This window comes from Ziziphus jujuba, chromosome 10 (assembly GCF_031755915.1).
Source record: "Ziziphus jujuba cultivar Dongzao chromosome 10, ASM3175591v1".
NCBI lineage: Eukaryota > Viridiplantae > Streptophyta > Magnoliopsida > Rosales > Rhamnaceae > Ziziphus > Ziziphus jujuba.
The window spans coordinates 25158280-25219227 of NC_083388.1; the positions used below are offsets into that span (position 1 = coordinate 25158280).

The 60948-nt window shown below is 36.8% G+C and overlaps 7 protein-coding genes and 1 pseudogene across 7 annotated transcripts; all 8 read right to left on the reverse strand.

Annotated features, from left to right (window-relative positions):
• Positions 1–133: 133 nt before the first annotated feature.
• Positions 134–1154, reverse strand: LOC107404136 (germin-like protein subfamily 1 member 13). Its single transcript, XM_060812284.1, has 2 exons — positions 996–1154; positions 134–871 (listed from the first exon to the last, which is right to left on the reverse strand). The coding sequence occupies exons 1-2, from the start codon at positions 1123–1125 to the stop codon at positions 309–311; spliced, it is 693 nt and encodes a 230-aa protein (XP_060668267.1). The 5' UTR covers positions 1126–1154; the 3' UTR covers positions 134–308.
• Positions 1155–2838: 1684 nt separating this feature from the next.
• Positions 2839–3788, reverse strand: LOC107435892 (germin-like protein subfamily 1 member 14). Its single transcript, XM_060812305.1, has 2 exons — positions 3616–3788; positions 2839–3484 (listed from the first exon to the last, which is right to left on the reverse strand). The coding sequence occupies exons 1-2, from the start codon at positions 3743–3745 to the stop codon at positions 2931–2933; spliced, it is 684 nt and encodes a 227-aa protein (XP_060668288.1). The 5' UTR covers positions 3746–3788; the 3' UTR covers positions 2839–2930.
• Positions 3789–22809: 19021 nt separating this feature from the next.
• Positions 22810–23745, reverse strand: LOC107435891 (germin-like protein subfamily 1 member 17). Its single transcript, XM_060812306.1, has 2 exons — positions 23568–23745; positions 22810–23430 (listed from the first exon to the last, which is right to left on the reverse strand). The coding sequence occupies exons 1-2, from the start codon at positions 23704–23706 to the stop codon at positions 22874–22876; spliced, it is 696 nt and encodes a 231-aa protein (XP_060668289.1). The 5' UTR covers positions 23707–23745; the 3' UTR covers positions 22810–22873.
• A 4101-nt stretch (positions 23746–27846) lies between these two features.
• On the reverse strand, positions 27847–28929 carry LOC107435893 (germin-like protein subfamily 1 member 13). The gene is made up of 2 exons (XM_048468940.2): positions 28739–28929; positions 27847–28614 (listed from the first exon to the last, which is right to left on the reverse strand). The coding sequence occupies exons 1-2, from the start codon at positions 28866–28868 to the stop codon at positions 28052–28054; spliced, it is 693 nt and encodes a 230-aa protein (XP_048324897.1). The 5' UTR covers positions 28869–28929; the 3' UTR covers positions 27847–28051.
• Positions 28930–30467: 1538 nt separating this feature from the next.
• LOC107434698 (germin-like protein subfamily 1 member 13) lies at positions 30468–31486 on the reverse strand. The gene is made up of 2 exons (XM_025067592.3): positions 31333–31486; positions 30468–31218 (listed from the first exon to the last, which is right to left on the reverse strand). The coding sequence occupies exons 1-2, from the start codon at positions 31460–31462 to the stop codon at positions 30656–30658; spliced, it is 693 nt and encodes a 230-aa protein (XP_024923360.2). The 5' UTR covers positions 31463–31486; the 3' UTR covers positions 30468–30655.
• Positions 31487–35420: 3934 nt separating this feature from the next.
• LOC107434712 (germin-like protein subfamily 1 member 7) lies at positions 35421–36508 on the reverse strand. The gene is made up of 2 exons (XM_016046193.4): positions 36297–36508; positions 35421–36189 (listed from the first exon to the last, which is right to left on the reverse strand). Exons 1-2 carry the CDS (start codon positions 36421–36423, stop codon positions 35627–35629), a joined length of 690 nt encoding a protein of 229 aa, XP_015901679.1. The 5' UTR covers positions 36424–36508; the 3' UTR covers positions 35421–35626.
• A 5140-nt stretch (positions 36509–41648) lies between these two features.
• On the reverse strand, positions 41649–42871 carry LOC125420833 (germin-like protein subfamily 1 member 14). Its single transcript, XM_048468004.2, has 2 exons — positions 42660–42871; positions 41649–42424 (listed from the first exon to the last, which is right to left on the reverse strand). The coding sequence occupies exons 1-2, from the start codon at positions 42784–42786 to the stop codon at positions 41865–41867; spliced, it is 687 nt and encodes a 228-aa protein (XP_048323961.1). The 5' UTR covers positions 42787–42871; the 3' UTR covers positions 41649–41864.
• Positions 42872–44893: 2022 nt separating this feature from the next.
• On the reverse strand, positions 44894–57964 carry LOC125421040 (germin-like protein subfamily 1 member 14; annotated as a pseudogene).
• Between the last annotated feature and the right edge of the window lie 2984 nt (positions 57965–60948).

A 60948-nucleotide genomic window follows, 5' to 3' on the forward strand; every position in this document is an offset into this window, starting at 1 on the left:
AATTTTTACGTCAAATAAAGTTTTCAAAACCTTCAAGTGATGGAAACTTTTCTATAAAAAAAATATATAAAATAAAAAAGAGAAAGACAGAAGATAAAACAGAGTTTCTGTTTCAAAGACAAACAAATTTGCTAAACAAATTGGAACTAAAAAAAGTTCAATTAGAGATTTTACAACAACATTCTATTTATTTTATAAATGAATCTGAATCCAACAATAGGGAAACAAAATATACGAATCCTTATGAAAATGTAAAAGTTTTCATATAGATGAATTCATTGTTTGCTTCATATAATATAAATTAGGGTCTAATTATTGTTGTCAACCCAGAACTGCTTCTGGAGGTAGTCAATGATATTCTTGTCAACTTGGAAGGCCTTGGTGAGCACATCAGGATTAATACGAGGATCTGAATCAAACACAGCGTTAGCAATGGTGATTACTCCTGCATTTTGGCTGCTGAGACCAGCGAAGGCGACTGCATTGGTATGTCCCCTGTTGAACTGGAAATGAATGAGACCAATTGGGAAAACGAACACATCTCCCTTGTTGAGGATTTTAGTGAAGAGTTTGTTGCTCCCATCTTGTTGGTTGGAAGTGACAAAACCAACCTCCACAGTACCCTCTACGACTACTAGGATTTCGGTGCCCCGAGGGTGAGTATGGGGAGGGTTTAGGCCATATGGTGCATAGTCAATGCGAGCCAGGGATATGCCCAAAGTGTTGAGTCCTGGTATTTTATCAACATTGAGTTGAGTTACATTTGAGCCGACTCGGTTTGATGTGTTTCCTGGCTTGTCAAGCCCCGAAAAGAAGAAATCATTGGCAGTGACATACTTGGGGTCCTTGCAGAACTTTCCATTCACGAACACTGCACCATATATAAAGAAAGTACTTTTGTAATCAGTTCAGAAATATTGTATAGTATATGGTTATCTAAGATATAAAAAGTCTGTGATGAAATACAAGGAAGGAAAATAAAAAGGCAAACATACATGCAGATTTAATTTCAGAGTCTTTGACTGCAACGCAGAAGTCCTGCAGAGGGCTTGGGTCGTAAGCAGAGGCAAAAGAGGATGCCAAACCCAAAACCAGAAGAGATAAAAGAAAATGAACGCCTTGCATGCTTGTCTGATGGATAATCTGTCTTAATTTCTTAATGCAAAAGAGGGATGAGAAATCTTGGTGGGCAATATTCCCTATTTATAGAGGCCAGAGTCAGGAACTAGTCTCCGCATATTTTGTATAAGAAGTAAGGAAACAGAAAGGAGACTTGAAAATTTATCCACTGGGTATTGATTTAATAATATAATAATCGATGAAGAATCATTCTTTATTAATCACTAAAAGAACAAGTAAAATTTAAAACGGAAATGGTCTTTTTCTCTTTTTTGTTTTTCCTAGTGTGTTACACGTATCATTTTTCTTTATAGTAATAACCATTTTATTGGCCGATCCCACTTGGAAGATTTATAATTTTCTTTAGCTAATCAACGCTGATTTTTTAAAGTTGAAAACTGTCACTGTTGTGCGTGATTTGATCAATTCAAGTACAAATAATATATATATATATATGTTGAAAATTTTGTTATTGAATAAAACATATTTACAAAGTCTTGATGGACAGCAATTGTGATCATTGTTTCAAATGAATTTATTACATGGCTAGTTAGAGCTTAACTAAACAACCTAATCTTTTGAGGCAGGGGCAGAGAGGTTTCTTAAAAATGCTAGATAAATTTTAGATGCCTTCGATTGTGTCTTAGTTTTCCTAAATTAATCTATTAACATGATTTATTATATTAAAGCTTCTAGAAATGAAGAAAAATTCTACTAGTCTAAAATGTTTCATTCGATTTTTACGTTTCAAAAATTCGATGGCTTTGGATGTCAAGTGTTTGTTGGATTTACTCCAATTAATCTGTATATGTCATTCAGAAAGTACTATTAGTTGCAAGGAACTAAGAAAACTGGAAAAAAAAAAGGGGAAAATACTACGAGCAAGAAACTAAGAAAATTGGAAAAACAGAGTTTCAATTGGAATTTCTTATAATTTTCTTTAATATATAAATTGAAAAGAAAATTGGCATAAGCCTCAGACTATACATGTAATGAAAATGGAATTTGATAGCAATCATATTAACTTTTTTACTTTGAGAACATTTGACAAGTAATCATGCTTTTTTTGGGTTGTCCTATAAAACTTTAATACTGACCGAACGTTTCACATAAAAATTGGTATTAATTTCAATTGCCAAGTACCAAAAAGGCTAATCAAAATTACTAAGCACCTTTAGCTCGTACTGAATTTTAAATACCACTAGTTATTTGAAAAAAAAAATTGTTGTTATATTTTTATCATATATTTGTCACTGAAAGTAATTAGAGACAACGAAAAATCAAGGGCATCAACAGGAACATAGTTTTAGCATTTTTATATGCTAAAATTTGTATTCCCCATGAATAGTCAAGTAAGGCCTATATCTTTTCTGGTGGATGGTGATTAGTCGTTCGGATTAATTGGAATATGATCAGCATGAGACTACAGACTACCTAATTGTTTACAGCAAACTGTAATATACTCAACAACATCCAATGCTATTGATTAGCTGGTATTACAGTAACTATGTGGTCATGCGAGCCCTAACCCCTAAAATCAGTGCTGACAATATACTATGTTACTTAAGGAAACGTTAACTTTGAAAATTTAAATAAAATTAAACTATGAGAGAGATAGAGAGACAGAGCTGGAAAGTAAATAAAACGAAAATGCAATTAGAGAATGGTATACAACACCATTTATTTTATTAGAAATGAATCTGATTCAAACAATAGGGAAACATATTTATCAATCATTATTACAATGTTAAATAAGATAATAAATAGTTTATGAATTCATGGACTGCTTCATATAATAATATAAACAGAGTCTAGTTGTTGTCAACCCAGAATTGCTTCTGGAGATAATCAATGATATTCTTGTCAACTTGGAAGGCCTTGGTGAGCACATCAGGATTAATGCGAGGATCTGAACCAAATACAGAGTTAGCAATTGTGATCACTCCTGCATTTTGGCTGCTGAGACCAGCAAAGGCAACTGCATTGCTATGTCCCCTGTTGAACTGGAAATGAATTAGACCAACTGGGAATACAAACACATCTCCCTTGTTTAGGACTTTTGTAAAGAGGCGGTTTTCGTCTTGGTTGGAGGTGGCAAAACCAACCTCCAGTGTACCCTCTACGACGACTAGGATTTCGGTACCCCGAGGGTGAATGTGGGGTGGATTTAGACCATAGGGTGCGTAGTCGATACGAGCCAGAGATATGCCCAAGGTGTTGAGTCCTGCTATCTTGTCAACGTTGAGTTGAGTAACATTTGAGCCAAGTCGGTTTGATGTGTCTCTAGCCTTATCGAGCCCAGAAAAGAAGAAATCATTTGCAGTAACATCCTTTGGGTTCTTGCAGAACTTTCCATTCACAAACACTGCTCCATAAAGAAAGTACATTTTATTAGTTCTGAAATGTTATAGCACGTGGTATATACTTATAGTTATCTTAGAATATAAAAAGTTAGTGAAGAAATACAGGGGAGCAAAATAAAAATGGTAAACATACAAGCAGATTCAATTTCGGAGTCTTTTACTGCTACACAGAAGTCCTGCAGAGGGCTTGGGTCAGAGGCAGAGGCAAAAGAGGATGCCAAACCCAAAACTAGAAGAGGCAAAAGGACATGAACGCCTTGCATTTTAGAGAGACTTGTCTTTATGGATGTTCTACTATGTTTTTAATTTTGTATGCTAAGGGAGGAACGAGAAATCTTGGTACGAAACATGCCTATTTATAGAGGTCATATGAGTCAGGAACTAGTCTGTGCATAGTTTCAATAGAATTGAAAATTTATCCACTGTTTATTGATTTAATATTATATTAGCCAATGAAGAATAGTTCTCCATTGACCACTAAAAGAACAAGTAAAACTTATTTAATTTCCTCCACAACATTTACTTTTGACATGGTCTTTGTTTTTTTTTTTTTTTTTTTTTTCTCATGTCTTACACGTATCCTTTTCTCTTTAGTTCATTAATGCCCTTTCCTATATAAAATTTATTTTAACCATTGGGCTCTTTTGCAGTCCCTGTTGTCAATGTGCTATTGGTTTCTTTAGCATTTTTCTTTTATGAATATGGAATGCGGTAGAATTCGAAATCAGATCATTGTATGAGCAAACGATTATGGTTGAGCTATCCCTTCAGGAACTGAACTTCTTTAGCTAATTAACGCTGACTTTTTTAAGTTGAAAATTATCAATACTATTGTTCGTGATTTGATCAATTCAAGTAAAATATATATTTATATATATACATATATATATTTTTGATAATTTTGGTGTATTAAATAGAACATATTTATAAACTCTTGGAAGATGGAAATTGTGATCATTACTTGAAATAAATTAATTACATGGTTAATTAGAGCTTAACTGAACAACCCAATCTTTTGGGGCCCGCACCCCGAGGTTTCTTATTAATTCTTGATAAAACTAAAATACCTTTGATTGTGTCTTAATTTGCCAAATCAAGCTAATAACATGATTTAATATATTGAAGCTTCTAGAAATAAAGAAAAACTCTGCTAGTCTAAATGTTTCATTCGATTTTTATGTTACAGATATTCCATGCCTTTGGATGTAAAGGGTTGTTGGAATAAGCACAAAATATACATTTACTCCAACTAATCTGTATGACATTCGGAAAATGATATCAGTTGCAATGAATTATTAACAAGATAAAAGACAGAGCTCGATTGGAATTTCTTACAATTATTTTTAATATATTATAGAACTGAAATGGAAATTAGCATGTGCGTCAAACTATTCATCTTATGCAAGAGGAATTAGTTTAACCTTTTACTTTAAGAGGACATTGAAGCCAGGCCGTGGGGCCATCCATGCTTTTCTGGGTTGTCCTTTAAAACTCTGATTGACCCAGCTTTAATTTTCATACAAAATTCGATGGAAATAGGTATATATTAATTTTTACTAGCAAGTACCAAAAAGTCAATCAAACTTACTAACCTTAAGTGTAAAATTACAGGTACAATTTTGGATAACAATTTAGTTGTTATTGAATTAAAATTCCAAGTTATTTAAAAAAGAAAGAAATGTTGTTGCAACATGTTTATCATATTTTTGTCACTTAATCTAATTATATCGACCAAAACTTGTATTTAAATCAAATTAAAGAGATGCATTCGATTTAAACATTGTGTATGCTTAATTATCTTCTAATATTATTTCCCCAATGAATAGTCAATCAAGGCGTCTATTTTTTCCTGGAGGATTTGATTGTCCACTGCACCAAAGTGTACCCTAATAAATAACATCAGGTGTTACTCATTTTCTTTTATTACACTAATTAATTATGCGGTAATGTGGGCCCTAGATCTATTACTTACCATATGTATAATACAAGTTTAATTAAGTAAATTAACATTGACTTTGACAATTCAAATAAAAGGGCCTATCTATTCAATGGCAATGGATGGATTTGGTGGGTCAGCAAGGAAAAGATAGAGAAATTGTGATTAAGAAATAATTAGAATATATTATAGTATAATGCCGACAAACAATTATAGAAAAAGGCATCCACATAGGACGCTTCAATTTTATTAATAAATTATAGCAAAACATAGGAAATCTTATTAAAATGCAAAAAATACATAACAGATTATAGTAATTCATGGGCTGCTTCATGCATATAATTGTCTAATTGTTGTCAACCTAGAATTGCTTATGGAGATGGTGAATAATGTTGGAGACAGAGGACTAAAGGAGAAACCAAGAAAATTGATTTTTATTAATATAAAACAATTTGTACACTCTCACGTATAAAGAGAGCAACACACTCACTCACACAAATGAGCAACACACACTAACACACTCACACTCACTTGATTTTTGACTTACACTAGGACACAAAACACCTTTTCACACTCTTCTCACTCAAAGGACACACACTCACACTCACACGTACAGCACTCTCTCTTTTTTTTATTGCTATTGGACATAACACTTAACTCATACATCACCACCTATTTATAGAAGAGAAAGTCGGCTGTGGATACTTCTAGAAATATTTAATTATCGATATTTTTCTCATCACTTCCAAGGCACTAGTTGTTCTCCATTTTTAAAAGAGAAAACAAGATAACTCTAGATTCTTCTAGGGAGCGAAGTCGGCATTGATATTTATCAATACTCCCCCTCAATGTCGACTCTCTTGTTTGATTCTCTATTCACCATGTTGAGCATTTCTCTTAACTTTGTAAGCTTGGTAATATTGAGTTCTTTAGTGAATAAGTCTGCCGCTTGATCTTCCGTTTTAACGTGTTGCATTTTAATTTCTTCTAGCAGTACTTTTTCTCTGATAAAATGATAATGTATCTCCACATGTTTTGTCCTTGCATTAAATACAAGATTCTCCGGCAATTGTATTGCTGATTGGTTATCACAATGGAGAGAAACTGCATAGTCAACTTGTTGATGTAAATCTTCAAGTAGCTGTCTTAACCACATACCTTCTTGGCCTGCCGTAGCAGCTGCTCTATATTCTGCTTCTGTAGTTGACAGAGACACAGTTGGTTGTCTTTTACTGCACCAAGATACTACTCCTGAACCAAGGCTGAATATATATCCAGTAGTCGATCGTCGTGTATCATGATCTCCAGCATAGTCGGCATCACAGTAACCAACCAACTTGCATTCCTCTCCTCTTTTATACAGAAGCCCCAAGTTTATAGTGCCTTTAACGTACCTTAATATTCGTCGGACTGCTTCCAAGTGAGGTTTCTTTGGACTTTGCATATACCGACTTACAACTCCAACTGCAAATGAAATATCTGGCCGCGTCAGTGTTAAATAGATAAGACTTCCTACCAATTGTTGGTACATAGTAGCATCCTCCAAGTCTTTTCCTTCATATGCAGATAGCTTAGCATTCACCTCCATTGGAGTTGATATTGGCTTGCAGTCCAACATTCCAAATTTTTGTAATAGATTCTTGGCATACTTTTGTTGACCAAGAAATAAACCTTTCTTTGTTCGGTCAACTTCGAGTCCAAGGAAGTGCTTGAGCTCCCCAAGTTCCTTCATCTGGAAGCGAACTGATAAATTTCTCTTTGTTTGAGAGATTTCATCTTCATGATCTCCTGTGATAATTAAATCATCCACATATACTAGCACTATTGCTAGTTTTGTTCCTTCAGTCTTCACAAATAAACTAGAATCTGCAGAAGATACTATATATCCACTTTGAAGAAGGAACTCTGCAATCTTACCGTACCATGCTCGCAGAGCTTGTTTTAGACCATAAAGTGCCTTCCTTAGCTTGCACACATACTCTGGATTAGTTTTGCTTTCAAAATCCTTTGGCTGTATCATATAAATTTCTCTGTCTAGATCTCCATTCAAGAAGGCATTCTTCACGTCCATCTGCCACAGCTTCCAGTCTTTACTTGCTGCAAGTGCTAGTAGAACACGTACGGTAGTGATCTTTGCTACTGGACTAAACATCTCATCATAGTCTAGTCCATATTGCTGTGAGAATCTTCTTGCGACTAAACGAGCTTTATATCTTTCAATTGATCCATCATGATGAGTTTTTATCTTGTAAACCCATTTACAGGATATGGGTTTTACAGTTTTAGGTTTAGACACCAAATCCCAAGTTTGATTTTGATTTAATGCAGAAATTTCTTCTTCCATAGCCTTTCTCCATTCATGATATTTAGATGCTTCTTCATATGATGTAGGTTCTTTTATATCCTCCATTTCTGTTATTACTACATTAGCGTACCTGGGATTTGGTCTTCGTTGTCTGCTCGATCTTCTTGGTTGTGGAGTTGTCTCTTCGTCATTTTGTTGAAGATTCGACCCGATGTTCTCTGGTATTCCTTGATGTACACCAGACCGCCAGGGACTTTAAGATGATATCGTAGGCTCGTCTGCTACAGTCGGCTCGTCTTCTCCTTCATTTGTTGGCTGGCATGCTTCATATTCTTGCTCCCCCATATTTTGTTGCAGCTTGACCTCAATCTCCTTTGAATTTGGCAACTCTGTATTTTGAGGTGCCCACTAAGAAGATGCTTCATCGAACACCACATTTCATGAAGTATAACATCGTCCAGTATTAGGGTCACAACATTTCCACCCTTTTCTTTGGCTATCATATCCGACAAAAATGCATCTTATTGCCTTCTTATCAAACTTCATGCGTAAGTGAGAAGGCACAAACACATAGCAAACACAGCCAAAGATTCAAAAGTGGCTTACTGTGGGTTTTATGTTCCACAGTTTTTCAAAGGGTGAGAGGAATCCTAACTTTGCTTGAGGGAGCCTATTAATCACATGAGCTGCTGTATTCATGCACTCAGCCCAAAATCTTCCTGGAACATTTTTTGCATGTAGCATGCTCCGACATGTTTCTGCAAGATGTCGGTTCTTTCTTTCCGCAATACCATTTTGTTGCGGAGTATTTGGACACGTCAATTGATGTCTTATTTTGTATTCTCTTAAATATTGTATAAATTCTCTTGAGGTATATTCTCCCCCATTATCTGTGCGTAGGCATTGTATCCTTTTGCCTAATTCTCTTTCTACCTTTTCCTTAAATTGCTTAAATTTTGAAAAGGTCTCAGATTTTTCTTTCATAAAGAAAACCCAGACGTACCTTGAAAAATCGTCAATGAATGTCACCATATAATGCATGCCTCCAACTGATGACTGCTTGATACGCCCGAAGACATTAGAGTGAATGAGTTGCAGAGGCTCTTTTGCTTGGAACTTTGAATCTTCAAATGGTAGTTGATGTGCTTTACCGTATTGACACCCTGCACAGATTGTGTCGACACCGACATCGAGTTGGGGAAGACCCTTGAGCATTGACTTTTGCATCATCACCTTCAACTTTTTGTAGCTAACATGTCCTAACCGTGCGTGCCAAAGGTCTGATGTCTCGTTCCTTCTTGTCTTGTTTACGTAGGCAGACTCTGCTGACATCACATAGATAGATTCCAACCACCGCCCCTTCATTGTTGGTGTACCAGAGATTTTAAGGTCTCGATACACCTTAACATCCTCAGGTCCAAACAATACATAATTTCCTGAAGATGTTAGTTGAGCTACTGACAGCAAATTCTTCTTCATTCCTAGCACATGAAAGACATCTTGCAGTTGAACTTGATGGCAACTAAAACGAGGCATGATTGCTGCCTTACCAACATGAGCTATCGGCAATCTTGAGTCATTTGCCATCACCACCATACGCCCTCCTTTATACTCTGTCATGCTTTACAACTTCTCTTTATCTCCCATCATATGATTTGAACTTCCAGAGTCTATAATCCAATCATTTTTATAATCAATGCATCTAGGGATAACCGCTGCGAGTGTCGTTTCCCTTTCTTACATTGAACTTGAGCCATCCATGAGCTCAGCAGTAGCCAAAGATGCTTCAACATCCCATTCATCTTCACTTATATTATTTTAAGGCTCTGGGATAACTATATTACTTTCTGTAAATTTCTTCCTTAGTCTACAGTTTTTAATATAATGTCCTTTTCTTCCACAGTTGAAGCATCTTCCATCATCTCTTTTATTTTCAAAAAATCGTCCATTATCTCTTTTATTTGCTAAAAATTGTTGTCTATTTCTATTATTCCTTTGTTCTCCTCTAAAATCTTCTCCATGTTGATTTACCTTATTAAATTTTTGTTGTTTGGGTCGGCCTTTTCTTCTGCCGCTAAAGAGCGCTTATTCATCGCTCTTTAGTGAGACCCCAGCCATTTGTTTGATCATATTTTCTTGATCAATTAGTAATTTTCTAATTCAATCAATGAAGGTTGGATTGGCCAACCTTGAATGGCTGAAATAAATCCTTTAAATTCGGGTCTCAACCCATGTAAAATTATTCTCTTCATTCTAGATTCTGTAATAGGAGAACTAGGATCTAACTTAGTAATTTCGCGACTAAGAGTTTTTACCTTGTTGAAATATTTCTGGATTGTCATGTCGTGCTATGTTGTTGACAGCAATTCACTCTCGAGAAGCTGCAACCTTGTGTCGTTCTTCCTTGAGAAGAGTCTTGTAAACGTGTCCCAGGCCTCTTTTGGAACTTCAATATCCCGTATGTACTCCAACATTTTTTTAATTGACTTAGAAGATTCTAGAATTAACTAGTATATTTGATATACTTGGTTGGAAGTCGAGCATTGGAATTTGTGAAAAAAAATCTAAACTTGAGGATGAGAGCAAGGACATAGTGGAGAAGTCTAGAAGCTTTGAGTAGGCCAAAGCAACTGACTTTGTCAAGTATAAAAGGAAGCTTTGGCTTCCCTGCTTGGTGAGCTACACAAGTGAGCTCCAAGGAGGCTCTCGGTTGGTGTGAGTGAAAGAGCTACTCAATTGAGTAGAGTGAGCTCTTAGAAAGAGAGAGCTTTCATGTGTCAGTAAATGTTAAGAGTTGTGTTTATGTGTTAAGTCTTAATTATGTGTGTGGGTCCTGCTGCACGTGTGTGAGTATTTTATATTATGTCAATGTATTTGTTTGTATAAATTATTAGTATAATAGAATTAATTTATTTTCTCCCCCAACAAATAATATTCTTGTTAACTTGGATGGCATGAGTGAGAACATCAGGATTAATAGGTGGGTCTGATCCAAACACAGTGTTAAAAATCGTGATAACTCCTGGATTTTGGCTGCTAAGGCCAGTAAAAGCAATAGCATTGTAATCTCCCTGTTGAACTGGAAATGAATAAGACCAACTGGGAACACAAAAACATCTCCTTTATTGAGGATTGTAGTGAAGAGTTTGTTATTTCCATCTTGTTGGTTGGATGTGACAAAACCATCCTCCAATGTTCCCTCCACGACTACTAGTATCAGGACCCGTCCAAAATTCCTCACCGGAACCCTAAACAAGCCCTGATCCCAGGGAAACCCTACCGGACCCTCCTATGGAAAATCCGGCAGAACCTCCCCTAAGGGATGGACTTACCACAAATTACCTGCACCGAAAACACACTTCTATAATCACCCCCTTATTTCTCCCGCAAACTACAAGTTGTTCCACAATTTACAGCACTTCACAACAATAACAGCAGCGCAGTGCATAAATAAAAGATAAGTGTCCAAATAGTATACAGAGCTTTATGAATTGCTAGTCAACAGAAATACAACAAAGATGAAAGAAATAATACACTGAAATGAATGAGTACAAAGTTACTTCTCGAAACACGATAGCAGCGAAAAATTGGTTCGCTCCGGAAGAACGTCTACCACCTCTTGCACCTAAGGGAACGGAACTTAAAAACGTGAGATGTTAATCATCTCAATGAGTGACCCTAACTACTGAACACTTTTAATGATAAGAATAATAATAATAATAATAATAATAATAAGGGAATTGAATTAATACCAACAATTAATAAATAAATAATAACAGTTGGAAATGATAATTTTTCCCTCAAAACCCTCACTAATCACTCCGTTGGAAATGTTCCCTTTTTAAAACAATTTCACAAAACCCGATATTCGTACTTCCCAAAAACCAAAGGATCAAACCATTTGAGAAACAGTATAAATAAATACCCCAATATATAATTAAAATGCAATAAATTATAATAAATAATTTTTGAACACCTTTGGGGTTTGAAACTTTATTTGAAAACCACACTTGACGCATCACACCATATACCGATGATGCCCTCCGATACCCAGCGTCCTGAGCACCGACTGGCGGGGGGGATTAAAGAGAGAAACTTGCAAACGGCACTTCGGCGTCCCGACAGTACCGCTGCTGAAACCATCATCCCGGCCAAGGAGGGGGGCGGCTGAGGCCAATAACAAACTTGCCTGCCCACGGTCCAATGGCAACACATGGGTGAAATAATAATACTTGCGCGCTGAACCACATATACATATACCAGAACACCAATACTGTATGAATGCGTCTAAAATAATTATTAAACCAACTGTACCGTTTTCCAAAATTTACCGTGGCAAATATACCAAATTTTCACAAAATACCATCCCACATATTTTTATTTAACAAACGGTACGGAAACATCGATAACCAATAAACCATAATTTTTCTTGTAACACGAGGTTCAACAATTAAAATACTGCGGGCATAATTTATACAATTTAAACAAATATTTTCATAAAATAATTAACCCAATTATGCCCGAAAATAATACTTAAAACCTCGTACGAATATTACCGAAATACACTTTGCTCATGCATAATAAATAAATTAAATCACAATAAAACCATAATTAAATTGTACCACATGAGCATAATTTAAATACCAATTAAACATAATTAATTGCCCAAAATATTTTTGAAGGTGGGTCACTCACCTTAAGCGCGTAAATCAGCTAAAATCCTCCGCGGGATCAACTCCACTACTCGTACGCGCACCTAAAACATCCACAGTACCAACCAAATATATTAATATTTTATTCGGGTAATTCCCAAATGGGTACCAGGGGAGCGAACACCAAACGATATCTAAAATTTACAAGTTATATACCGAATCGAAGCTCGAGTGATGAGGATCACGGATTCGGTCTTAATTTCCGGTGATCGGACCCGAGGTGGTCGGAATCTCACCGGAAAGCTTTCGGGTTTCGACTCCGCAATTCTCCCAAACCATCGTGAATTGGCGAAAACGGATGCCGGATTTGGGTTCAGGAGGTCGAACATAGTCGGGAGGGATCGGCGGTGTGACTGGGTACTCGCCGGAACAATAACTTCCGACGAGCCGCCGCGGTCACCGGCAACCGTCGCCGGCGGCGGCGCGTGCGATGGCCATTGGCTGAGATTTTTTGCAGATTTGTAGATCGAGGGGAGAGGAATCCAACGGGACCGGCGGTGAGGTAAACGGAGGCCGGACAGCGGAGAAATCGGGGTTTGAAGAATTTCAGACCCTCGCCGGAAAAAGCTCCGATCCCGGCGCGTCGGAGGTCCCGTGGCCGTGAAATTTGGTGGGTAGGCCGGACTTGAGGAGGTGGTGAGGGGTGGCTGGCGCGTGTGGCCGGAAAATGGCCGGAAAGGGGTCAATCGGCGGTGGAGGGAAAAATCGCCTCGATCTTTGCCGCCTCGATCTGGGCGCGTCCGGCGGCCAATGGCCGTGAAACTTTGGGGTTTTGCCGGAAATGGGGAGAGGATTCCGTCTGGCCGGCGCGTGTAAGGTGAATCGGCCGGAAAATTTAAAAACTCCGGCAGCCTGTCAGTTTTTCTCTCTCTCTCTCTCTTTCTCTCTCTTCCCCGAGATTTTTGTCAAATAAAAGCCACGGTGTGACACTGTTCATTCCACGTGGACCAATCAGGTGATGGCACGTGGCATCACTGTGCACTTAAGCCAGATATAATAAAATATTACGGTATCCGACGAATTTCAAACGTCCATAACTTTTTAACCAAATGTCTGATGTAAGCGTGCCGCTAGTCTATGAACTCGTATCGACGAGTACTTTACAACCATACAAGAGTCAAAACAAAATTACACCACAAGAAAAAGTAAACGCCCAGCACCTTTTAGATTGTTTCAAACCGTTGCTCCGTTTTCGACGTGCTACTAGTCTACGAACTCAGGACATCATGCACTTCGCCACGGTACCCTAGTCAACTGGAAATTCCAATTGGAACAAAAAGTCAACTTTTGACCCGCTCGGTCAATGGTCAACCTCGGTCAACGTGCACGGATTCCGGTGCGATTTGGGATGGGGTGTTACAACCTCCCCCCCTTATAAAAATTTCGTCCTCGAAATTCCGTACGTCACTGGAACAAATAAAGGTACTGATCACGCATCTGCGCTTCGGGCTCCCACGTTGCTTCCTCGACTAAATGGTTCCTCCATAAGACTTTAACTAGAGGAATAGTCTTGTTGCGTAGCACCCGTTCCTCGCGATCCAAAATCTGTATTGGCTGCTCCACGTACGAAAGATCTTCCCTTAATTCTATGTCCGGACTCTCGAGTACGTGTGAAGGGTCTGCAATATACTTCCGTAGCATCGAAACATGAAACACGTTGTGCACTCGGGCTAGCTCTTCCGGTAATGCCAACCTATAAGCCACAAGGCCAATTCTCTCCGTAATCTCGTAAGGCCCAATATAACGAGGACCCAAGTTACCTCGTCGACCAAAGCGTACTACTCCTTTCCATGGAGATAACTTTAGGAATACCCAATCTCCTACTTCGAATTCCAAATCCTTCCTACGCACATCGGCGTAACTCTTCTGTCAATCTTGGGCAACCTTCAATCGGTCCTTAACGATTTTCACCTTGTCCAAAGTCATCCTTAAATACTCAGATCCAACCACATTATTCGTTGCAAGGAGTCTTTCTTCTCCTACCTCACTCCAACACAAAGGTGTCTGACACTGCCTCCCATATAAAGCTTAATACGGGGACATCCCAATGCTTGCCTGATAACTATTGTTGTAGACAAATTCTATCAATGGCAATTGTTCATCCCAGTTACCGTAAAATTGCATAATGCAAGATCTTAGCATGTCTTCTAATGTCTAAATTGTTCGCTCAGCTTGTCCATCGGATTGCGGGTGAAAAGCGGTGCTGTAGTTAAGTCTTGCTCCTAGAGCATCAGCCAACTTCCGCCATAGTTGTGAAGTGAAGCGCAGATCTCGATCTGAGACGATGGCTAATGGTACTCCATGAAGACTTACAATGCGTTGCACGAACAACTGGGCTAACTTCTCTGGTGAAAAACTTTCTCGTACCGGTAGGAAGTGTGCCGACTTGGTAAGACGATCGATGATTACCCAAATGCCATCGTACCTTCTAGGTGTGGGAGGAAGCTTGAATACGAAGTCCATGTTTATTGAGTTCTTCCCACTTCCACACGAGAATCGGTAAGGATTGGAGTAGTCCCGAAGGCTTCTGTCTTTCGGCCTTTACTTGTTGAGAAATTAAACACCTTGATACAAAATCCGCCACTTCTCTCTTCATGCCAATCCACCAATAATACTTAACAAGTGTTCGGTACATTTTGGTACTTCCAGGATGCATCGCATACATTGAGCTATGCGCCTCTTCTAAAATCTCCTTCTTGAGTTCTGGGTTATCAGGAATTCAAAGTCATCCTTTATACACGAAGGCTCCATCCCTCCTTATGGAAAACTTTGGATCAAGACCTTCTTGTACCTTGCCCTTAATCGTTCTCAATTTAGGATCTTCCATTTGAATCTCCAATATACGATCCACCAACACCAGTCGCACCTGGAAACTAGCCATAAGAACTCCTGAAGGATGCATATGCATTAACGCCCCCATCTTCTTCAACTCCACCATGAGAGGTAGTTGGATGACTTGAATGTGAGCAAGAGATCCAATAGCCTTCCTACTCAAAGCATCTGCCATTACATTCGCCTTGCCTGGGTGATAATCAATCACGCAATCATAATCCTTCAACAACTCCATCCATCTCCTTTGCCTCATATTTAACTCCTTCTGAGTGAAAATGTACTTGAGGCTTTTGTGGTCGGTAAAAATTTGGCATGTGGCCCCATACAAGTAGTGTCTCCACTTCTTTAAATCAAATACTACCGCCGCCAATTCTAAGTCATGCGTAGGGTAATTCTGTTCGTGCTGCTTCAATTGCCGTGATGCGTACGCCACCACCCTTTGATTCTGCATTAACACGCAACCCAACCCTTGATGGGATGCATCACAATAGACTTCAAATCCTTCATTCCCATCAGGTAAAGTTAAGACAGGTGCAGATGTCAACTTCTGCTTCAACTCCTGAAAACTTTGTTCACACCTGTCCGTCAAACTAAATTCAACATCCTTTCGGGTTAAATTATGAAGCGGTCCAGCGATCTTCGAAAACCCTTCTATAAAACGACGGTAGTATCCCGCTAATCCAAGAAAACTTCGTACTTCCCTCACAGTGGTTGGGCGCTCCCAACTCAACACTGCCTTCACCTTATCAGGGTCCACATAGATGCCTTCGGCTGACACGATATGTCCGAGAAAACCCACTTGATTCAACCAGAATTCACACTTGTCGAACTTAGCATATAGCTGATGCTGCCTTAGAGTTTGGAGCACTCTCCTCAAATGCCTCACGTGCTCTTCTTGGCTCCTTGAATAGATCAGGATGTCATCTATAAATACAATGACAAAACGATCTAAGTACGGACGAAACACCCTATTCATCAAATCCATAAAAGCTGCTGGGGCGTTGGTGAGTTCGAACGACATCACTAGGAATTCATAATGTCTGTACCTCGTCCTAAAGGCAGTCTTAGGAATGTCCGACTCTCGGATCCTTAACTGATGGTATCTAGATCTCAAGTCGATCTTGGAGAACACCTTGGCACCCTGGAGTTGGTCAAAGAGATCATCTATCCTTGGCAACGGATAGCGATTAGGGATGGTGACTTTATTAAGTTGTCAGTAGTCGATGCACAGTCTTAGACTACCATCCTTCTTCTTCACAAACAAAACTGAAGCTCCCCACGGTGATATGCTTGGTCTAATAAACCCCTTATCTACCAAATCTTGCAATTGGACCTTTAGCTCCCTTAGCTCCACTGGAGCCATCCAATACGGCGGTAGAGAAATAGGCACGGTGCCCGGAATTAATTCAATGGGAAAGTCAACTTCTCTTTCCGGAAGCAATCCTGGTAACTCTTCAGGAAACACATCCGGAAAATCCCGTAAAATAGGCATGTCTTCCAACCTGACCCCACTTACTCGGGTATCTATCACGTGAGCCAAATACCCTTGACAACCTTTATTCAGTAGCTTCTTAGCGGTAAGAGTAGATATCAACCTCGGCAAAGGTCTTCCAACTTCCCCACGGAATACCACTTCTGGCAACCCTGGCTTCCTGAATGTAACTTCTTTGTTAAAGCAATCTACAAATGCATGGTTCCTTGCCAACCAATCCATGCCCAAGATTACATCAAGTCCGGATAGATCCAACAGGATCAAGTCCGCTTCCATCACTTGATCTTCGATGCAGAAGAAACATTCCTTGATTAACTGGCTAGGCCACAAGGATTCTCCTGCAAGAGTGGCTATTTCTAGCAGACATTCTAAAGGAGTAGGGGTCATACCGACCCGAACGACAAATTCTCTTGAGATAAACGAATGTGTTGCTCCCTGGTCTATAAGCACACATGCATCATTACCAAAAATATTCAAAGTACCTGTGATAACGTCAGGCGTAGTCCTGGCCTCCTACTGTGTCATAGCAAACACCCGACCTTGACCTGTCTGCTGGGGTTTCCTTCCTCTACCTCGACTCGATCCTGCAGACGGTTGGGATGATCCCGAAGAAACTCCTACTGCCTGACTCCCCTGGGAACTCTGACGTGGAAATACACCTGTATGCTGTGCTCGCCGACCTGCTCCTAGCACACTGCCACTACCATAAGGGCAATCCCTCCTTATGTGGCCTGGCTGCCCACACTGAAAGCATAAACCATCCATCTGACACTGCCCAGAATGCTTCCTCCTACAAATTTGGCAAATCCGCGGAGAACCAAAGTGTGACTGCTGATACGAGCTTGTATCCCCACTAAGCGAATGGCGAGCTGGCTGGGGCATACGATAACTACCTCTCCTCTGAAATTTGCCTCGTGGGCTTAACCCATCACTATCTGAGCCTGAACTATGGCTTTTCTTAGCTGCCCCCTGTCGAGGTACCCCACTATATGAACCTTCGAATGATCTGTGCCTCGAGGGTCTGCACATCTTCGCCTATCTCTCTAGCTCGAGCGCTGCATCCCTGGCGGACTGATGAGTGGGATGTACTGATCCAGAAAGGGTGAAGCCGATGTTCTCGTTCAAGCCGTCTATGAACCTCACCTTCTTCGCATGATTGTCGGCAATCAGGTGCATGCAGAATTCTGATAGTTCCTGAAATCTTCTCTCATACTCGGACACTGTCATGTTCCCCTGTTGCAGTTCCTCGAACTCTCTCCTTCTTGCCTCACGGTAGGCAGGAGGACAATACTCAGTAGAGAAGGCAACCTTAAATTGATCCCACGTATGCCTTCTGCGAGTCTTTTCTATTTGCCACCATTTTCGAGCGGCTCCTTCTAACATGAAACCAGAAATCCTTACCATGTCCTCGTCGGGACACTGCATCCCCTCTTCCAAGATCTTCTCCATGCTGGATAGCCACTTCATGGCTGCAGCTGGGCCTTGGCTTCCATCGAAATCCACGGCTCCTAAATGTCAAGCCTAATCCACGGATCAATTACTAGAGCTTGAACCTCCTAAGGCTCTAGTTAGTTAAGAGACCAGATTTCTAAGGCTCAATCGACTCCCGGAACTCTCAGCTGAGCGTTCCCGAGTTCTACGTGTGTCCCGCCTACTCATCGTAGCAGATTCTGAGGAAACAAACAAGAGTTTAGAAACAGGGACACTTAAGCACGATTTTAAAAGGAAGAATTTACGGATGGGCTGTACAGCAATGCACAGTCCCTTAGGATTACAAGAACCTATGCTCTGATACCAACTGTCAGGACCCATCCAAAATTCCTCACCGGAACCCTAGACAAGCCCTGATCCCAGGGAAACCCTACCGGACCCTCCTATGGAAAATCCGGCAGAACCTCCCCTAAGGGATGGACTTACCACAAATTATTTCTGCCGCAAACTACAAGTTGTTCCACAATTTACAGCACTTCACAACAATAACAGTAGCCCAGTGCATAAATAAAACATAAATGTCCAAATAGTATACAGAGCTTTATGAATTGCTAGTCAACAGAAATACAACAAAGATGAAAGAAATAATACACTGAAATGAATGAGTACAAAGGTACTTCTCGAAACACGATAGCAGCGAAAAATTGGTTCGCTCCGGAAGAACGTCTACCACCTCTTGCACCTAAGGGAACGGAACTTAAAAACGTGAGATGCTAATCATCTCAATGAGTGACCCTAACTACTGAACACTTTTAATGATAAGAATAATAATAATAATAATAATAAGGGAATTGAATTAATACCAACAATTAATAAATAAATAATAACAGTTGGAAATGATAATTTTTCCCTCAAAACCCTCACTAATCACTCCGTTGGAAATGTTCCCTTTTTAAAACAATTTCACAAAACCCAATATTCGTACTTCCCGAAAACCAAAGGATCAAACCATTTGAGAAACAGTAAATAAATAAATACCCCAATATATAATTAAAATGCAATAAATTATACTAAATAATTTTTGAACACCTTTGGGGTTTGAAACTTTATTTGAAAACTACACTTGACGCATCACACCATATACCGGTGATGCCCTCCGATACCCAGCGTCCTGAGCACCGACTGGCGGGGGGGATTAAAGAGAGAAACTTGCAAACGGCACTTCGGCGTCCCGACAGTACTGCTGCTGAAACCATCATCCCGGCCAAGGAAGGGGGTGGCTGAGGCCAATAACAAACTTGCCTGCCCACGGTCCAATGGCAACTCACGGGTGAAATAATAATACTTGCGCGCTGAACTACATATACATATACCAGAACACCAATACTGTATGAATGCGTCTAAAATAATTATTAAACCAACTGTACCGTTTTCCAAAATTTACCGTGGCAAATATACCAAATTTTCACAAAATACCATCCCACATATTTTTATTTAACAAACGGTACGGAAACATCGATAACCAATAAACCATAATTTTTCTCGTAACACGAGGTTCAACAATTAAAATACCGCGGGCATAATTTATACAATTTAAACAAATATTTTCATAAAATAATTAACCCAATTATGCCCGAAAATAATACTTAAAACCTCGTACGAATATTACCGAAATACACTTTGCTCATGCATAATAAATAAATTAAATCACAATAAAACCATAATTAAATTGTACCACATGAGCATAATTTAAATACCAATTAAACATAATTAATTGCCCAAAATATTTTTGAAGGTGGGTCACTCACCTTAAGCGCGTAAATCAGCTAAGATCCTCCACTGGATCAACTCCACTACTCGTACGCGCACCTAAAACATCCACAATACCAACCAAATATATTAATATTTTATTCGGGTAATTCCCAAATGGGTACCCGGGGAGCGAACACCAAATGATATCTAAAATTTACGAGTTATATACCGAATCGAAGCTCGAGTGATGAGGATCACGGATTCGGTCTTAATTTCCGGTGATCGGACCCAAGGTGGTCGGAATCTCATCGGAAAGCTTTCGGGTTTCGACTCTGCAATTCTCCCAAACCGTCGCGAATTGGCAGAAACGGATGTCGGATTCGGGTTCAGGAGGTCGAACACAGTCGGGAGGGATCGGCGGTGTGACTGGGTACTCGCCAGAACAGTAACTTCCGGCGAGCCGCCGCGGTTGCCGGTGGCGGTGCGTGCGGTGGCCGTTGGCTGAGATTTTTTGCAGATTTGTAGATCGAGGGGAGAGGAATCCAACGGGACCGGTGGTGAGGCAAACGGAGGCCGGACGGCGGAGAAATCGGGGTTTGAAGAATTTCGGCCCCTCGCCGGAAAAAGCTCCGATCCCGGCGCATCGGAGGTCCGGTGGCCGTGAAATTTGGTAGGTTGGCCGGACTTGAGGAGGTGGTGAGGGGTGGCTAGTGCGTGTGGCCAGAAAATGGCCGGAAAGGGGTCAATCGGCGGTGGAGGAAAAAATTGCCGCCGATCTTCGCCGCCTCGATCCAGGCGCGTCCGGCGGCCAATGGCCGTGAAACTTTGGGGTTTTGCCGGAAATGGGGAGAGGATTCCGTCTGGCCGGCGCGTGTAAGGTGAATCGGTCGAAAAATTTAAAAACTCCGGCAGCCGGTCGGTTTCTCTCTCTCTCTCTCTCTCTCTCTCTCTCTCTCTCTCTTCCCCGAGATTTTTGTCAAATAAAAGTCACCGTGTGACACTGTTCATTCCACGTGGACCAATCAGGTGATGGCACATGGCATCACTGTGCACTTAAGCCAGATATAATAAAATATTACGGTATCCGGCAAATTTCAAACGTCCATAACTTTTTAACCAAATGTCCGATTTAAGCGTGCCACTGGTCTATGAACTCGTATCGACGAGTACTTTACAACCATACAAGAGTCAAAACAAAATTACACCACAAGAAAAAGTCAACTCCCGGCACCTTTTGGACTGTTTGTATCTCAACTTGTTTTGCCCATAACTTTCAAACCGTAGCTCCGTTTTCGACGTGCTACTAGTCTACGAACTCGGGGCATCATGCACTTTGCCACGATACCCTGGTCAACTGGAAATTCCAACTGGAACAAAAAGTCAACTTTTGACCCGCTCGATCAACGGTCAACCTCGGTCAACGTGCATGGATTCCGGTGCGATTTGGGACGGGGTATTACAACTAGGATGTCAGTTGCTCGAGGGTGAGTGTGTGGAGGGTTTAGACCATATATATGGTGCAAAGACGATTCGAGCCAAGGATATGCCCAAAGTGTTGAGTCCTGCTATTTTCTCAACATTTGCGGTGTCTACAGCTGAGCCAAGTGGTTGATATGTTCCCAACCTTGTCGAACCCGAAAGTGAAGAAATGATCAGCATTGACATCCTTTGGGTCCTTGCAAAACTTTCCATTCACAAACACTGCAGCACATAAATTTTGTTAATTAATATCAAACACCTTTCAACAACCATATAATAGAAATTAAAATGCATGTATAATAAAATATATACATAAAACCAGATTCGGTTTGGTTTACTGCGACGCAGAAGTCCTGAATAGGGTTGGGATCAGAGCCAGAGGCAAAGGAGGAGGCCAAAGCCAAGATAACAAAGCGTGGGAAAGGAGAAGATGAACACCTTGCATTTAAGAGACTTTGTCGACAAGGAAGCGAAAATAAAAAAAATTTAATAATAATAGTAAAAATAATAATATTGAAAAAAAAGAAGAGAATTTGTTTGGAATTACAATAAAGATGAACACCTTGCAATGATTACATATGAACACCTTGCAATGATTATTTATTTTTTTTTGTTTATTGCAATGATTACAATAAAGAGAATTTGTTTAGGATCACGTCCTTTTTTTTTTTTTTTTTTTCAAGTCACATCCAAAAATATACATTTGGAAAAGGTTAACTTTTAACACTTTTTTGAGACTCTAACTCCAACCAAATATCATACTAACTGACCAATAAAAGAAACAAAAGGTCCATATATCATGCTTTTTTTTTTTTTGGGCAATATATAATTAACTAATAAAAATATATGACATACTAATTATAAAAACTTTGTTTCATATTACTTTCATTTAAAATTAATCTTGATCCAGACTTTTAAATTCAAATTAATTAAAAACATGACAATGAATGTTTATAAGTTTCAAGTCAGAGAAGATAAGTTACTGGGGAAGTGAAGGCCAAGAAAAGTAAAATGAATCACTGACTAAGTCAAAGGGCCAGATAATATGGAGAATATTTTCTCGATGGCCAACAATTTCTCAAGCTTGTAGCCATCTTGAAACTTCTTCATATGATGGGTTGGTGGTTTTGTAATCCACTATTTTTTGATTTTTAGATCAAATGGAGTTTTCAAAAGCTTCAAGTGATCAAAACTTCCATATGGAATTAAAAAGAGAAAGACAGAGATAAAACAGAGTTTCTGATTCAGAGATAAACAAAAGTGCTAAACCGATTGGAACAATATATATAACTGAAAAATTCAATTAGAGCTTTTACAACACCATTCTACTTATCTTATAAATGAATCCAAATCCAACAATAGGGAAACAAATATACGGATCCTTATTAAAATGTAGAAGTTTACATATAAATTATGAATTCATTGGCTGCTTCATATAATATAAATTAGGGTCTAATTATTGTTGTCAACCCAGAACTGCTTCTGGAGATTTTCAATGACATTCTTGTCAACTTGGAAGGCCTTGGTGAGCACATCAGGATTAATACGAGGATCTGAATCAAACACAGCGTTGGCAATGGTGATGACTCCTGCATTTTGGCTGCTGAGACCGGCAAAGGCAACTGCATTGGTATATCCCCTGTTGAACTGGAAATGAATGAGACCAACTGGGAATACAAACACATCTCCCTTGTTCAGGACTTTAGAAAAGAGGCGGTTCTCGTCCTGGTTGGAGGTGACAAAACCAACCTCCAGTGTACCCTCTATGACTACGAGGATTTCGGTGCCGCGAGGGTGAATGTGGGGAGGGTTTAGACCATGTGGTGCATAGTCAATACGAGCCAGAGATATGCCCAAAGTGTTGAGTCCTGCTATTTTATCGACGTTGAGTTGAGTTACATTTGAACCAAGTGGGTTCGACGTGTCCCTAGGCTTATCGAGCCCCTGAAAGAAGAAATCATTGGCAGTGACATCCTTTGGGTTCTTGCAGAACTTTCCATTCACAAACACTGCTCCATAAAGAAAATACGTTTTGTTAGTTCAGTAATATTATACTATCATAGTATTATAGGATATCTGGTTATCTTAGGATATAAAAAAAGTTAGTGAAGAAATACAGGAGGAGGAAAATAAAGGGTAAACATACAAGCAGATTCAATTTCAGAGTCTTTGACTGCTACACAGAAGTCCTGCAGAGGACTGGGGTCAGAGGCAGAGGCAATAGAGGATGCCAAACCCAAAACAACAAGAGACAAAAAGATAGGAACTCCTTTCATCTTATTCATAGAGAGACTTGTCTGATAGATGTTTTACAAACTTTCTGTTGTATATATGCAAGTGAGAGATGAGAAATCTTGGTTGCAAACCTTCTTATTTATAGAGGCTTGGACTCAAGAACTAGTCTCTGCGTATTATATTATAGTAATCAATGTAAAGAATCGTTCTTCATTAAGCACTAAAAGAACAAGTAAAAACTTATTTAATTTCCTCTACAGCGTTTACTTTTAACGTGGAAATGGTCTTTTATTTTATTTTACTTATTTATTTATTTATTTTATTTCTGATGTCTGGCAGGTATCCTTCTCTCTTCAGTTCATTCAAGCCCTTTTTTATATAAGATTTATTTTAACCATTAATATGTTGTTCTCAGTAAACGTTAAGTTTTATTAATTTGTCTCCCAGGAAGCCCCTTGTGTAAGTGCGACATAATTTTATTTATCCAATTAACATTGATTTTATTATTATTATTATTTTTTTTTAAGTTGAAAATTGTCAATGTTGTGCGTGATTTGATCAATTCGAGTATGATTCAACAAATGTTGTTTCAAAATTTTGGTTATATTAAATAAAACATATTTATAAACTGTCTCAATGGACAGCAATTATGATATTGCTTCTAGAAATTAATTATATGGTTAGAGCTTAACTTAACAACCTAAACTTTTGGGGCCGGAGAGGTTTCTATTAATGCTAGATAAAATTAAAATGCCTTTGATTGTCTTAATTTGCCAGAAGTAATCTAATAACATGATTTATTTTATTAATGCTTCTGGAAATAAAGAAAAATTCCACTTGTCTAGATGTTTATTTTCGTTTTTTATGTTACAAATATTTTTTGCCTTTGGTTGACAAGGGTTGTTGGAACAAGCAGAAAAGTGTACGTTTACTCCAACTAATCTGTATGACATTCAGAATTAAAGTACTATCAATTGCAAGGAACTAAAAAAAAAAAAAGCGCAGAGTTCAATTAAAATTTTTTACAATTTTCTTTAATCCAAATTTGAAATGAAAATTGGCATGTGCATCAAATTATACATAAAATGAAAGTTGAATTCTACAAGTAATCAGATTAGATTTTTACTTTAAGAGAACCTGCCATTCATGCTTTTCTTGGTTGTCGTATAAAACTTTGATATTGACTCAACTTTTCATCTAAAATTTGAAGATATGGGTATTAATTTGAATTACCAAGCACCAAAAGATCAATCTAAATGACCCAATACCTTAGTGTAAACTGTCAAATCACACGTATCATTCTTGATAATCATTTCATTTATATTGAATTATATATTATGCCACAGATTATTTGATAAAACTTTTTCATTGCTACATCTTTATCATATTTTTGTCACTGAAAGTAATTTATTGAACTGAAATTCAGAGGCATATATATATATATGGTAAGTTAATTTGTAATAGTACTTCCCCCATGAATAGTCAAGCAGGGCCTTTATCTTTTCTGGTGGATACTTGTTCGGAATAAATTGGAATACAATCAGAATGAGACACCGGAGGAATAGTCCAAAGCAAAGTGTAAAATACTCAACAACACATGTTTCTTTCATTTTCTGCTACAGCAGTAATTTTGTGGTAATGTGAGCCTAAAGCCACTGACCATATAACTCCTGGGTTTTGGCTGGCTAAGAGCAGCAAAAGTAAGAGCATTGTAATCTCTCCTGTTGAACTCAAAATGAATGAGACCGACTAAGAATACAAACACATCTCCTTTGTGGAGGATTTTAGTGAAGAGTCAATTTTCATCTCGGTTGGATGTGACAAAACCAACCTCTAATGTTCCCACTACCACTAAAAGGATTTCAGTTTCGCCAGGGTGTGTGTGTGGATGGTTTAGACCATATGGTGCATAATTGATCCGAGAGATATTGTAACAGCCAAGACCACCCACATGCGATATTGTCTGCTTTGGGCCCAGCCCGTACGGTTTTGTCAAAACGCATCGCAATGGTTAGGGGGAATCCTCTTACAACCCCTACCTACCAGTCCCACTGGCACGGGCTTCCAGGCCCAATCATGATATTGTCCGCTTTGGGCCCAGCCTGCACGGTTTTACTTTTCCTTATGGGAACGCGTCGCAATGATTAGGGGAATCCTCTTACAACCCCTACCTACCAATCCCAATGGCACGGGCTTCTAGGCCCAATGTAAAAGTCCAATCTACCCGCATGCGATATTGTCCGCTTTGGGCCCAGCTCGCACGGTTTTTTCAAAACGCGTCGCAAGGGAAAGGTATCCACACCTTCTTTTAAGGCATGCTTTGTACCCCTTTCCAACCGATGTGGGATCTCACAACCCTCCCCCCTTGGGGCCCAGACAGCCCAGTCCACCCGCATGCAATATTGTCCGCTTTGGGTCCAGCCCGCACGGTTTTGTCAAAACGCGTCGCAAGGAAAAGGTATCCACACCCTTTTTTAAGGCATGCTTCGTTCCCCTTTCCAACCGATGTGGGATCTCACAATCCTCCCCTCTTGGGGCCCAGCATCCTCGCTGGCACACCGATCCGGGTACTGGCTCTGATACCAACTGTAACAGACTAGTCCACCTGCATGCGATATTATCCGCTTTGGGTCCAGCCCGCACGGTTTTGTCAAAACGCATCGCAAGGGAAAGGTATCCACACCCTTTTTTAAGGCATGCTTCGTTCTCCTTTCCAACCGATGTGGGATCTCACACCCAATCACGATATTGTCCGCTTTGGACCCAGCCCGCACGGTTTTGTCAAAACGCGTCACAAGGAAAAGGTATCCACACCCTTTTTTAAGGCATGCTTCGTTCCCCTTTCCAACCGATGTGGGATCTCACAATCCTCCCCTCTTGGGGTCCAGCGTCCTCGCTGGCACACCGATCCGGGTACTGGCTCTGATACCAACTGTAACAGACCAGTCCACCTGCATGCGATATTGTCCGCTTTGGGCCCAGCCCGCACGGTTTTGTCAAAACGCATCGCAAAGGAAATGTATCCACACCCTCTTTTAAGGCATACTTCGTTCCCCTTTCCAACCGATGTGGGATCTCACAATCCTCCCCCCTTGGGGCCCAGCGTGCTCGCTGGCACACCGATCCAGATACTGGCTCTGATACCATCTGTAACAGTCCAGAACACCCGCATGCGATATTATCCGCTTTGGGTATAAGCCATGCTTCGTTCTCCTTTCCAACAGATGTGGGATCTCACAAATATACCCAAAGTGTTGAGTCCTGGTATCTTGTCCATGTTGGCTATGTTTACCGCTGAGCCAAGTGGGTTTAATATGTTTCCAACCTCGTCGACCCGAAACTAAAGAAATCATCAGCACTGACGTCCTTTGGGTTCTTGCAGAACTTTCCACTAACAAACACTGCATCACATAAATTTTTGTAATTAGTATCAAACACATTTTAACAAGTACCATATAATAGAAATTTAAATGCATGCATATTAATATAATATTGTATATGTACAACCATGGGTTTTGGTGTCATTTAATGCCACACAGAAGTCCTGAACAGGGTCGGGATCAGAGGCAGAGGCAAAGGAAGAGGCCAAAGCCAAAATGACAAAAGATAAAAGGAGATGAGGACCTTGGATTTTAGAGAGACTTTTCTTAACTTGTATTTAGCAACAAAAGACATTTTAATCGTGGCTAATACCCTGTTTTTTTGTTGAGTGTTTTTTATGTAAAAGTTCTATAACATCTTTTTTTTTTTTTTTTTTGTGTTTTAAGTTGCTTCCCCACCTTAATATCTTTACGTACATGGAATAAAAAATTACGCTCTGCTGAATAAAAAATGAAAAAAAGTAATTCGTTTCCTGTTCTACAATATCTTTCTATTGGTTTTTATTTATTGATGTATAAGTGTCCGTTACACTATCAAATTTATGAGAATATTTTTTTTCCATGGCCAAAAATTTCTCAAGCTCGAGTTGAAACCTCTCAATATGATGGAGTGATGGCATTGTAATCCTTGCTATTTTTATTTTTTACATCAAATAAAGTTTTCAAAACCTTCAAGTGATGGAAACTTTTATATGAAAAAAATAAAATAAAATAAAAAAGAGAAAGACAGAAGATAAAACTAGATAAAACAGAGTTTCTGTTTCAAAGACAAACAAATTTGCTAAACAAATTGGAACTAAAAAAAGTTCAATTAGAGATTTTACAACAACATTCTATTTATTTTATAAATGAATCTGAATCCAGCAATAGGGAAACAAATATAGCAATCCTTATTAAAATGTAAAAGTAAACATGTTCCAACAATAGGGAAACAAAATATACGAATCCTTATTAAAATGTAAAAGTTTTCATATAGATGAATTCATTGGCTGATTCATATAATATAAATTAGGGTCTAATTATTGTTGTCAACCCAGAACTGCTTCTGGAGGTAGTCAATGATATTCTTGTCAACTTGGAAGGCCTTGGTGAGCACATCAGGATTAATACGAGGATCTGAATCAAACACAGCGTTAGCAATGGTGATTACTCCTGCATTTTGACTGCTGAGACCAGCGAAGGCGACTGCATTGGTATATCCCCTGTTGAACTGGAAATGAATGAGACCAATTGGGAAAACAAACACATCTCCCTTGTTGAGGATTTTAGTGAAGAGTTTGTTGCTTCCATCTTGTTGGTTGGAAGTGACAAATCCAACCTCCAGAGTACCCTCTACGACTACTAGGATTTCAGTGCCCCGAGGGTGAGTATGGGGAGGGTTTAGGCCATATGGTGCATAGTCAATGCGAGCCAGGGATATGCCCAAAGTGTTGAGTCCTGGTATTTTATCAACATTGAGTTGAGTTACATTTGAGCCGACTCGGTTTGATGTGTTTCCTGGCTTGTCAAGCCCCGAAAAGAAGAAATCATTGGCAGTAACATACTTCGGGTCCTTGCAGAACTTTCCATTCACGAACACTGCACCATATATAAAGAAAGTACTTTTGTAATCAGTTCAGAAATATTGTATAGTATATGGTTATCTAGGATATAAAAAGTCAGTGAAGAAATACAAGGAAGGAAAATAAAAAGGCAAACATACAAGCAGATTTAATTTCAGAGTCTTTGACTGCAACACAGAAGTCCTGCAGAGGGCTTGGGTCGTAAGCAGAGGCAAAAGAGGATGCCAAACCCAAAACCAGAAGAGATAAAAGAAAATGAACGCCTTGCATGCTTGTCTGATGGATAATCTGCTATGTTCTTAATTTCTTAATGCAAAAGAGGGATGAGAAATCTTGGTGGGCAATATTCCCTATTTATAGAGGCCAAAGTCAGGAACTAGTCTCCGCATGTTTTGTATAAGAAAGTAAGGAAACAGAAAGGAGACTTGAAAATTTATCCACTGGGTATTGATTTAATAGTATAATAATCGATGAAGAATCATTCTTTATTAATCACCAAAAGAACAAGTAAAATTTAAAATGGAAATGGTCTTATTTTATTTTATTTTATTTATCCTAGTGTCTTACAGGTATCCTTTTTCTCTTTATTAATGCCCTTTTTCCCATATTAGATTTGTTTAAACCATTTAATTGGTTTATTCCACTTGGAAGTTCCATAATTTACTTTAGCTAATCAACGCTGATATTTTGTAAGTTGAAAACTCACTGTTGTGCGTGATTTGATCAATTCAATATATTAATATATATATTGTTTGACTTGGCATTAAATAAAATATATTTAGAAACTCTTGATGGACAGCAATTGTAATCATTTTTTCAAATGAATTTATTACATGGCTAGTTAAAGCATAACTAAACAACCTAATCTTTTGAGGCCGGCGCAGAGAGGTTTCTTAAAAATGCTAGATAAATTTTAGATGCCTTTGATTGTGTCTTAATTTTCCTAAATTAATTTATTAACATGATTTATTATATGAAAGCTTCTAGAAATGAAGAAAAATTCTACTAGTCTAAAATGTTTCATTCGATTTTTATGCTTCAAAAATTCATGGCTTTAGATGTCAAGGGTTTGATGGATTTACTCCAATTAATCAGTATATATCAATTTGAAAGTACTATTAGTTGCAAAAATTGGAAAAACAGAGTTTCAATTGGAATTTCTTATAATTTTTTTTAATATATAAATTGAAAAGAAAATTGGCTTAAGCCTCAGATTATACATGTAATGAAAATGGAATTTGACAGCAATCAGATTAACTTTTTAATTTTGAGGACATTTGACAAGTAATTATGCTTTTTTGGGGCTGTCCTATAAAACTTTCGTACTGACTAAACATTTCGCATAAAATTTGAAGAAATTGGTATTAATTTCAATTGCCAAGTACCAAAAAGGCTAATCAAAATTACGAAGCACCTTTAGTTCATACTGAATTTAAAATACCACTAGTTATTTGAAAAAAAAAAAAATTGATTGTTATATTTTTATCATATTTTTGTCACTGAAAGTAATTAGAGACAATTAAAAATCAAGGGCATCAACAGGAACATAGTCTTAGCATTTTTATATGCTAAAATAATTTTGTAGCAGTACTTCCCTATGAATAGTTAAGTAAGGCTTCTATCTTTTCTGGTGGATAGTGATTAGTCGTTCGGAATTAATTTGAATATGATCAGTATGAGGCTACAGAATATCTAATTGTCCACAGCAAAGTATAATATACTCAACAACATCCAATGCTATTCATTTGCTGGTATTACAGTAGTTATGTGGTCATGTGAGCCCTAACCCCTAAAACCAGTGCTGACCATATATTATGTTGATCAAGGAAACTTTTAACTTCGAAAACTAAATTATGAGAGGGTAGAGAGACAGAGCTGCTTAAGAAAAAGTAAATAAAACGACATGCAATTAGAGAATGGTATACAGCACCATTTGTTTTATTAGAAATTAAACTTATTCCAAGGGAAACACATTTATCAATCATTATTACACTGTTAAATAAAGTAATAAATAGTTTATGAATTCATTGGCTGCTTCATATAACATAAATTAGGGTCTAATTATTGTTGTCAACCCAGAACTGCTTCTGGAGGTAGTCAATGATATTCTTGTCAACTTGGAAGGCCTTGGTGAGCACATCAGGATTAATACGAGGATCTGAATCAAACACAGCGTTGGCAATGGTGATTACTCCTGCATTTTGGCTGCTGAGACCGGCAAAGGCAACTGCATTGGTATATCCCCTGTTGAACTGGAAATGAATGAGACCAACTGGGAATACAAACACATCTCCCTTGTTGAGGATTTTAGTGAAGAGTTTGTTGCTTCCATCTTGTTGGTTGGAAGTGACAAAACCAACCTCTAGTGTACCCTCTACGACTACTAGGATTTCGGTGCCCCGAGGGTGAGTATGGGGAGGGTTTAGACCATATGGTGCATAGTCAATGCGTGCCAGGGATATGCCCAAAGTGTTGAGTCCTGGTATTTTGTCAACATTGAGTTGAGTTACGTTTGAACCAACACGGTTTGATGTGTTTCCTGGCTTGTCAAGCCCCGAAAAGAAGAAATCATTGGCAGTAACATCCTTTGGATCCTTGCAGAACTTTCCATTCACGAACACTGCACCATATACAAAGAAAGTGCTTTTGTAATCAGTTCATGATTATTGTATAGTATATGGTTATCTAGGATATATATAAAAAGTAAGTGAAGAAATACAAGAGAGAAACATACAAGCAGATTTAATTTCAGAGTCTTTGACTGCAACACAGAAGTCCTGCAGAGGGCTTGGGTCATAAGCAGAGGCAAAAGAGGATGCCAAACCCAAAACCAGAAGAGATAAAAGAAAATGAACACCTTGCATGCTTTTCTGACGGATGTTCTTAATTTCTTAACGCAAAAGAGGGATGAGAAATTTTGGTGGGAAATGTTCCCAATTTATAGAGGCCAGAGTCAGGAATTTGTCTCTGCATATTTTGTATACGAAAGTAATGAAACAGAAAGAAGACTTGAAAATTTATCCACTGGGTATTTGATTTAATATTATAATAATCAATGAAGAATCATTGTTTATTAATCACTAAAAGAACAAGTAAAATCTAGAATGGAAATGGCCTTGTTCATTTATTTATTTTTGCCAGTGTCTTACACGTATCCTTTTTCTCTTTATTAATACCCTTTTCCCATATAAGACTTGTTTAAACCATTTAATTGGTTGACTCCACTTGGAAGTTCCACAATTTTCTATAGCTAGTCAACGCTGATTTTTTTTATTTTTTTTTTCTTTAAAGTTGAAACTGTCACTGTTGTGCGTGATTTGATCAAATCAAGTATAAATAATATATGTATATATATATATTGTTTGATAATTTTAGTACTAATTTTCCTAAATTGATCTAGTTACATGATTTATTATATGAAAGCTTCTAGAAATGAAGAAATATTCTACTAGTCTAAAATGTTTATTTCGATATTTATGTTGCCAAAATTCGATGGCTTTGGATGACCAGGGTTGTTGGAATGAGCAGAAAAGCCTACATTTATAGATTTACTCTAACTAATCTGTATGACATCAAGAAAGTACTATTACTTTCAAGGAACTAAGAAAACAGGAAAAACAGGGTGTACTATTACTTGCATGGAACTAAGAAAATTGGGAAAACAGAGTTTCAACTGGAATTTCATAAGCCTCAGACTATACGTGTAATGAAAATGGAATTTGGCAGCAAACAGATTAACTTTTCTAATTTTATGACATTTGACAAGTAATCATGCTTTTTTTGGGTTGTCTCAAAAAACTCTGATGCTAACTAAACTTTTCATATAAAATTTGAAGAAATTGGTGTTACTTTCAATTGCCAAGTGCCAAAAAGGCTAATCAAAATTACTAAGTACCTTTCGCTCATTTTGAATTTAAAATACCAGTAGTTATTTGAAAAATGTTTTGACTGTTATATTTTTATCATATTTTTGTCATTGAAAGTAATTAGAGAAAACTAAAAATCAAGGGCATCAACTGAAACATAGTTTTAGACTTTTTTACATGCTAAAATTATTTTCTAGTAGTACTTTTTCATGAATAGTCAAGTGGGGCCCCTATCTTTTTTGGTGGACAGTGAGTGGTTGTTAGTTAAAAGAAAATTTGTCTTTGCCCTCCCTTTGCACATCGGAATAAGTTAATTAAATAGCTTATGTTGTCAAAAAAAAAAAATTTATATAATATTTCTAGAAAATTGCAAACAAATAATTGTAGAGACATTATTCCATTTTTAATATTTTTATAAAGGCATTTGGTTCTTATATTACAATCTATGCTTGGATGTCACGGGTTAAAGGGAATATTTGTTGGAGTTAAAAGAGGTGTTTAATATTTACTCTAAATAATACCTTAATGAAAATAAGAATTACTATGCAAAATTTTCTTCAAAAAAATAAAAATAAAAACACTATAAACTCCATAGTAAAAACCTTGATTTTTTCTATGTTGCATGTATATAATTTTCAAAGCAATATATTATAATTTAGAGCACCGATCACAGAAACCTGTAGTTTCTATTAATTGACCAATAAAAGAAACAGAAAGGTCCATATAACATGCCATTTTGTTTTTTCTTTTGTTGCAATATATACCAATATTAATTAATTAACAAAAATAACATACTAATTATAAAAACTTTGTTTCATATTAATTTCACTTAAAATTAATCTTGATCCAAACTTTTAAATTCAAATTAAATAAAACATGGCAATTAATGTTTATTAGCTTCAAAACAGAGAAGATAAGTTACTGGTGAAGTAAAGGCCAAGAAAAGTACTATGAATCACTGACCAAGTCAAAGGGTCAGGTAAAATGGAGAATGTTCTCTCCATGGTCAACAATTTCTCAGACATGAAGCCATTTTGTAACTTCTCGATATGATCGGTTGGTGGTATTGTAATCCACTATTTTTTGTTTTTTCCTTAATTTTTACATCAAATGGATTTTTCAAAACTTCAAATGACCAAAACTTCCACATAAAATTAAAAGAGAAAACAGGATAAACAGAGTTTCTAATTCAGAGATAAAAAAAAAAAATGCCAAACCGAGTGGAACGATATATATAACTGAAAAATTCAATTAGAGCTTTTCCAACATCATTCTACTTATTTTATAAACCTGTAGTTTCTCTTTAGTTCATTCATTCCCTTTACCTATATAAGATTTATTTTAACCATTAATTGGTTGTTTTAGTTAAAAGTTAAGTTTTATTATTTTGGCCCCCTTGTAGCCCCTTGTAAAAGTGCCATAATTTTCTTCAGCCAATTAACGCTGATTTATATTTAAGTTGAAAATTGTCACTGTTTTGGGTGATTTGATTAATTCAAGTATAGTCAACAAAGATTGTTTCATAATTTTGGTTATATTAAATAAAACATATTTATAAGCTCTCTTGATGGACTGCAATTATAATATTAATCTCTTCAAATAAATTAATTACATGGTTAGAGCTTTACCTAAACAACCTAATCATATGGGCCGGAGATGTTTCTATTAATGCTAGATAAAATTAAAATGCCTTTGATTGTGTCTTAATTTGCCGGAACTAATTTAATAACATGATTTATCATATTAATGCATCTGGAAATAAAGAAAAATTCAACTTTTCTAGATGTTTATTTTCGTTTTTTATGTTACAAATAGTCGATGCCTTCGGTTGACAAGGGTTGTTAGAATAAGCAGAAAAGTGTACGTTTATCCAACTAATCTGCATCGCATTCAGAATTAAAGTACTATTGGGGGGGGGGGGGGGGGGGGGGGGGGGGGGGGGGGGCGCGGCGGAGAGGGGGGAAGAATAGAAAAGAAAAATGAAAATAGAGTTCAATTGGAATTTTTTACAACTTTCTTTAATATAGAAATTCATTTTATTGATGCCCGTACCAACCAATTCAACACATAGCTCCTAAATATTTTATCGAAGCAATGCTTGATAAAGAGATTTGGCCTGTCCTCTGAACCAAAAAGAAATAAATTTGAAATGAAAATTGGCATATATATATATATATATATATGCAGCAAAATATATATATAATGAAAGTAGAATTTGACAAGTAATCAGAACAAATTTTTACTCTAAGAGGACCCGGGGCCATTCATGCTCTTTCTGGGTTGTCCTATAAAACTTTGATATTGACCCAACTATTCATATAAAATTTGAAGAAATGGGTATTAATTTCAATTACAAAGGATCAATCAAAATGACCAAATGCCATAGTGTAAACTGTAAAATTACATGTATAATTCTAGATAATCGTTTCGTTCACATTGAATTATATAAAATGCCACAAATTATTAAATAAAAATTTTTGTTGCTACATTGTAATATTATTATATTTTTGTCACTGAAAGTAATTATATAGAGAAAACTGAAATTCAGGGGCATCAATTGGAACATAGTTTTAAACTTATTCTATATGCCAAATTAATTTCTAGTAGTACTTCCCCCATGAATAGTCAAGCAGGGTCTCTATCTTTTTCTGGTGGATAGTTGATCGGAATAAATTGGAATACTATCAATATGAGACTACAAAGGATCTAATAATCCAAAGCAAAGTGTAAAATACTCAATAGCATCCATTTCTTTAATTTTGCGTTACTACAGTAATTATGTGGTAATGTGAGCCCAAAAATCACTGACCATATATAATGTTAGTTAGCGAAACTAACTTTGAAAATTCAAATAAAAAAATTCTCAATCTATTTGGTGGCGAAGTGTGTTTAGTTGGATTTGGCGAATCAGAAAGAAAAAAAAAAAGAAAAAAAAAGAGAAATCGTGACTTCATGATTAAGACATAATTAGAACAATATTATATATATAGTAATAGCCAAAACAATTATAGAAAAAGGCATCCATAGGTCGACCCTTCTACATTTATTCATAGATTATATTTTTATTACAATGACTGCAAGACGTAGCAAACCTTATTAAATGGAAAAGTACATAAGGATAGTGTATTAATCCATGGTTGCTTCATATTATATAATAAGGGTCTAATAATTGTTATCTTCCCAGAACTGCTTCTGGAGATAGTCAATAATATTCTTATCAACTTGGAAAGCCTTGGTGAGAACATCAGGATTGATACGAGGGTCTGATCCAAAAACAGCGTCAGCAATAGTGATAACTCCTGGGTTTTGGCTGCTCAGAGCAGCAAAAGCAAGAGCATTGCAATCTCCCCTGTTGAACTGGAAATGAATGAGACCAACTGGGAACACAAACACGTCTCCTTTGTTGAGGATTTTAGTGAAGAGTTTGTTGCTTCCATCTGGTTGGTTGGATGTTACAAAACCAACCTCCAATGTTCCCTCTAAAACTGCTAGGATTTCGGTTGCTCGAGGGTGAGTGTGTGGAGGGTTTAGACCATATGGTGCAAAGTCGATTCGAGCCAAGGATATACCCAAAGTGTTGAGTCCTCGTATCTTCTCGACATTGAATGCGGTTACAGCTGAGCCAAGTTTTTTTGATATGTTTCCAACCACGTCGAACCCGTAGGTGAAGAAATCGTCAGCACTGACGTCCTTGGGGTCCTTGCAGAACTTTCCATTCACAAACACTGCAGCACATAAATTTCGTAATTATAGTATCATCAAACACATTTCAACAAGTACCATTTAATAGAAATTTAAATGCATGTATATTAACATAAAATTGTATACGTACAACCACCGGTTTCGCTGTCATTTAAGGCCACACAGAAGTCCTGAACAGGGTCGGGGTCAGAGGCAGAGACAAAGGAGGAGGCCAAAGCCAAGACGACAAAGGACGAAAGGAGATAAGCACCTTGCATTTTAGACAACTTGCTTAAAATTGGTACTTAATTTTTTTCTTTTAATAGTATAATGCAAAGTGAGGGATGAGAAATCTTTGTGGAAAACATGGATATTTATAGAGGGGAAATCAGTAAACTAGTCTTTGCACCCATTAAAGCAGATAGGAGACTTGAAAAATCTCTATCCAATGGTTATCAATTTAGTCTCTTAAATCAAGTTAAGGTAGAACCATTCTTCAACCACTACATACATGTACATATAATTACTCTTTTTTTTTTAATTAATTTCCTCATGACCCTATGCTTCCGCATTCAAATTCTTGCTTTGACATATAGAAATGATCATCTTTCTTTCTTGCACTTACCTTACCTTTGCCTTTTGATTTATATTTGTAGTCATTTGGTTACTTTAACTAGAAGTTGAATCTTATTGGGCTACGGGCTACCTCAGCGCCATGCACATCCAGTACTGTATATGGTTTGGACTAAATATTTATGTAACATTATTGCTATGCGCGCCTTCGATAATAAACACTTATTTTTTATTATTATTATTTTTTTTTGGTGTTTGGAAATCATATATAAATCTAAATATTTAAGCTATAATTGTTGGGAAATTACGCAATTGATAAATATTGATTAAAGCAAATTCTCTTAGATTGATTAATTAATTAGGCCTTATCACTCGTTAACAAAATTACAACCAAAAATAAAACTACAAACACTCATCAACAATATAATATTTTGGTGTTTGCGGACTGATTTTTTTTTTAACTGTTCTTATTCGTAGCTAATCATCCCTAGTGAAACCATTGCTAATGCGGCAATTATTTATTTAATGGGTGACATTAATGATTATTATTATTATTAAGTGAAAATCTTTTATGGGAAAATAAATACTTTGGAGGTAGCCAATTAAATTGTTACGTGAGATATGTAGATCCCACTTGTGCTTCATAATCAGTTATAAATAGTATTTATCTAGATATATTTTTTTTTAAGAAAATTTGTGTTTGCCCTCCTTTTGCATATTAATTAATTAGCTTATGTAATATGATTTAATTATTCAAGCATCTTTATTTTTAAAATTTGGCATTATCTGAGCTCTCCAACGGTAAATATAAATGTCATTGTTAAATTTTAGTATTGCACTCCAGTAGCAAATGATGAAGAGTGGCAATGTAAAATTATAAATTTTATTAAACAGTGATGAGATCCATTTTTTATCAACAAAAAATAAAATCATAATATTTAACTCAATCAAAGGTTATGGGATCCACTTACTTTATTATTGTGGGATCCAAGGCTAAATTTGGCATTTAAAATTGCACCTTGCATTTTAGAGAAACTTGTCTAAAACTTGTACTTTTAAGTTTCTTGTCGCACAATGCAAATTGAGGGATGAGAAATCCTAGCGGAAAACTTGGTTATTTACAGAGGGGACATCAGTAAATTAGTCTTTGTATCCATTAAAGCAGATAGGAGAATTGAAAAGTCTCCATCCAATGGTTATCAAGTTAGTGTCTTAATCAAGTTAAGATAGAACCATTCTTCAACCACTACATGCATACTGGTACACTTTTTTATTTATTTTTTAATTGATTTTCTCATAACCTTATGATTTCAGCATTGAAAATTTTTGGTCTGCCATATAGAAATGATCCTCTTTCTTTCTTACACGTAACTTTCCTTTTCCTTTAGATTTATATTTGTAGTCATTCGGTTACTTTAACTAGAAGCTGAATCTTATTGAGCTACGGGCTATCTCAGAGCCATGCATTTTCAGTACTGTATATGATTTGGACTACATATTTATATAATATTATTGCTGTGCGCTCCTTTGATTAATTCAGCTGAACAAATACTTAACTTTATTTGGTGGTTCGAAATCATAAATAATTAAATCTAAATATTTAAGCTATAAGTGCTGGGAAACTACGTAATTGATAATATTGATTCAAGTAAATTGTCTTAGATTGATTTGTTAATCACATGTAACATATTGGTGCCTGCGGATTTTTTTTTTTTTTTTTTTTCCTATTCTTAATCGTAGCTATTCATCCCTAGTGAAACCGTGGGTAATTGGCAAGTATTAATTGGTTACATTTATTATTTATATTATTATTATTAAGTGAAAACATTTTACGAAAAAATATATCATTTAGAGGGTAGCCAATCAAATTTTTACTGTTATATATGTAAATCCTACTTATGCTCCATAAATAGTGATAAATAGTATTTTTCTTGATATTGTTGTATTAATTTTAAAGAAAATTTGTGTTTGCCTCCTTTTGCATATCAATTAATTAGCCTGTATAATATAATTTAATTATTCACTTTATTTTTAAAATTTAGCATTAGTATGAGCTCTCCAATGATAAATATAAATGTCATCATTAGATTTTTAGTATTGTATTCCAATAATAAGTAATTTGAAATTATAAATTTAATTAAATGATAATAGGATCTAGTTTTTATTAATAAAAAAAAGTAATATTTAAATCAATAAAAGGTTATGGGACCTACATACTTTATTGTTGTTGGATCCAATGCCAAAGACAGTGTTTGAACTTGGCATTGCCAAAATTTTTGCTCCCCATTGGAGATACCAATAGAGAAACAATACTATATTTTAGCCGTGGTATTGTCAAAAGGGCATATAATTGGAGATACTTTTAGATTTTGAAACTTATAGAAAACTAAAAATAACATATTGTAGTCATTGTTTCATATAATTTTTTTTTCATAAAGACATTTGATTTTTGTGTTACAATCCATGCACTAGATATGAAGGGTGAAGAGACTAAGTATTTTTTTTTTTTTTTTGTAGTTAATATATATAATAATTCATAAATTAAAGTAATGTTGCTTGTATGCTCTTCACATCCATACTTACGAGGTCATGGGTTATTCATTAGAATTAAACGAGAAGCTTATTATCTGCTTCAGCTAATATCTTTATGAATAAGAATTACTATTGCAACAACTCTTTTCAATATTGCATGTATATAATTTCTATCTTAGCGTATCAATCAATTCGTAAGAATTTGGAGGATTAGCTATCACCAAACCATGTAGACTGTATCTATAAGAGTACAAAATTTTCTTCGGATGGAATTTAATTTAGCATTCATTTCTATTGACAAAGTCTCTTAAATAATTATCACCAAATACTCTGGAACGAAATTAATATTAAAGTAATTACCAAATTAAAATGATGAATAGTATTTCCAATAAAGATGACTTCATCAATCGCACCCCAAAATGATTACATGATCACGTCTTGGTAGTGTCAGACATTGTTGGATTTCTTTCCCTTTTAACTCATCTCTAGTCACGTCTAGTACATTATATTTGGAAAAGATTAAGGGATTTAACACTTTTTTAGACTCTAAATTTCAACCAAATATCATACTAATTGACCATTAAAAAAATAAAAAGGTTTCGTACATCATACTAATTAATTAACAAAAATGACATCATAATTATACAATCTTTGTTTTATATTAAGTTCTTTCTTAAAAGTAATCCTAATCCTATGGCTCAAATCTTCCTCGGACGATGATGATGTTTGGGATCCGAGGCCGAGGCAAAGGAGGAGGCCAAAGCAAAGATGACAAAAGGACAAAAGGAGATGAACACCTTGCATTTTACGGAGACTACTTGTACTAAATTTTCTTGTAGTATAATGCAAACTAAGGGATGACAAATCCTAGTGGAAACCATGGCTATTTATAGATTGAAGCAGATAGGAGATTTGAAAAAACCTCTATCCAATGTTTATCGATTTAGTCTCTTCATCAAGGCAGAACCATTTTTCTACCATTTTTGTTTTCTGTTTTTTGTTTTTTTTTTTAAATAATTCCCTCATGACCTTATGCTTTCAGCATTGAAAATTTTGCCATATACAAATGGTTAGTTTAACTAGAAGTTCAATCTTATTGGGACACCTAATTGCCATATTTCAGTGAATGGTGTGGACTAAAATTTTCCGTTGACATTTTTGCTGTGTTCCTTTGATTAATTCAGTAAAACAAAAATGCAACTTACCTTGGTGTTTTATAAGAATATATAAATTGTGTAAATTGATTAATGATCACATACATCATATATTAAAAAAAGAAAAAGAAAAAAAAAAACTCGTGAACAATTTAATATTTTGGTGCTTGCGGATTTTTTATTTTTGTAAGGAAAGTTCGTGTTTTCCTTCCCTTTGCATATTGATTAAAATTAATTAATTAGCTTATATAACATTTCTGGAAAATTAGAAATAAATAATTGTGGAGTCATTATTTCATATAAAATTTTTTTATTAAGGCGTTTGGTTCTTTTTTTTTTTCTTTTTTTTTGGATCATATAAAGGCCTTTGGTTCTTATACTACAATTTATGCCTCGGATGCAATAGGTAAAGGGAATATGTATGTATACATATATTGCTGAAAATTGGCATATGCATCAAATTATACACATAATGAAAGTAGAATTTGACAAGTAATCAGATTAATTTTTACTTTAAGAGGACCCGGGGCCATTCATGCCTTTCTGGGTTGTCAGGTAAAACTTTGATATTGACTCAACTTTTCGTATGAAATTTGAAAAAATGGGTATTAATTTCAATTACGTAAACTGTAAAATGACATGTATAATTCGAGATAATCATTTCGTTCATATTGAATTATATTGAACGCCACAAATTTTTAAATAAAACTTTTTTGTTGGTACATTTTAATTTATCATATTTTTGTCACCGAAAGTAGTTAATTATATAGAGAAAACTGAAATTCGGGGCATCAATTGGAACATAGTTTTAAACTTATTCTATATGCTAAATTAATTTGTAGTAGTACTTCCCCCTTGAAGTGTCAAGCAGGGCCCCTGTTTTCTCCGCTGGATATTTGTTCGGAATAAATTGGAATACGATCAGCATGAGACTAAAAAGGATCTAATATATAGACCAACGTGAAGTGTAAAATACTCAACAGCATCCATTTCTTTCATTTTCTGGTACTACAGTGATTATGTGGTAATGTGAGCCCCAAAACCACTGACCCCATATAATCTTAGTTAACGAAACTTACTTTGAAAATTCAAATAAAAAAAGTCTCAATATATTTAGTGGTAGTGGTCAATGGGAGAACTGTGTTTAGTCGGATTTGGTGGGTCAAGAAAGGGGAAAAAAAATATATATATATATATATATACACAGAGAGAGAGAGAGAGAGAGAGAAATCATAACTTCGTGATTAAGACATAATTAGAACAATATTATATATATATATATAGTAATACCCAAAACAATTAGAAAAAGGCATCCATCGGTCGACCCTTCTACTTTTATTTATAAATCATACTGTTATTGCAATGACTGCAAGATGCATAGCAAACCTTATTAAAAAATGAGAAAAGTGCATAAGTATAATGAATTAATCCATGGTTGCTTAATATTATATAAGAAGGGTCTAACTGTTATCAGACCAGAACTGCTTCTGGAGATAGTCAATAATATTCTTATCAACTTGGAAAGCCTTGGTGAGAACATCAGGATTGATATGAGGGTCTGATCCAAACACAGCGTTAGCAATAGTGATAACTCCGGGGTTTTGGCTGCTCAGACCAGCAAAAGCAAGAGCATTGTAATGTCCCCTGTTGAACTGGAAATGAATGAGACCAACTGGGAACACAAACACGTCTCCTTTGTTGAGGATTTTAGTGAACAGTTTGTTGCTTCCATCTTGTTGGTTGGATGTTACAAAACCAACCTCCAATGTTCCCTCTACGACTACTAGGATTTCGGTAGCTCGGGGATGAGTGTGTGGAGGGTTTAGACCGTACGGTAAAAAGTCAATGCGAGCGAGGGAGATTCCCAAAGTGTTAAGCCCTGGAATTTCGTTTACAGCCACCGGAGTCACTTTCGACCCAACTGGATTCGATGTGTTCCCGGGCTTATCCAGCCCAGAGAAGAAGAAATCCCCTGCGTCGGCAAGCTTGGGGTCCTTGCAGAACTTTCCATTCACAAACACTGCTCAACAGAAAATTTTCTACTTAGTATCAAACACCTTTCGACAACCATATTTTAAAATGTATAATGATAATGGAATAGAAATTAAAATGCATGTATAATGCTATAATATATACTTACAGCTCTGTTTGGTATCAAACACATAAATTTCGTAATTATAGAACCATCAAACACATTTCAACAAATACCATAAATAGAAATTCAAATATATATTAATATAATATTGTATACGTACAGCCACCGGTTTTGGTGTCGTTTAAGGCCACACAGAAGTCCTGAACAGGGTCGGGATCCGAGGCAGAGGCAAAGGAGCAGGCCAAAGCCAAGATGACAGAGGACAAAAGGAGATGAGCACCTTGCATTTTAGAAAAAAGCTTGTCCAAAATTTATACTTAATTTTTTTTTAATAGTATAATGTAAAGTGAGGGATGAGAAATCTTTGCGGAAAACATGGCTATTTATAGAGGGGAAACCAGCAAACTAGTCTTTGTATCCTTTGAAGCAGATAGAAGACTCGAAAAATCTCTATCCAATGGTTTTTAGTCTCTTAATCAAGGTAGAACCATTCTTCAACCACTGCATATATACAAGCATTCTTTATCTTTTTTTTTTTTTTTAATAATTAATTTCCTCATGACCTTATGCTTTCAGCATTGAAATTTTTGCCACATAGAAATGGTCTTTTTTTTTTTTGTTCTTCACGTACTCCCCTTATTCCTTTGATTTTTTGTTGTAATCATTTGGTTATTTTAACTAGAAGTTGAATGTTATTGAGCGACCTCATTGCTATCTCCGCTGTACGTAAACGGTGTGGAATTAAATTTATGTTGACATTGTCGCTGTGCCTGCCTTTGATTATTCAGTTGAACAGGTATTTAACTTTATTTGGTGTTTAAAATAAATCAGGACTGCCACAGCCTCAAACATAAAAAGGTGATAGAACGACAGCTTCCTTTCATTTGCTCTACCAGTCGGTGTGGTGTTTGCCCTCCTTTTTTCATTAATTAGCTTATATAATGTGATTGAATTGTTAGATTAGAAAATTACAAATCATAATTGTAAAGTCATTATTACATAATTTTTTTTTTTTTTAATAAAAGCATTTGATTCTTGTATTACAATCTAACCCTTGGATGTCAAGGGTTAAGCGGAATATTCATTGGAGTTAAAAAAGAATTCTAATATTTACTCCAAAATACCTTTATGACAATAAGAATTACTATTGCAACATTATTTAAACATACATACATACATACATACATATATATATATATATATATAAACTCCAAAAAAAAAGTTTAAAACCAGCGTTTTTTTAATATTGCATTTATAAATTCTATGTTGCGTAGCACGCAATATATCAGAATTTAGAGCACTGGTGATCACGAAACCCTGAAGGCTGGACCTATCCGAGTACAGAATTTTCTTCGACTGGAAATGAATTTAGCATTCATCTTATGTTCACAAAGTCTCTTAAATTATTATTAACAAAAATTATTTCTTTTTTTTTTTTTTTGGTTGAAAACTATTACCACATATTATGGTACGAAATATAAAGTAGTTACGAAATAAAAATCATGATTAGTAATTCCAATAAAGATGATACTGATCAATCGCACCCCAAATTGATAGTATGATTACGTTTATTAGTTAATTTCTTTCAATTTCATCACGAAAATAAATAAACAAACTCATTTCTACTCCCTTCTACTATATTACATCTGGAGAAGATCAAGGGATTTAATACTTTTTTAGACTCCAAACTTAAAACAAATATTATACTAATTGATCATTAAAAAAATAAAAAGGTTCAAATATCATACTAATTATTTAACAAAACGGCATACTAATTATACAGAATTTTGTTTCATTATAATTTTCACTTTAAAATTAATCTTAATCCTATGGCTCAAATTCTACTTGGATGATTATGGTAATTAAAGCATGAAAATTAATGTTTATTCGCTTCAAAATAGAGAAAATAAATTGCTGGCGAAGTAAAGGCCTTGAAGAATACTACTATGAATTCATTAACGAAATTAAAGGACAACAAATTCTCTCTCCCCATTTTCTCCAATGCAAACAAATAGCAATCTCTCAAGCTCGAAGTGATCTTGAAACTCTTTGTCAATGGTGGTTTGATGATTTTGTACTTGCATATTTTTAATTTTTACATCATATAAAGTTTTCAAAATTAGTTTCGAGAGTTAAAAAGAGAAAGAGAGATGATAACACAGTTTATGATTCAGAGAGACACAGGATAAGAGAGTTTCTAATTTAGAGAGACAAAAATGATTAACAAATTGGACGAAATATTATAACTGAAAAATGAGATAATGGTATACAATACCGTTCTTCGTATTTTAAAAATGAATATGAATCCAACAATAGGGAAACACATATTGCAACCCTTATTAAAATGTAAAGCTAACACATAGTTTATGAATTCAATGGAATCCTCTAATATAATTAGGAGCTAATTGTTGTCAACTGCTTCTGAAGATAGTCAATGATATTCTTGTCAACTTGGAAGGCCTTGGTGAGCACATTAGGATTAATACGAGGATCTGAATCAAACACAGAGTCAGTAATGGTGATTACTCCTGCATTTTGTGCTCAGATCGGCGAAGGCTACTGCATTGCTATTTCCCCTGTTGAATTGGAAGTGAATGAGACCAACTGGGAATACAAATACATCTCCCTTGTTAAGGATTTTCGTACAGAGGCGGTTATCATCTGGGATGGATGTTACGATCCATGCATTAATTGGATATGAAGGATGAAGAGAATGTTATCATCTTGGTTGGATGTTACAGTCCATGCATCGGAGATGAAGGGTGAATATAATATTCCTTGGAGTGTTTTTTTTAATTATTATACATAACAATTAGAAGATTAAAGTAGTGCTGTTTGTATGCTCATCATATCCATAATTACAAGGTCATGGATTATTCATTAGAATTAAAAGAGAAACATATTATCTACTTCAGCTAATATATTTATGAATAAGAATTACTATTGCAACAACTCTTTTCAATATTGCATTTATATAATTTCTATCTTGCGTTTCAAGCATTACATTAGAATTTAGAGGACTAGCTATCAGAAAACCTTGTAGACTGTATCTATGAGAGTACAAAATTTTCTTCAGGTGGAAATTAATTTAGCATTCATTTCTATTGGCAAAGTCTCTAAAATAATTATCACCAAATACTTTTCTATTGACAAAGTCTTTAAAATAATTATCACCAAATACTCTGGTACAAAATATTAAAGTAATTACCAAATTAAAATCATGAATTACTATTCCAATAAAGACGGCATTCATCACTCGCACCCTAAAATGATTATACGATCACGTCTTAGTAGTGTCATACATTGTTGGGTTTCTTTCCCTTTTAACTCATCTCTAATCATGTCTAGTACATTATATTTGGAAAAGATTAAGGGATTTAACACTTTTTTTGACTCCAAATTTCAACCAAATATGATTCTACTTGACCATTAAAAAAACAAAAATGTTTCATACATCATACTAATCAATTAACAAAAATGACATAATAATTATACAATCATTGTCAGGACCCGTCCAGAATTCCTTCCCCGGAACCCTAGACAGCCCTGATCCCAGGGAAACCCTACCGGACCCTCCAACGGAAAATCCGACAGAGCCTCCCCTAAGGGATTTACTTACCACAAATTACCTGCACTGAAAACACACTTCTAAAAACATCTCCTTATTCCTCCCACAAACTTCAAATTATTCCACAAATTCCAGCACTTCTCAAAAGCAACAACAGTCCAGTGCATAAATAAAACAGAAGTATCCCAATAGTATACAGAGCTTTAAGAAGTGCTAAACAACATAAATACAACAAGGCTGAAAAGAAATAATACACTGAAATGAAAGAGTACAGAAGTACTTCTCGAAACACAACAGCAGCGGAAAACTTGGTTCGCTCCGGAAGAACGTCTACCACCACTTGCACCTAAGGGAACGAAATTTAAGAGTGTGAGATGCTAATCATCTCCGTGAGTAACCCGAACTACTGAACACCTTTTGTGATAATAAAACTAATAGTAATAGCAATTAAGGAATAGAACAAATACCAACAATTAATAAATAAATAAATAATATTAACGGTTGGAAAATAATAATTTCCCTCAAAACTCTCACCAATCGCTCCGTTTGAAATGTTCCCTTTTTAAAACCTTTTCGCAAAACCCAATGTACATACCTCCCAAAAACCAAGGGATTAAACCATTTGATATACAAAAAATAGAAACATACCCCAAATATATAATAAAAATATAATAAATTATATTAAATAAATTTGAACACCTTTGGGGTTTAAACCATTATTTGCAATTTACACCGACAATTACACCTGATGCACCACACCATATACCGGTGATGCCCTTCGATACCCAGCGTCCCGAGCACCGACTGGCGAGGGGTTAAAGAGAGAAACCTGCAGTGGTCACTTCGGCGTCCCGGCAGTACCGACTGCTAAAAACCATCACCCGGCCAAGGAGGGGGGCGGCTGTGGCCAATAACAACTTGCCTGCCCACGGTCCAATGGCAACTCACGGGTGAAGTAAAAACCGTACGCTAAACCAGATAATAACCGTGCACTACCACGTGTCCATACACCATACACCAGAACACCAATACTGTATGAGTGCGTCTAAAAATAAACAATAATAACCAACCGTACCGTTTTTCCAAAAACCACCGTGGGAAGTATACCAAATTTTCACAAAACACCATCCCACATATTTTTATTCAACAACCCGGTACGAAACAGCGATAATCAACAAACCACAATTTTCCTCGAAATACGAGATGCAACCATAAAAATACCGCGGGCATAATTTATAAAATTAAACTAATATTTTCGTAAAATATTTAACCCAATTATGCCAGGAAATTATTACTTAAAATCACGTACAATTAATACCGAAATCCACTTTGCTCATGCATAATAAATAAATTAAACCATAATAAAACGATAATTAAATCACACCACATGAGCATAATTTAAATACCAATTTAAATACCAATTAAACATAATTAATTGCCCAAAAATGATATAAAATCCAGACACAATCAATTACTGAAAATACTTACTCATGTGTAATAAATACCGTTTAATCACAATATAATAATAATCGGGAATTTCTAATGACCCAAAATTTCATTTAACACCAATGGGTAAAATAATATATATATATATAATATATTTAAAATACACCACATGAGCACAAATTACAGATATCAAATTAATACCACATAAATACAATTAATTACCCCAAAAATATTTTTAAAGGTGGGTCACTCACCTGGAGCACGTAATTAACCTATGATCCACCACGGGATCAATTCTACGACTCACCGGTGCTCCTAGAACAAAATTCACAGACAGTCAAATAAATTAATATTTTATTCGGGTAATTAATACCCGGTACCCGGGGGCTTAAACGCAAACGTTAACCAAAATAGGCGAATAATATACCGAATCGAAGCTCGTGGGACGAGGATCACAAATCCGGTCTCCATCGACCCCAATTCCGCCGGAGGTGGCCGGAAAGGTTCGGCCGGTTTTCAATTCCTCGTATCTCGCAAACCACTTCGAATTTTTGAGATTGGAGGCCATTTTTGAACTCAGGGGATCCAAAATAGGGGGAGAGGAGGCTCAATTTGGATTGGGCTGGCCGGAAAACACAAGAAAAGAGGAGAGAGAAATTCCGGCGGCCGGCGCCTTCTCCAGCCCGATCGGCGCGCATCTGGCGGCGGCTGGCCGTGAAAATTGGCGGCCGAGCTCGCCTCCTCCTTCCGCACGTCACTAGCCGGCGCGTGTACTGTATGAGTGGCCGGAATTTGAAAAATACAGTGAGAGAGAGGGACGGTCGGTGGGAGAAAAAAAATAACTGTTGTGTGTTTTTTTTTGGTGGCTCGGGGAAGAAGAAGGAAAAAAGGAAAAAAGAAAAGAAAAAGAAAAGAAATGGTGTTTTCCCACGTGGGGAAAAGAAAAGAAAAAGAAAAAGAAAAAGAAAAGAAAAAGGAAAAGAAAGAGAAAAGGAAAAAAATAATTAAATAATATTAATAATAATATTATTATTTAAAATAATAATAAAAATAATTTGATTTTACACATGGTTGACATGTGGCATTTCACCATGGTGACACATGGCCACCTTCATTGAGTCACACGTGGCACATCGTTATGCGTGTAAAAATAATATTAAAATAATACGGTATTTGAAAAACTTTACAGGTCCATAACTTTCAAACCACATGTCCAAATCGAACGTGCCGCTAGTCTACAGACTCGTATCGACGAGCACTTCACAACCATGCATGAATAAAATGTCAACTTCGGCACCCCTTGGACAGTTTGGACCTCAACTTGTTTTGCTCAAAACTTTCAAACCGTAGCTCCGTTTTCAACGTGCTACCAGTCTACGAACTCGTGCCAACGTGTACTTCGTAATGGTACCTCAGTCAACCTAGAATTCCAACCGGATCAAAAAGTCAACTTTTGACCCCTTCGGTCAAAGGTCAACCTCGGTCAACGTGCACGGATTCCGGTGCGATTTGGGACGGGGTGTTACAATCATTGGTTAATATTAAGTTCTCTTAAATTAATCCTAATCCTATGGCTCAAATCTTGCTCGGATGATGATGATGTTTGGGATAAGAGGCTGAGGCAAAGGAGGAGGCCAAAGCCAAGATAACAATTGCATTTTACAGAGACTGCTTGTACTAAGTATTCTTGTAGCATAATGCAAAGTAAGAGATGAAAAATCCTAGTGGAAACCATGGCTATTTTTAGATTGAAGCAGATAGGAGATTTGAAAAAATCTCTATCTAATGGCTATCGATTTAGTCTCCTAATCAAGGTAGAACCATTTTTTTTTATAAATAATTCCCTCATGATATTATGCTTTCAGCATTGAAATTTTGGCCATATAGAAATGGTTATTTTCTTTTCTTCACGTGCTGTCCCTCTTCCTTTGATTTATTATTGTAGTCATTTTGTTATTTTGACTAGAAGTTCAATCTTATTGGGACACCTAATTGCCATACTCGGTGAATCGTGTGGACTAAAATTTTCTGTTGACATTGTTGCTGTGCATTCGTTTGATTAATTCAGTAAAACAAAAATCAACATTATTTTGGTGTTTTATAAGAATATATAAATTAATTAAATTGATTAATGATCACATATATCATAAATAAAAAATATAAATAAAAATAAAAACGAGTCAAAAATTTTATATTTTGGTGCTTTCAGAATCTTTGTTCTCAAGAAAATTTGTCTTTGCTGTCACTTTGCATATTGGGTAATATTAATTAATTAGCTTATGTTGTCAAAAAAATCGATTAGCTTATATAATATTTCTGGAAAATTAGAAATAAATAATTGCAGTCATTATTTCATATAAAATATTTTTATTAATTAAGGCGTTTTTTTTCTCTCTTTTTTTTTTTTTTTGGTGGGATCAGATAAAGGCATTTGGTTCTTATATTACAATTTATGCCTTGGGTGCCATGGGTTGAAGGGAATATATATATATATATATTGCTGAAAATTGGCTCAGGCATCAAATTATACGTATGATGAAAGTGGAATTCGACAAGTAATCAGATTAATTTTTAATTTAAGAGGACCGGGGCCATTCATGCTTTTCTGCGTTGTCCTATAAAACTTTGATATTGACTCATCTATTCACATAAAATTTGAAGAAATGGGTATTAATTTCAATTACTAAGTACCAAAAGATCAACCAAAATGACCAAATTTGTAACACCCCGTCCCGAATCATGTTGGAATTTTTACACGTTGACCAAGGTTGACTGTTGACTGTTGAGTTTGACGGTGAGCGTTGACCGAAGGGGTCAAACGTTGACTTTTTGACCTAAATGGAATTCTAGGTTGACTGAGGTACCGTTACAAAGTACATGTTGGCACGAGTTCATAGACTAGTAGCACGTTGAAAACGGAGCTACGGTTTGAAAGTTATAAGCAAAACAAGTTGAGGTCCAAACTGTCCAAAGGATGTCAGAGTTGACTTTTTATTTATGGGGAAATGAGCTTTGACTCATGCATGGTTGTGAAGTGCTCATCGATACGAGTTCATAGACTAGCGGCACGCTTAAAACGGACATCCGGTTAAAAAGTTATGGACGCGTAAAGTTTGCCGGATACCGTAATATTTTAATGTTTTTAAGTCGATAAACAGTGAAATGCCACATGTCGTCACCTGATTGGTCCATGTGGATGAACAGTGTCACCACTGTGGCTTTTATTTGACAAAAATCTTGGGGAAGAGAGAGAGGAGAGAGAGAGAGAGAGAAACCGACCGGCCACCGAAATCTTCAAATTTTTCGGCCGATTCTCATTACACGCGCCTGCCAGACGGAAGCCTCTCTCCATTTCCGGCCAAACCCCAAAATTTCAAGGCCGTTGGCCGCCGGACGCGCCCGAATCGAGGCGCCGAAGCTCGGCAGCGATTTTTCCCTCCACCACCGGCCACCACCGTTTGCCCTGTTTTCGGCCATTTTTAGGCCACACGCGCCAGCCACCCCTCACCACCTCCTCAATTCTGGCCTACCCACCAAATTTCACGGCCACCGGACCTCCAACGCGCCGGGATCGGAGCGTTTTCCGGCGAGGGACCGAAAATCTTCAAACCCCGATTTCTCCGCCATCCGGCCTCCGTTTGCCTCACCGTTGGTCCCGTTGGAACCCTCTCCCCTTGATCTACAAAACCGCCAAAAATCTCAGCCAACGGCCACCGCACGCGCCGCCGCCGGCGACGGTTGTCGGTGACCGCGGCGGCTCGTCGGAAGTTACTGTTCCGGTGAGTACCCAGTTGTACCGCCGGTCCTTGTCCACTGTTTCTAACCTCCTGAATCCAAATCCGGCATCCTTTTCTGCCAATTTGTGATGGTTTGAGAGAATCAAAGAGTTGAATTCCGGAAGCTTTCCGGCGAGATTCCGGCCGCCTCGGGTCTGATCACCGGAAAGTAAGACCAAATCCGTGATCCTCGTTCCACGAGCTTCAATTCGGTATACTATTCGACCATTTTGGTTAACGTTTGTGTTTAACCCCCCGGGTACCGGATATTATTTACCCGAATAAAATATTAATTTATTTGACTGTGTGTGAACTGTGTTCTAGGAGCACGGGTGAGTCATGGAATTGATCCCATGGTAGATCATGGTTTAATTGTGTGCTCCAGGTGAGTGACCCACCTTTAAAAATATTTTGGACAATTAATTATGTTTAATTGGTATTTAAATTATGCTCATGTGGTACAATTTAGTTATGGTTTTATTGTGATTTAATTTATTTATTATGCATGAGCAAAGTATATTTCGATAATAGTGGTACGTGGTTTTAAGTATTATTTTGGGCATAATTGGTTTAAATATTTTATGAAAATATTTGTTAAATTGGTGGTTTAATTTTATAATTATGCCCATGGTATTCTATCTGTTGAACCTCCTATTACGAGAAAATTATGGTTTATTTGTTATCGATGTTTTTGTACCGGTTTGTTAAATAAAAATATGTAGGATGGTAAGTGTGAAAATTTAATATATTTCCCACGGTAATTTTGGAAAACGGTACGGTTGGTTTAATAATTATTTTAGACGCACTCATTGTAACACCCCGTCCCGAACCATGTCGGAATTTTTGCACGTTGATCGAGGTTAACCGTTGACCGTTGACCGAAGGGGTCAAAAGTTGACTTTTTGACCCAGTTGGAATTCTAGGTTGACTGAGATACTGTTACAGATTACACGTTGGCACGAGTTCATAGACTAGTAGCACGTTGAAAATGGAGCTACGGTTTGAAAGTTATGAGCAAAACAAGTTGGGGTCCAAACTGTCCAGGGGGTGCCGGAGTTGACTTTTTATTCATGCAAGGTTGAGCTTTGACTCATGCATGGTTGTAAAGTGTTTGTTGATACGAGTCCGTAGACTAGCGGCACGTTCGATTTGGACATGTGGTTTGAAAGTTATGGACCTGTAGAATTTTTCAAATACCGTATTATTTTAATATTATTTTTAAACACGTAACGATGTGCCACGTGTGACTTAATGAAGATGACCATGTGTCACCATGTTGAGAAGCCACATGTCAACCATGTGTAATATCAAATTATTTTTATTATTATTTAAAATAATAATATTATTATTTGATTATTTAATTATTTTTATTTTTATTTCTTTTTATTTTCCTTTTTCTTTTTCTTTTTCTTTTTCTTTTTCTTTTCTTTTCCCCACGTGGGAAAACACCTTCTTTTTTTTTCTTTTCTTTTTTCTTTTTCTTTTCCCTTTCTTCCCTTCTTCTTCCCCGAGCCCGTCAAAACAAAACGCAGAATTTTTTTTTTCTCCCTCTCTCTCTCCTTTGACTCTCTCCCTCTCTCTGTTTGACCGACCGGTTGGCCGGACTTCAGTCGCCAAAATTCCATAAGCGCCGGCCACCGGTGTAGCCCACCTCCTCGCGACCTCGGCCCTCAAATTTCCCGGCCAATCGCCGCCGGACGCGCCCAGATCGGGCCGGTGAAGCCGGCGGCGACCGGTTATGTTTGTCCGGCGATTCTCGCCGTTTCCGACCAACCCAGCCCTACCCATACCCATATTCCACCATTTTCGACCCCTCTGAGTCTGTTTCCGGGGTTAGATTGCCCAAAATCCCCACCGTTTGAAAGATCCCTCAAGTTTAAAACCGACCGAAGCTTTCTGGCCAAATTCCGGCCACCTCCGGCGGAATTGGGGCCGATGGAGACCGGTAATGCGCTCCTCGTTCCACGAGCTTCGATTCGGTATATTATTCGCCTATTTTGGATAACGTTTGTGTTTGACCCCACGGGTACCGGGTATTATTTACCCGAATAAAATATTAATTTATTTGACTGTGTGTGAATTGTGTTCTAGGAGCACCGGTGAGACGTGGAATTGATCCCATGGTGGATCATAGTTTAATTGCGTGCTCCAGGTTAGTGACCCACCTTTGAAAATGTTTTTAGGGTAATTAATTGTAATTATGTAGTATTAATTTGATAACTGTAATTGGTGCTCATGTGGCGTATTTTAAATATAATCGGGAAAAATATTATTTTATATATATACTTACCTCTTGGTGCTAAATGAAATTTTGGGGTCATTAAGAAATTCCCGATTATTATTTTATTGTGATTAAATGGTATTTGTTACACATGAGCAAGTATTTTCAGTAATTAATTGCGTCTGGATTTTATATCATTTTTGGGCAATTAATTGGTGTTTAATATGTATTTAAATTATGCTCATGTGGTACAATTTGGTTATGGTTTTATTGTGGTTTAATTTATTATTATGCATGAGCAAAGTGGATTTTGGTATTAATCGTACGTGGTTTTAAGTAATATTTTTCGGGCATAATTGGGTTAAATATTTTACGAAAATATTTGTTTAAATTTTATAAATTATGCCGCGGGTTTTTTTATGGTTGCATCTCGTATTTCGAGAAAATTGTGGTTTGTTTGTTATCGATGGTTCGTACTGATGTGTTTAATAAAAATATGTGGGATGGTAAGTGTGAGAATTTAATGTATTTCGCACCGTAATTTTGGAAAACGGTACGGTTGGTTAATAATGTTTATCTTTAGACGCACTCATACAGTATTGGTGTTCTGGTGTATGGACACGTGGTAGCACGCAGGTATTATGTGGTTTAGCACGCGGTTATTATTTCTCCCGTTGTTGCCATTGGACCGTGGGCAGGCAAGTTTGTTATTGCGCACAGCTGCCCCCCTCCTTGGCCGGGAGATGGTTTCAGCAGCGGTACTGTCGGGACGCCGAAGTGCCGTTTGCAGGTTTCTCTCTTTAACCCCCCCCCGCCAGTCGGTGCCCGGGACGCTGGGTATCGGAGGGCATCACCGGTATATGGTGTGGTGCGTCAGGTGTAAATTGCAAATAATGTTTTAAACCCCAAAGGTGTTCAAAATTATTTACTATAATTTATTATATTTTAATTATATATTGGGGTATTTATTATTTATTGTTTATCAAATGGTTTAATCCCTTGGTTTTCGGGGAGTACGTACATCGGGTTTTGTGAAAATGTTTTAAAAAGGGGAACATTTCCAACTGAGTGAATAGTGAGGGTTTTGAGAGAAATTATTATTTCAATTGTTTATTTATTTATTTATGTAATTGTTCGGTATGGATTGATTAAATTCCTTTATTTTTATATTATTAATATTAAAGGTGTTCAGTAGTTAGGGTCACTCACTGAGATGATTAGCATCTCACACTCTTAAATTTCGTTCCCCTAGGTCCAGGTTGGAGACGTTGATTGTCCGGGGCGAGCCCAACGTCTCAGTTCGTTGCCAAAGGTTCAAGAAGTTTTTCTTCCCTTTTTTCCTCTCTGTCTTGTATTGCTTCCTTATCTGTCATTTTATAAATTCCACATTTATCTGTATAATGCTCTGTATACTGTATTGGAAGTGTAGTTGTTATTTATGCACTGGGTTGCTGCTGTTGTTATTTGAAGTGCTGAAATTTGTGGAATCAATTTGTAGTTTGTGGGAGGAATAAGGGGATGTTTTTAGAAGTGTGTTTTCAGTGCAGGTAATTTTTGGTTAGTCCTACCCTTAAGGGAGATGCTGCCGGATTTTCCGTTGGAAGGTTCGGTGGTATTTCCCTGGGATCAGGGCTTGTCTAGGGTTTCGGGGAAGGAATTCTAGGCAGGTCCTGACACTTATACAGTATTGGTGTTTTGGTGTATGTACACGTGGTTTAGCGCGCAAGTATTATGTGGTTTAGCGCGCAAGTATTATGTCTCCCGTGGTTGCCATTGGACCGTGGGCAGGCAAGTTTGATATTGGCCACAGCCGCCCATCCCTTGGCCGGGATGACGATTTCAGTTGCGGTACTGTCGGGACACCGAAGTGCCGTTTGCAAGTTTCTCTCTTTAATCTCCCCACCAGTCGGTGCTCGGGATGCTAGGTATCGGAGGGCATCACTGGTATATGGTGTGGTGCGTCAAGTGTAATTTTCAGATAAAGTTTCAAACCCCAAAGGTGTTCAAAAATTATTTATTATAATTTATTACATTTTAATTATATATTGGGGTATTTATTTATTTATTGTTTATCAAATGTTTGATCCCTTCTTTTTCGGGAAGTACGAATATCGGGTTTTGTGAAATCATTTTAAAAAGGGAACATTTCCAATGGAGTGATTGGTGAGAGTTTGAGGGAAAATTTTTATTTCCAACTGTTATTATTATTTATTTATTAATTGTTGGTATTAATTCAATTCCCTTATTTGTTATTATTATTATTACTATCATTAAAAGTGTTCAGTAGTTAGGGTCACTCATTGAGATGATTAGCATCTCACGTTTTTAAGTTCCATTTCCTTAGGTGCAAGGGGTGGTAGACGTTCTTCCGGAGCGAGCCAATTCTCCGCTGCTATCATGTTTCGAGAAGTACCTTTGTACTTATTCATTTCAGTTGTATTATTTCTTTCATCTTTGTTGTATTTCTGTTGATTAGCACTTCATAAAGCTCTGTATACTATTTGGACACTTATGTTTTATTTATGCACTGGGCTGCTAATTATTGTGGTGAAGTTCTGTAAATTGTGGAATCAACTTGTAGTTTTGCGGGAGGAATAAGGGGGTGAATATAGAAGTGTGTTTTCAGTGCAGGTAATTTTTGGTAAGTCCTACCCTTAGGGGAGGTGCTGTCGGATTTTCCGTTGGAAGGTTCGGTGGTATTTCCCTGGGATCAGGGCTTGTCTAGGATTCCGGGAGGGAATTCTGGACGGGTCCTGACAAAATTCCATAGAGTAAACTGTAAAATCACATGTACTAGATAATCATTTCGTTCAAATTGAATTATATAAAATGCCACATATTATTACATAAAACTTTTTGTTGCTACATTTTAATTTATCATATTTTTGTCACTGAAAGTAATTATATAGAGAAAACTGAAATTCAGGAGCATCATTTGGAACATACTTTTAAACTTATTCTATATGCTAAATTAATTTCTAGTAGTACTTCGCCCATGAATAGTCAAGCAGGGCCTCTATTTTTTCTGGTGGATAGTGGCTCGGAATAAATTGGAATACGATCAACATAAGACTAAAAAGGATCTAATATATAGACCAAAGCAAATGTATAAGTACTCAACAGCATCCATTTCTTTCATGTTTTGGTACTAAGTAATTATTTAGTAATATGAGCCCAAAAACCACCGACCATATATAATGTTAGTTAACGAAACTAACTTTGAAAATTCAAATAAAAAAGTCTTAAGCTAGCAGCGGTCAATGGGAGAAGTGTTAGTTGGATTTGGTGGGTCAGAAAGGAAAAAAAAATAGAGAAATCGTGACTTCGTGATTAAGACATAATTAGAACAATATCATATATATGTATAGTAATACCCAAAACAATTATAGAAAAAGGCATCCATTGGTCAACCCTTCTACTTTTATCATAAATTATACTTTTATTGCAATAACTGCAACACATAGCAAACCTTATTAAATGAAAAAAGTACATAAGGATAGTTTATTAATCGATGGTTGCTTCATATTATATAATAAGGGTCTAATAATTGTTATCAGCCCAAAACTGCTTTTGGAGACAGTCAATAATATTCTTATCAAATTGGAAAGCCTTGATGAGAACATGATACGAGGGTCTGATCCAAACACCGCGTTAGCAATAGTGATAACTCCTGCGTTTTGGCTGCTCAAAGCAGCAAAAGCAACAGCATTGTAATCTCCCCTGTTGAACTAAAAATGAATGAGACCAACTGGGAACACACCAACACATCTCCTTTGTTGAGGATTTTAGTGAAGAGTTTGTTGCTTCCATCTTTTTGGTTGGATGTTACAAAACCAACCTCCAATGTTCCCTCTATGACTACAAGGATTTCGGTGCCTCGAGGTTGAATGTGTGGAGGGTTTAGACCATATGGTGCATAGTCAATACAAGCCAAGTATATGCCCAAAGTGTTGAGTCCTGGTGTTTTGTCAACATTGAGTTGAGTTACATTTGAGCCAAGTGGGTTAGATGTGTCCCTGGGCTTATCGAGCCCCGGAAAGAAGAAACCGTGGGCCGTGACATCCTTGGGGTTCTTGCATAAAATTTCCATTCACGAACACTGCTCAGAGGAGAAACTTTTATTAGTTTGGGAATTAATACTATACCATATATACTATAAAGTTAAATATAGGTAAAGGAAAATAAAAAAGGTAAACATACAAGCAGATTCAATGTCAGAGTCTTTGACTGCAACATAGAAGTCCTGCAGAGGGCTGGGATCAGAGGCAGAGGCAAAGGAGGATGCCAAGCCAAGACTAGTTAGGGAACTAGTCTCTGTATTTTCTCTGCACGAGATACGTAGAAAACTTGGACAATTTTCCACTGCTTATTTATTTGGTGTTTATCTTAATCGAGGAAAAAATGTTCTTCAACCATTAAAAGAACAAGTAAAACTTATTTAATTTTTACTTCATTGTATGTTTCTCGAATTAAATGGTCCTCTTTTTTTTTATTATTTTTATTAATTCATGTCTTAAAGATTGCAACTTAATTCCCTTTTACTATATATGATTTAAGCTAAATATTAATTTGTTTGTTTTCTATTAAAAACTTCATTTTTATTAACTAGGGCACCTTTCAATACCATGTCAAAGTCCCATATTGGTTTTGCTTAGCCGGTAATTCATGCTAAAATTTTTAAGTTGAAATAATTGTCACAACTGCTGTGCATGTTCAGATCAATTCAAGTACAAATCTATGAAGATATCCCTTGCAGGGAAAGCAATTGAAGTGTTTTTTTTTTTTCTTTTGTTTTTGAGAAGCAATTGAGATCGGTCGCTTAGTAAATTAATGATTAAATACCTTATGTTTTGGGGCCAGCACCCGGCTGTTAATTTTATTAATGCTGGACAGAAATACCTTTGATTGTTTCTTCTCTAGAGAAGATCTTCATCAATTTGCCCACTTCTTTTATAAGTAATTTAACTAACAATACGATTTATTATACTCTTTTGAGAAAAAATAATAAATATGCTTATATTTTTAAAGCGTCATTCAATTCTTATGATGAAATTGGCAGAAGCATTAAATTATTCCATCTTAAAAATTAATTTAGCATTATAACATTTTCTGAATTAGTTGATATAAAAGAATGTGGAATTTGACAAATAATCAGATGAATACTTTTTATTTGTAATTTCTTTATATAAAGATTGCTTGTTAAGTATTAAACTGATATATGGGGCATATTAATTTTCCTCTCACATAAATTTCTGGACTGTCCAATATCGACCATGCATGCATTTCTAATATCTAATAGAGAAGCCATTGAAAAAAAGGGAAAAAAATAATAGTAATTTACCCATTAAAGAGTTCTCTCATATTCAATACGATATTAGAGGCACTGACTAATTTTTAAACTTTCTACATGATGTAGCTATTTATTAATTAAGTCTGTCGCAATATGGTGGATATATAGTGTAACACCCCATCCCAAATCACATCGGAATTCGTGCACGTTGATCGAGGTTGACCGTTGACCCAGTGGGTCAAAAGTTAACTTTTTATTCCAGTTGAAATTTCTAATTGACCATGGTATCGTGGCGAAGTGCAGGATGCCCCGAGTTCGTAGACTAGTAGCACGTCGAAAACGGAGCTACGGTTTGAAATTTATGGCCAAAACAAGTCGAGGTGCAAACTGTCCAAAAAGTGTTGGGAGTTGACTTTTTATTGTTATGTAATTTTGTTTTGACTTTTGTATGGTTGTAAAGTACTCGTCGATATGAGTTCATAGACTAGTGGCACTCTTAAATTGGACATCTGGTCAAAAAGTTATGGATATTTGAAGTTCGCCGGATACCGTAATATTTTATTATATCTGGCTTAAACGCACAGTAATGCCACGTGTCGTCACCTGATTGGTCCACATGGGTGAACAGTGTCACCCACGATGGCTTTTATTTGGCAAAAACGCCAGGGAGGAGAGAGAAAGAGAGAGAGGAGAGAGAGAGAGAGGACCGGCCGCCGGAAATCGTCCAATTTCTGGCCAATCCTTGCTACACGCGCCGGCCAGACGGGAGCACCTTCCCATTTCCGGCCGAACCCTGAAATTCCACGACCGTCGGTGGCCGGACGGGCCTAGACCGAGCCGGCGAAGCTCGGTCTTGATTTTTCCCTTCCACCGCCGGCCACCCATTTTCGGCCACTTTTAAGCCACACGCGCCTGACCGGTCCCTCATCCGTGGCAATTCCGGCCTACCCACCAAATTTCACGGCCACCGGACCTCCGACGCGCCAGGATCGGAGCATTTTCCAGCGAGGCGCTGAAAATCTTCAAATCGCGATCTCTTCACCGTCCGGAAGTCACTGTTCCGACGAGTACCCAGTTGCACCGCCGGTCCCTGTCCACTAATTCCGACCTCCTGAATCCAAAGCCGGCATCCTTTTCCTCCAATTCGCTACGGTTTGGGAGAATTGGGGGGTCGAATCCCAAAAGCTTTCCGGCGAGATTCCGGCCACCTCGGGTCCGATCTCCGAGAAGTAAGACCTAATCCGTTATCCTCATCACTCAAGCTTCGATTCGGTATATCACTCATAATTTTTAGTTGTCGTTTGTGTTCGCTCCCTGGGTACCCATTTGGGAGTTACCCGATTAAAATATTAATATATTTGGTTGGTGTACTGTGGATGTTTTAGGTGCGCGTGCGAGTAGTGGAGTTGATCCTGCGGAGGATCTTAGCTGATATACGCTCTTAAGGTGAGTGACCCACCTTTAAAAATATTTTGGGGCAATTAATTATATTTAATTGGTGTTTAATTGATATTTGAATTATGCTCATGTGGTGCAATTTAATTATGATTTTATTGTGATTTAATTTATTTATTATGCATGAGCAAAGTATTTTCAGTAATAATTGTATGTAGTTTTAATATTATTTTTCGGGCATAATTGGTTTAAATATTTTAAGGAAAATATTTGTTTAAAGTGGAAGTTTAAATTTTTATAATTATGCCCGCGGTATATTGTTTGTTGAACCTCGTATTATGAGAAAAATTATTGTTTTACTGTTATCGATGTTTTCGTACCGGATTGTTAAATGAAAATATATGGGATGGTAAATGTGAAAATTGGTATATTTCCCACGGTAATTTTGGAAAGAACGGTACGGTTATAATTAATTTAATAATTATTTTAGACGCATTCATACAGTATTGGTGTTCTGGTGTATGTATATGGTTAGCGCGCAAGTATTATGTCTCCTGTGAGTTGCCATTGGACCGTGGGCAGGCAAGTTTGATATTGGCCACAGCCGCTCCCCTCCTTGGCCGGGATGATGGTTTCAGCAGCGGTACTGTCGGGATGCCGAAGTGCCGTTTGCAAGTTTCTCTCTTTAATCCCCCCGCCAGTCGGTGCTCGGGACGTTGGGTATCAGAGGGCATCATCGGTATATGGTGTGGT

Coding starts and splice junctions, on each gene's coding strand:
- LOC107434698 (XM_025067592.3), bottom strand. CDS start 31,462: ATGCAAGGTGTTCATTTTCTTTTATCTCTTCTGGTTTTGGGTTTGGCA. Junction 31,219..31,332: donor CTCTGAAATTAAATCTGCTT/GTATGTTTCTCT, acceptor TATATGGTGCAG/TGTTCGTGAATGGAAAGTTC.
- LOC107435892 (XM_060812305.1), bottom strand. CDS start 3,745: ATGCAAGGCGTTCATGTCCTTTTGCCTCTTCTAGTTTTGGGTTTGGCA. Junction 3,485..3,615: donor CTCCGAAATTGAATCTGCTT/GTATGTTTACCA, acceptor TTTATGGAGCAG/TGTTTGTGAATGGAAAGTTC.
- LOC125420833 (XM_048468004.2), bottom strand. CDS start 42,786: ATGCAAGGTGCTCATCTCCTTTTGTCCTCTGTCATCTTGGCTTTGGCC. Junction 42,425..42,659: donor CGACACCAAAACCGGTGGCT/GTACGTATACAA, acceptor TCTGTTGAGCAG/TGTTTGTGAATGGAAAGTTC.
- LOC107435893 (XM_048468940.2), bottom strand. CDS start 28,868: ATGCAAGGCGTTCATTTTCTTTTATCTCTTCTGGTTTTGGGTTTGGCA. Junction 28,615..28,738: donor CTCTGAAATTAAATCTGCTT/GTATGTTTGCCT, acceptor TATATGGTGCAG/TGTTCGTGAATGGAAAGTTC.
- LOC107434712 (XM_016046193.4), bottom strand. CDS start 36,423: ATGCAAGGTGCTTATCTCCTTTCGTCCTTTGTCGTCTTGGCTTTGGCC. Junction 36,190..36,296: donor TGACAGCGAAACCGGTGGTT/GTACGTATACAA, acceptor TATGTGCTGCAG/TGTTTGTGAATGGAAAGTTC.
- LOC107404136 (XM_060812284.1), bottom strand. CDS start 1,125: ATGCAAGGCGTTCATTTTCTTTTATCTCTTCTGGTTTTGGGTTTGGCA. Junction 872..995: donor CTCTGAAATTAAATCTGCAT/GTATGTTTGCCT, acceptor TATATGGTGCAG/TGTTCGTGAATGGAAAGTTC.
- LOC107435891 (XM_060812306.1), bottom strand. CDS start 23,706: ATGAATAAGATGAAAGGAGTTCCTATCTTTTTGTCTCTTGTTGTTTTG. Junction 23,431..23,567: donor CTCTGAAATTGAATCTGCTT/GTATGTTTACCC, acceptor TTTATGGAGCAG/TGTTTGTGAATGGAAAGTTC.